This window comes from Palaemon carinicauda, chromosome 43 (assembly GCF_036898095.1).
Source record: "Palaemon carinicauda isolate YSFRI2023 chromosome 43, ASM3689809v2, whole genome shotgun sequence".
NCBI classification, from domain to species: domain Eukaryota; kingdom Metazoa; phylum Arthropoda; class Malacostraca; order Decapoda; family Palaemonidae; genus Palaemon; species Palaemon carinicauda.
The window spans coordinates 11,683,815-11,755,903 of record NC_090767.1 but is presented as its reverse complement, the minus strand read 5'-3'; the positions used below and the strand labels follow the sequence as shown (position 1 = coordinate 11,755,903).

General features: G+C 44.9%; 2 protein-coding genes across 6 annotated transcripts in view; one reads left to right on the top strand and one right to left on the bottom strand.

Moving 5' to 3' along the window:
* Positions 1-14,426: 14,426 nt before the first annotated feature.
* On the bottom strand, positions 14,427-59,855 carry LOC137633407 (N-glycosylase/DNA lyase-like). Of its 4 annotated transcripts, XM_068365632.1 has the most exons (7): positions 59,639-59,855; positions 45,550-45,960; positions 25,179-25,328; positions 19,816-19,948; positions 18,345-18,539; positions 16,697-16,775; positions 14,429-14,610 (listed from the first exon to the last, which is right to left on the bottom strand). In XM_068365632.1, the coding sequence occupies exons 1-7, from the start codon at positions 59,722-59,724 to the stop codon at positions 14,597-14,599; spliced, it is 1,068 nt and encodes a 355-aa protein (XP_068221733.1). In that variant the 5' UTR covers positions 59,725-59,855; the 3' UTR covers positions 14,429-14,596. The 4 variants fall into 4 exon arrangements, with proteins under 4 accessions (XP_068221735.1, XP_068221733.1, XP_068221734.1 ...); XM_068365634.1 differs by lacking the exon at positions 18,345-18,539 and having other exon boundaries at positions 14,427-14,610; XM_068365631.1 differs by lacking the exon at positions 14,429-14,610 and having other exon boundaries at positions 16,447-16,775.
* Positions 59,856-64,903: 5,048 nt separating this feature from the next.
* The window catches only part of Papss (PAPS synthetase), a 60,244-nt gene continuing 53,058 nt past the window's right edge, over positions 64,904-72,089 (top strand). Inside the window, exon 1 of one of the 2 annotated variants that reach the window (XM_068366293.1) lies at positions 64,904-65,040. In XM_068366293.1, the coding sequence (XP_068222394.1) occupies positions 65,008-65,040 (33 nt within the window). In that variant the 5' untranslated portion in view covers positions 64,904-65,007. The remainder of the gene's footprint in view (positions 65,041-72,089) is intronic. The other variant, XM_068366294.1, reaches the window with a different exon arrangement.

Here is a 72,089-nt window from a genome sequence, read left to right as displayed (position 1 = left end):
ATTGGAACATTTATAAATATTAAACGAATAAATTTTGTATTCCAAAAATGAACAAGTAAACAACGATCCAAAGAATCGTGAGACTATATCGATTGTCATGAATACTACATTGTATAAAAATTAACTGCACGCTAATTCTCTTTAATCTTTGTAAACAGATTAGTTGAAGAAAGAATACTAAAAGGACCAATATAATTGGAAAATGGAGTTTTTATGATAATGTTATTTTCATTAGTAAAATAAATTTTTTAATATACTTACCCGATGATCATGTAGCTGTCAACTCTGTTGCCCGACAGAAATCTACGGTCGGGATACGCCAGCGATCGCTATACAGGTGGGGGTGTACACAACAGCGCCATCTGTGAGCAGGTACTCAAGTACTTCTTGTCAACAAGAACTCAATTTTCTCCTCGGTCCACTGGTTCTCTATGGGGAGGAAGGGCGGGTCCTTAAATTCATGATCATCGGGTAAGTATATTCAAAAATTTATTTTACTAATGAAAATAACATTTTTCAATATTAATCTTACCTGATGATCATGTAGCTGATTCACACCCAGGGTGGTGGGTGGAGACCAGCATACATGTTAACAAAGAAGCTAAGTATCCCGTATCTTATTTTAGCCGTTATTCAAAATAACAAACATAAAATAAATAAGTACCTGGTAAGGAAGTCGACTTGAACCATTACTCTGCCTTTTTAAGTACGTCTTCCTTACTGAGCCTAGCGATCCTCTTAGGATGCTGAGCGACTCCTAGGTGCTGAAGTATTAAAGGCTGCAACCCATACTAAAGGACCTCATCACAACCTCTAATCTAGGCGCTTCTCAAGAAAGAATTTGACCACCCGCCAAATCAACCAGGATGCGGAAGGCTTCTTAGCCTTCCGGACAACCCAGAAATATTTCAAGAGAAAGATTAAAAAGGTTCTGGAATTAGGGAATTGTAGTGGTGGAGCCCCCACCACTACTGCACTCGTTGCTACGAATGGTCCCAGAGTGTAGCAGTTCTCGTAAAGAGACTGGACATTCTTAAGATAAAAGACGCGAACACTGATTAGCTTTTCCAAAAGGTTGCGTCGAAAATATTTTGCAGAGATCTATTTTATTAAAAGGTCACGGAAGTTGTGATAGCTCTAACTTCGTGTGTCCTTACCTTCAGCCAAGCTTGGTCTTCCTCATTCAGAAGGGAATGAGCTTCTCGTATTAACAGTCTGAAAATAATAGGATAAAGAATTCTCTGACATAGGCAAAGATGAATTCTTAACTGAACACCATAAAGCTTCAGACGGGCCTCATAAAGGTTTTTAAAATAGAACTTAAGAGCTCTACAGGACATAATACTCTTTCTAGTTCCTTTCCAACCATATCGATAAGTTTGGAATAACGAACGATATTGGTCAAGGCCGAGAAGGCAGCTCGTGTTTGGCTAGAAAACCAAGATGTAGAACATGTAGCCGTTTCGGATGAAAATCCGATGTTCTTGCTGAAGGCATGAATCTCACTGACTCTTTTAGCTGGTAAAGCATATCAGGAAAAGAGTCTTAAAGGTGAGATCTTTCAGGGAGGCTGATTGAAGTGGTTCGAACCTGTCTAACATAAGGAATCTTAGAACCACGTCTAAATTCCAACCAGGTGTAACCAAACGACGCTCCTTCGTGGTCTCAAAAGACTTAAGGAGGTCCTGTAGATCTTTATTGTTAAAAAGATCTAAGCCTCTGTGACGGAAGACTGATGCCAACATGCTTCTGTAACCCTTGAAAGTGGGAGCTGAAAGAGATCGCTCTTTTCTCAGATATAAGAGGAAGTCAGCTATTTGAGTTACAGAGGTACTGGTCGAGGATACGGATACTGACTTGCACCAGTTTAGGAAGATTCCCCACTTTGATTGGTAGACTCTAAGGGTGGATGTTCTCCTTGCTCTAACAATCGCTCTGGTTGCCTCCTTCGAAAAACCTCTAGTTCTCGAGAGTCTTTCGATACTCTGAAGGCAGTGAGACGAAGAGCGTGGAGGCCTTGGAGTACCTTCTTACGCGTGGCAGACGTAGCAGGTCCACCCTTAGGGGAAGAGTTCTGGGAACGTCTACTAGCCATCGAAGTACCTCGGTAAGTTATTCTCTCGCGGGCCAGAGGGAAGCAACTAGTGTCAACTTTGTCCCAACGTGAGAGGCGAACTTCTGCAGTACCTTGTTGACAAACTAGAACGGAGGGAATGCATATAGATCTAGATGAGACTAATCTAGTAGAAAGGCATCTAAAAGAACCACTGCTGGGTTTGTTGAGAGCCTCTTGGACATCGAGGTTGCGAAGAGATCTATGGTTGGATGGCCCCAGGTGACCCAAAGTCTCTTGCATACATCTCTGTGGAGGGTCCAATATGTTGGAATTATTGTCCCTTCCTACTGAGACAAACTGCTAAGACATTCAAGTTGCCTTGGAAGAAGTTTGTTACTAGTGAAAAGTCTAGACCTGTTGAACAGGAGAGGAGGTCACTAGCGAACTCGCACCATGTCAGAGAGTAGGTCCCTCCTTGCTAGGAGATGAACATCAAAGCAGGGAGTTGTCCGTGTTGACCTCCATTACTTTGTCTTGAAGGAGAGACCTGAAGCTTTTCCAGGTCAGACTTACTGCCAGAAGCTTCTTGCAGTTAAAATGCATTGTCCTTTGACGCGAGTTCCATAATCCCGAGCATTCCCTACCGCCTAAGGTCGCACCCCAGCCTACGTCCGATGCGTCTAAGAAGAGAACGTGGTTGGGAGTCTGAACAGTCAGGGGAAGACCCTATAAAAGGTTGATAAAGTCCTTTCCTCAGGTTAGACCAGACTTATCTTCCGGAAACCGGGATCGAGACCGCTTCTAGCGTCTTGTCCTTTTCCAGTGAAGAGCTAGATGAAACCGAAGAGGACGGAGGTGTAGTCTTCCAAGTGACACCAAATGCACCACGGATGACAGTGTCCTAACCAGACTCATCCACAGCCTGACAGGGCCGTATTCCTTCTTCAGCATCTTCTGGATGGATAGCAGGGCTGGGGATTGATCTTCTTGTTCAGCCATGTCCTCATCAGAGGGTTCCTCATCCGAAACTGATGAGGAAACGGCAACGGAGTGGGCAACGTCTGACTCGCTGAATCCGGTCGCACTGGTGGATGCGTGACGGAGCCGGACACAAGATCATGGTACTGCTGCACAGTCTGTGAACTGTCAACCATGGGGAAGCGAGGAAGTACAGCGACAACCCGAAACTGTCTAGACTGTCTGGGTAGTACAGACAACCCCTTATCGGGTTGCTGAGGTTGCCGCACTGCGTCACAACAAGTCACCTCTGCTGGTTGTTGAACGTCTTCCCAGTGACACACTGAACGTCCACAACCACCTCCGAGAGTAGCATAACATCAACGTGCGACTGGCAACCCACACTGGGTCGCACCGGTGGAGGAACCATCTCAACTGGCGGACGTGAGTAGGATACCTCAGCGTCAACAGGGCGTACAACCAACCGGTAGGAAGGTCGTTGGCAAGAAGGGTCTTCTCCGTAAAAAATCCTCTATCAAGGACTAAGCTTGGACTGCATGTCTTGCAACAAAGCCCAAGGTCTATGGGAGCAGGTGTGGCAACAGACGGGGTTAGCGACTGAAGCGGAACCATTTACCCTCCCTGGAAGCATGTTATGCTTAAATAAAAGTCCATAGGAGGCTAAGCAGCTTAAGGCTCCTCTCCAAATGACAGAGTCCTCAAGGGAATATCAGAAGGAGGGAGAACAGCACTTTCTCATCTACAGGAACCATATCCGAGAAAAGCTAGGTTCTCTCAGTGAGGGTTTCACTGGTGCAAAAGCAGCAGACCAGAAGGCAACGTTATGAAACTGCTTGACAGTCTGTGAACTGTCAAAAACTGAACTGTCAACCACAACAGGAGCGTGAGGACATACAGCACTGGTGTATAAGTAGTAGACCAGAAGGCAACGTCATGTAACTGTATGACAGTTTGTGAGTTGGCAACAACCAAAGTTGTGTGGGGAAGCCTCAACTCCTGACTGACTAGTTTGCTGCTGGCGAGTGGCGGTAACCACAGTGTGTTGCGGAGGCTGACACACCGTGTCAAAACACGGCAGCTTGTGGTAGCTCACGCACGGCAACGGAGTGCTCTGTGTGTGGGAGTCATCATACATCTGGCAGGGTTGACTGTGCATGGGTGGAGGAGCTCTCACAACAAGAGTGTGAGAGCAGGAAGCCATGCCGGGCGCACAACCGTGGGAGGTGTAGGCCCACGGGTGCATCGTCAACCTTCTCCGCAGTGGGAGTGTGGGAGCTGGCAACAACAAAAGCAGAGTGCTGGTGCGTGGGAGGGGCTGCGGTGGGTTGAGGAGCATGCGGTATGGTATGCGGAGCATGCTGTAAGGTATGCGGCTCATGCTGCATGGTATGCGGAGCATGCTGTAAGGTATGCAGAGCATGCTGCATGGGCTGCGGAGAATGCCGCATAGTGCTGGAACCCGGCAGCTCTACAGAACCTTCCCACTGCTGATGCGGTAGCTCACGCATGTTAGCAGATGGAGCAGCAAGAACATGCGTCTGGCAGGGTGGACTGCGCATCGGTGGTGGAGCTCTCACAGGTGGAGGGTGGGAGCAGGCAGCCGCAGTATCTGCTGAGCGCACAACCTCGGCGGGTTGTAGGTTAACAGGTGCATTGTCAACCTTCCAGCATGATACTCCTGCATGAAGGAGCAAGCTGAGACTGTATAGTCTGCAGCATGGACCACTAGGGTCTATGAAAGACAACAACAAACGGAGCTACTGTCCGTTGTGACTGAGGGTCTAAAACAGCTGGTGCGGCAACAGACGGAGTTACTGCCTGTTGCGGTACCACCTTGCCTCTCTTGGGAGGTGTGCAGTTGTCGTACTGCAGCGAGTCCGAACTGACCCAGTGGCTACACCTAGGCCGTTGGACTTGCGCGGAAGGGACCGACTTGCACTTAAAAGCTGCAAGATTTGGTCCATGGTTTCTGCGAGAAACCTCTTCCGCAGACGAGGAATAAATGGGCTCTCTCGTCTTTGTGTGGGTGGGGTGATCACGTCGGCAACGTGTGTAGATACACCCGAAACCACGGAGGGAAACGTCTGTTCGTCGATCAAGACCTGTGGAACCCATAAGTCCTTCGACATTACTTCTCCCCTGGGCTTGGGAGCTTGTAAGAGGTATCGGACTAGGTGAACAACTGGCACGAACAGACGAACCCTCGAACGCAACACTGTAACACTTTGCGCATATCACTTTATCACTTTTGATTTTCTGTTTGCACTTATTTCACTGAACTCGAAACTTTAAGTGGTTTGTACCTGAAACACGCAATCCTATCCTTCATTAAAAGGTAGTAATTGCAAAAACAGTATTACAATGTAACAGAAAAACATAATGAAAGATAAAGAATTCAGTGGCTGGAAAAGAGACTAAACACTAGATCAAATAAACTACGTTTAAAATCTCTCACCGCATAAAGCCTGGGAACAAGAATAAAACTCTAGAAACGTTTTACCTTCTTCCCCTATAGCGACTAGGGAGAAGAGCAAAAAACGAGAACAACGTTACCCGCTTGAACGAAACGTTTATCCTCCTCTCTCTCCCTCCGTCTCTATCTCTCTCTCTCTCTCTCTCTTGACTTAGAACCTGAGAGATGAGCCCAATTATATATATCGTTAAAACATATTATTTGTTAAAGGAAAAAAACTGAAAGGTTTCCCAAATAAAAAGTTCCTTTATTAGAATTAAAACCATTTAAGCTAAGAAAGAATGAACGAAACGCTAGAATCGGTTTACTCTTACTGCAACGTGAAACCGTGAATACTCTCTCTCTATCGTAACGATAGAGCGCAAGTTGAACGTTCTGAACGTCAACAACTGCGGAGACTAAACAAAACGTTAGTTCAACTTTGAAAACAGTACGAGACTATCAAAGAAATTCTTTCAAAAACATTAAAATTAAAATAGCATAAATTCTTAACAGGAAATGACGGGCTCAATGTTAATTAACTTCGGTTCCAAGTAAGGACCGCCTACTATTAGGAAAGGTCGCAAATAAACAAACATAAAAATTAATTTTTATAAGTTTATAATAAATGGAAAGTTAATCGAAGAGGCCTATAAATGGCGGAGAGATATAAAATAAATCTATAACTTTGTTAAGCAAAATTACCAAAAACCTAAACACACTTCTGTCTAAGGGAAGGGTGGGTCATAAAAAGTGAAAGAGAGTCTATACTCTCTTCGACACCAACACTTCCGTCTAAGGGAAGGGTCGGCCATTTAAAAGTGAAAGAGAGTCCATACTCTCTTCGTCACCATAATTAAATCAAATTAATTCCAAAAGCTTGCTAAGCTAATGATAAAGCTTCCTGAATAGCGAAGGCTAAACTCTAGAGCAAATACATCACCAAATCGTGAACAAAAACTCCAGAATCAACAGCGTATCCAAGTAGGTCTAGCCGGTGGCACGACAGAGGAAAAATTGAGTTCTTGTTGACAAGAAGTACTTGAGTACCTGCTCACAGATGGCGCTGTTGTGTACACCCCCACCTGTATAGCGATCGCTGGCGTATCCCGACCGTAGATTTCTGTCGGGCAACAGAGTTGACAGCTACATGATCATCGGGTAAGATTAATATGGAAAAAAACAGTTTTATGAATACTTACCTGGCAGTTATATATATATAGCTTAGTCTCTGATGTCCGGGAGAATTTTTTAAAAATCGCGGCAACCGCCGTGTGGTGGTTGTGCGGTTAGGTTGTTAACAACCCTTACAGGGTGGTACTTGGAATCATTGCCGTTTTCTGTTCCTCAGATCATCCTTGCCTGACCTGTCTCCTGAGGGGAGGAGGGTGGCCCTTAAAATATATATATAACTGCCAGGTAAGTATTCATAAAACTTTGTTTTATCATAAAAACTCCATTTTTATGAATAGAACTTACCTGGCAGTTATATATATATAGCTGATTCACACATTTGGAGGAGGGTGACAGACAGAAAAACATCGTTGGGAAAACAACAAAAAGTTGTAGGAGAAAAAACACTTTGATTCCTTACCTGCTAAGGTAGCTGACTTCAAAGGTTCCTGCCTCTTGAGTCGCTTTCCTTTAGTAGTTTCAGCCAGGAGTGGACCTGTCATGCTGAAAACAACTCAATCGAATCTGTCAAACGGGGCGAGACCAACAATTTGACTAGACTTCAGAAATACCTTTGCCCCTTTATTTTTAAAAACTGCAACCTTACTAAAACTAACCACCTAACCTTGCAGAGTAGATATAAACTATCTAGCTAGACTGAAGGTACTGTACCACAAGTCAAAGTCCTCAGACAACCGTAAAAACACCGACCCAAACACAGGTATACAAAAGCTAAGGTTGAGGGGAGGTAGTAACTCCTTTGCCTAATACAGAAGCTGTAGCTACGTATGGGCCCAAGGTGTAACACCTTTCATAATCCACTCTTACCTCTTTGAGGTAATGAGAGGCGAACACAGAGTTGCTTCTCCAGAACGTTGCCTCCATAATCTGCCTAACTGACATATTCTTACGATATGCCAGCGAAGTAGCAATAGCTCTCACTTCGTGAGCCCTTACTTTCAAAAGGCCGAAGCGCTCTTCCTCACACAAGAGGGGAGCTTCTCTTATAGTCTCCCTCAGGAAGAATGACAATGCATTCTTTGAAAGGGGCTTTTGTGGATCTTTTACAGAGCACCATAAGGAATTAGATGCGCCTCTAACATTCTTAGTGTGAGATAAATAAGCTCTAAGGGCTCTAACTGGACAGAGGAGCCTCTCCTGCTCTTGACCCACTAAATTAGTGAGGTTAGGGACCTCAAAAGTCCTCGGCCAGGGTTTTGATGGATTTTCGTTCTTGGCGAGGAAGTCAATCTTCAAAGCACAAACCGCTCCATTCTGATTGAAGCCCACTTGTTTCTCGATAGCATGAACCTCGCAGACCCTTTTAGCTGTGGCCAGAGCCATCAGGAAGAGGGTTTTCTTCGTAGCATCTCTAAGAGAAGCTTGTGAGATGGGTTCGAACTTCTTGGTGCATAGGAAATTCAGAACCACATTCAAGATTCCAAGCTGGGGGCCTTAACTGAGCCTGCTTAGTTGTCTCAAAAGACTTCACAAGGTCTTGTAAGTCTTTATTCTGAGACAAATCTAAGCCTCTGTGCCTACAGACAGCTGAGAGCATACTCCTATGCCCTTTAATCGTGGATACGGCCAGTTTAGCATCCTGTCTAAGGGATAACAAATAATCCGCTATTTGGCTCACGAGGTAGTGGTTGAGTCAACTTTGTGCTGCCTACACCAAGCTCTAAAGGTTTCCCACTTAGATTGGTAGACCCTTTGTGAAGAGACCCTCCTCGCTCTGGCGATAGCTCTTGCAGCTTGCGCAGATAAACTTCTCGCTCTGAAAAGCTTCTCGATAGTCTGAAGGCAGTCAGTCTTAGAGCAAGGGGGTTTTGATGATACCTCTTGAAGTGGGGCTGTTTGAGCTTTCGACTTGTAGGAAGGCTTCTTGGAAAGTCCACCAACATGTCCGCCACTTCCGTGAACCATTCTCTTGTCAGCCAGAATGGGGCTACTAGGATCATTCGTCCTGATTCGAGGAGAGCGAATTTCCTGACGACCAGATTGATGATCTTGAACGGCGGGAACGCATATGTGTCCATCCCCATCCAATCCATCAAAAGGCATCTACTGCTATTGCCTCCTTGTCCGGGACTAGGGAGCAGTAGTTGGGGATCCTCTTGTTCAGGTTGGAGGCGAAGAGGTCTATTAAAGGTCTCCCCATAACTTCCACAGACTCTGACAGACCTGTTGGTTGAGGGTCCATTCTGTGGGAAGAACTTGCCCTTTCCTGCTGAGCATGTCTGCACTTACATTCCTCTGTCCCTGTATGAATCTTGTTAACAGTTCTATCTTGTTTTTCTTTGACCATGGAAGGAGCTCCTTTGCTGTTTCGAACAGAGACAGAGAGTGAGTTCCCCCTTGCTTCCTGATGTAAGCTAGAGCCGTGGTGTTGTCCGAGTTGACCTCCACTATCCTCCCTGACACTGAGTCTTTGAAGGCCTTTAGTCCTAATAGAATGGCCATCAACTCTTTCCTGTTGATGTACCATCCGGTCTGACTCTTTTCCCAAGAGCCTGAGACCTCCTTGCTTCCTAGTGTTGCTCCCCATCCTGACTCCGACGCGTCTGAGAACAACACTAGGTCTGGGTTCTTCCTGTAAAGGGAGATTCCTTCTCCTAACAACGCTGGATCCAGCCACCAAATCAGATGATCCTTGACTTCTGCTGGAATGGGGAAGGAAAAGGAGTCTTCCTGAATCTTCCTGTTCCACACCTTTGATAGGAAGTGTTGAAGAGGTGTGAGGTGCAGTCTCCCCAAAGAGACAAACTGTTCGAGCGAGGAGAGGGTTCCCAGCAAACTCATCCACTCCCTCGCTGAGCACTTGTCTCTTCAAGAATTCTCGAACCTTCTCGAGGCACCTGGTCTGCCTCTCTTGGGAGGGAGAAGACCGAAAAAGAACTGAGTTCAGAACCATCCCCAAATAAAGAATAGTCTGATTCGGCTTGGTCTGACATTTCTCCCTGTTGATGACAAGACCCAGTTCTTGAGCCATCATGAAAGTCTTTTGTAGGTCCTCCAGACATTTTTCTTTTGACCGCGATCGTATCAACCAGTCGTCCAGATAAAAGGATACTCTTATCCCCTCTTGATAAAGCCATCCTGCCACGTTCGCCATTACCCTGGTGAAGATTTTAGGAGCAGTGCTGAGATCGAAGCAAAGTGCCTTGAACTGGAAGCACTTGCCCTGGATCATGAATCTCAGGTATTTCCTTGAAGTCGGATGGATGGGGACGTGAAAATAAGCGTCCTGTAAATCCAGACACCATCCAGTCCCCTGGGCGTACTGCTGTCGTCTCCATGGTAAATTTTGTCTTTTCCACGAAGACGTTCAGAGAGCTGACATCCAGAACGGGTCTCCATCCACCCGAGTTCTTGGGTACCAGAAACAGGCGATTGTAAAAACCTGGGGAGGACAGTTCCAGAACTGGTTCTATCGCTCCCTTCTCCAGAATCTGGTCGACCAGATCCAGAAGGGCCCTTTGTTTCACTGCATCCGAGAACTGAGCCACTATGGCTAAAGGAGTATTCGAAAGCGGAGGCTTCTTCAAAAGGGGGATCTTGTATCCCTCCTTGATTACCGAAAGGGACCAATCGTCCGCCCCTCTTTTCTTCCAAGCCTGCCAAAAAAGTGACAGTCTTGCTCCTATCGTTGTCTGGAGGACTAGCACTTCATTTCTTGGAGCGTGATCTAAACGAACCTCTATTCATCATTCCGCCCGTCTCCTGTCTTCTTCCTCTCAAGTCTGATCTTGAAGGAGCTCTACCTTGAAAGGGCTGTTGGAATTTTCTCTCCTCTCTCTTCAGAGACGAAGGAATAACTGGCAAAGGTTTTCTAGCAGAGCGCGATAGGAGGTTATGAGTGGCCTTTTGCGCAGGCGAAAGGGTAATATCCCTGACAAGGGACTCAGGAAATAGATGTTCTGAAAGGGGGGCGTAAAGGAGCTCAGACTTCTGCGCAACAGTCACGGGTCTAGAAGCAAAAGAACATAACAGGGCCCTCTTCTTCAAAACTCCTGCTGAAAAAAGAAAAGCCAACTCATTAGAACCATCCCTAAGAGCTTTGTCCATGCATGACATGATACTAGTAAGGACTTCTGTTCCCTCCATTTTTTCTGTTTTCCTGGCCAGAGTACCTAGAGACCAGTCCAAAAAACTAAAAACTTCAAAAGCTCGGAAAATCCCCTTGACGAGGTGATCATGCTCAGACATTGACCACATAACCTTCGTTGAGTTAAGGGCATGCCTTCTAGCAGAGTCCACAATACCAGAGAAGTCACCCTGGGAGGAGGCAGGAACTCCCAGACCCAGAAGTTCTCCAGTCTCGTACCAAATGCCCGCCTTCGAAGCAAGTTGAGCTGGAGGAAAAGAGAAGGTGGTCTTAACCACTTGTCTACGCTCCTTCATCCATTCATCAACTTTAGCGAGAGCCTTCTTAGCAGAGATAGAGAGCTTCATTTTCATGAAGGCCGACTGTTTTTTGGCCTTCTTCCTGCTAAACTGTGATTGAGGAGAACGAGGGGCAGAAGGTTGAAACTCCTCCCCATACAGCTCAAGGAGGGAGCGAGAGAGAACCTTATAATCGCCAGCCGAGTCCGCAGGCTTGTCTTCATCCTCTGAGACATCCTCAAGATCTTGTCCCACCTCTACTACAGCTTCTCTTCGGGCAGAAGGTTCACCTGACGCCGAAAGAGGCAAATCGTAGGATGCGTCCTGTAGGAGAGGGCTGCAAGCATCCTGACACCGAGAACCGTGTGCGTCCTGGCATCGTCCTGGCGCCGAGCGCTAGAAGATTCCTTGAGGCCGTAGGCGGATGCATCTTGGCGCCGAGTAGGAAGCGTCCTTGCGCCGAGAGCTGCAATCATCCTGGCGACGAGAAGCGGAATCGTCCTGGCGCCGAGAGCGAGACGGAATCATCCTGATGTCGAGTATTGCCAGAGTCCTAGAGGCGAGCCGAAGAGGAAGAAGCGTGGTACCGTGCCTTTGTTGAATCGCGCCGAGGTTCCTTGGGAGAGAAACTCCGTTCCCTCTTAGAGGCCGATTTCTTGACCGGTAAAGAGTCGTCCTTACGTCTATCCAACTGGGAGGGAGGGCGGCTCAAAGCTTGAACCAAAGAAAAAAGCTGCTCCTGCATAACTGTCATAAACGACTTCGCGACTGCTACTGGATCCTGCGGTCCCGAAGGCGAAGGCTGTCGAGTAGCGCTGGTAGAAAGAGAAGGATCTTTCGCCGGTCTTTCTTGACTTTCGTCTCTAGGCTTTGGCCTTTTCACTGGAACGGAGTCCAAGTCATCCTCTGAAGGACAAGGTTCGGGGCTACTTGAACCGCGAGAGTGAGAACGAGACTGTTCAGTTCCTTTCCACCTCCTCTTGGTTGGTCTCGAAGCCTCACACTGCCATTTGCATCTGGGCGAGGGGTTCGGGGAAGACACCATCACATCCAACACGCCTTTTCCGTGGCGGTCAAGAGCAGCCTGGGAAAATGCAACAGGACTGTCTGAGGCGACGGCTGACCGAGGATACGTACCTCTCACCCCCTTCCAGTCGTCGACGTACCTTCTCCCTTGGTCCTGGGAGCTTGGTAGAAGTCTAGACCTAGGGTAATGACAGGTTCGATCAGTCGCCACCTCCACTGCACTTTCACAAGCACTAATCTCACTCTCACTCTTACCTTTTAAGGCTGCAAGTTGATCTTTAATAGCCTTCAACTCAGCCGCCATCCTGGCGTACCGAGGGTCATTCGCAGATACCTATCCTGTAGAAGGGGCAGGAGTTACTACCTCAGGGGAAGGATCAACTTCCAAAGAGGAATTAATTAAAGGTTCAATGGAAATATCTAAACTAGGCTCACTAGTAAATTTAGATTTAGAAGCCCTCCTTACTTCATCTAGCTCTAATTTGCGCACATAGCGCTTCACAGCTAAACAAACTTTCTCACTCAAAATCTCACATTCCTTGCACCTTTTATCAAGTGCACAATCAAAAACCCTGCAACCCAAACAAACCGTGTGAGGGTCTACCGAAACTTTCGGTAACCTCACCTTGCATTCCTTATTTACACACACGAAAATGAAGTTTCTCACTCATATTGAACAAATCACAATAGCAGAACAAACGCAAACACGATTGCCAAATCCCCAAATCGATGTACTTCACCAAAAATAAGTCCGGTACATCGACACAGGGAAAGCGAAACGAAAAACTCCAATGGCGGACCAACGATGGTGTCAGTCCAGCCGGCAGAGATGATCTGAGGAACAGAAAACGGGAATGATACCAAGTACCACCCTGTAAGGGTTGTTAACCACCTAACCGCACAACCACCACACGGCGGTTGCCGCGATTTTTGAAAAAATTCTGCCGGACGTCAGAGACTAAGCTATATATATTTAACTGCCAGGTGAGTTCTATTCATAAAAATGACATATTCCTTTTATCTAATATAATTTAAAAACTTAGTTTTTAAAGAAAATTGTACTTTTCATAAATATCGATACAAAGAGTATTACTGTAACGATAGACTGAGGACTGCGTAGCATAAATAAAAATGAACGCTAGATAATCTTTAAAACAGATCGAAGATTATCCAAAGAAAGCATACCAAAAGGACAAAAATATTCTTAAAATAACATAATCCTTTTATTTTATATAACTAAATATTTTGCAAGATAGTATTAACTTATCATTCTTAGTAAAAAAAGAAAGAAAATGCAAGTCATACTCAAGCTTACGTCAAATGACTGTGACGTCATCAATGAAGCGAGTTGTTTAACTATCGCCATATGCTTTCGTTAGTTAAAAATAGGTTGAAAAAATTTCCAATCCTATCTTTTACGCTATAACATACATACATATATACATATACCAAGGCACTCCCCCCAATTTTGGGGGTTAGCCGACATCAACAAATGAAACAAAAACAAAAAAGGGGACCTCTACTCTCTACATTCCTCCCAGCCTAACAAGGGACTCAACCGAGTTCAGCTGGTACTGCTATAACATAGCGATAAAATATCAAACAAACACCCAATAAGCGAATGCTCAAACCCTTAACCCTTTCACCCCCAGACTATTTGGAAATTTCCAACCCTTAACCCCTAGGGGGTTATTTTTTTCCCAGCACATTTTGCAGTATATTTTTTTGAATTGCTCTAACAGCCTTAATTTTTGTCATAGATAGGTCAGGTTGGTCTCATTCTCTTGGAAAATGCCTGAATTTTCTCAAAAAATTATCAAAAACATGAAAAAAAAATTTAAATAGCATTTTTGTGCAAAGACGTACCAGTACGTCCTTTGGGGGTAAAAGGGTTAACAAGAATACATCACCAAGGTACTGCTAAAATCCAGGTTAAACACGAGCAAATTCCATTTCTACGTAGCCAGTATGGCGGCAGAAGGAACTCTGATACTAGGAGGGATAGTTCGACCTAACTCCGTGGTGGCGCTAGCGTATACCTGGCATATCTATGCGATAGCTGCGAGTTTTGATTTTTTCTGCTGGGCAGAAGCATAAAGCTATTATATATAACCAGCGGGTAAGTTTAAATGTTTAAATCTAGTTAGGAGTGTTAACTTAGAATCTCATAGCACAACAAAATAATTCCACATTCTTTGGACTTAATCATTAGGAATTTTTACTTTTTTCAGCCTGTTTGCAATAAAGAAAATAAATTATTGAATGGAACAATAAGGTTGAATTAACAATGAAAAATTATTTAACAATTATTTATTCTATATAAAAATATATAATCTTAAAAGACTATTTACTGGCATATCTTTAAAATAAAATAAGGATTAACTTACAAGACATTCACAGTTATTTCCTCACAGTAAGGGTGGCTTAAGAGAACACCAAACAAGTTGAGTCACTGACAAACTCCATCATTTCAACAAACATCCTTTACAACTCTTATCCATGCAATCGTGTCCAAGATCAAAGTGTCATTTTAAAAGAACTGAAAGTAAAAACAAAATATATTAAAAGAACTAAAAATAATAATACATGTGCATGTGTTGTAGACTCCCTTTTGAGTTTCTGGTCGTCTTCCCTAGCAAATAATATAATACCTGTTGTTGGATTCAATGACCTGGACTATCAGAGATGCCTGTTGCCAGAAATAAAATGCAATTAAAAGCCAATTAACAAAAAAGTCACGAGGACTTCTAACAAACTAAGACTTTTTCTGGCAAAAGATCATCACTCAAATATCCTGTACATACATTTACATTAGCAACTATATATTAAATAACACAATACATAAGAGACAAATATAAAAAATTCTTTTCAGATGGTTAAGTAATACTAATAAAATTTTCAAGATTCAGAGACACAAGTCCTTTGAATCTACTAGAGGAAGTAAGGCACAATCTTCAAGTCCACAAATTCTGTTTTCTAAAATAAAATCAGATTATTAAGGAAGCTGATGAGACAATTGAAATTATAAAACAACAATACTACTCTTTTAAAAGGGAACGTATTGGTTGAATCCATTTCCCTCTACTGCATGTGGAAATTGAAATGGAAGACGAGTCACTCTACCGTACACATAATATTTAACATTTACAGTAAAAATCTGATTCACCATCAATTTTACAACTATAAATATCATAATTTTTCAAGTTCCGTCAATAGTTGGAAAAGCAGAAGTCTACATAAGTTCAATGGTTCCAATAGACAATATTATCTATCCTTCTCTTACTTTGTTCTTGAGACCTTGGGTTTGTGTATCATTATTTTTTAAACAACGGCTTCAAGTTGGAAAATTATGATGATGATTTTAACAATAATTCCAGGCTTTGACAACGAACGATTTGACTTGTCCATTTAACAAAATGTGACACCGGACTGTAGTTATCCTGGAACTATTATTCTTTTAAGGGTTTAATGGCCTCTAATGAATGGCAGGGGCAAGGGACAGTGACATTCTATCTAGCAGGACAATACCCTAGAGACTGACCATACATTACATATGATCAGCACCCAAGCCCCCTCTCCACACAAGCTACGACCAAAGAGGGCCAGGCAATGGCTGCTGATGACTCAGCAGATAGACCTATAGGCTCCCCCAAACCCCCCATCCTTAGCTCGCAAGGATGCTGGAGCTGCAGCGATCAAAGAAACTAAGGAGTTTGAGCTGGATTCGAATCCCCGTATGGCATTCACCAGTCAGGGACGTTACCACATCAGCCACCACAAACTAAAACATAAGATCACACTGGGTCAACTGTAACTAATAGTGAATTCGGCCTTGAATTTGGTCTGCCGTTATTAATGAAATTAGTATAATGGATATTCTATTACATAATATTCCTCTGAAAGTGATGGGGTCTTTCAGATTTCAGTGTGGTGTCTGTGAGACTGCAACTTTCACTTCAGATATATCTGATAGGAATGAAGCATTAAAAAATATAAATGAAATGGTCATATCCTTCCAGAGTAACTCTATTCGGGGAAGGATAACCATGGCTCGTTTTAAACACGTGTTGGTGTATACACGATATCTCGCTGGATATTCGCTCCTAAGTATTAACCCCGCGATACCTCCACAGGTAAAATTCTCTGGTATATCACTCGCAGAAATACCCCAAGTAGAAAGCTGCCTTTGGGGAACTTCCATCAGGACGACATGGCACGAAAATTGTTGGAAAGATATAAATATTACACATATTGGGGGGAGGGGAGAGAGAGAGAGAGAGAGAGAGAGAGAGAGAGAGAGAGAGAGAGAGAGAGAGAGAGAGAGAGAGAGAGAGAGAGAGAGAGAGAGAGAGAGAGAGAGCACTCACTTTGCATTTGTACTGTCCATATTAAATCAATTATTTTATCATACAGCTTTCCCTCTCTCTTTCTCACTCTAGCATTTCATTCAAACATTCCAACACTCAAATAAATATTTCAAAGATAAAAACCAGATAAAAGAACATTAAGAGTAAATGAATCAAAGTATGCATCAACTCAGCAACTGATAATTAAAAATAAATGTCACATTTCTTTTTCCCATTCATTACAAATTCATTCTTCCCTTCATCTCGACTTCTTCTTACGTTTCGAGACTTGGCTTTTTTCTTCTTTTCCTTCCTTCTTGAGGTTGTCGAATTTCCGCAGGTCGGCGCTAAAGAGAACCTGCAATAGAGGTAAGGCGTGAAAACACTGGATACTACAAATATTTTAAATAATTTGTATTTTTCCTAGCTAGAAAAAGTCATTTAAATGGGTTACTCCTAATCTCGTTTTCTACAGCCTGACAATCAAAAGAGAAAGGGATTTGATTGCAGGCCACCGTCGCGTGACGCACTTCGCTCTCTTCTGTTCTTTGAATCCAATTGATCTTTATAACACCGGAAGTCCAAACACCTATTTTATCAGAAGGGCAGGCCCGGACAGTATACCATCGGGTCATGATCCTACGAAAGTTTCCTCTTCCTTAAATTTCTTCCAGGATATGTTTTTTGTGGGTTTACAAGCCTATTGTGACGGGCCGAGAGAAGGTTGTGACTCAAAGACAGGATGGAAGTAACTGAGTGAGTTTATTATAGAACACTCTCCTTTATATACAGGAAATTTCCTGTTCAAAATCAACACCGTTACCGATGAAAAAAACAGACATATTTTTTCAGGTTCTTTTTAGTGCGAGGGGAGAGCGAAGATACAAGCACAAAATGAACTATGTACGATCGTGTGTCACACGGTTGGTACACTATATTGGATTCAAATCTTCAAGAGTGTTTTTCAAACACTACTTAACCCTTTTACCCCCAAAGGACGTACAGGTACGTTTTACAAAAGCCATCCCTCTACCCCCATGGACGTACCGGTACGTCCTTGCAAAAAAATGCTATAAAAAATTTTTTTTTTCATATTTTTGATAATTTTTTGAGAAAATTCAGGCATTTTTCAAGAGAATGAGACCAACCTGACCTCTCTATGACAAAAACTAAGGCTGATAGAGCAATTTAAAAAAAATATACTGCAAAATGTGCTGGGAAAAAAAATAACCCCCCGGGGGTTAAGGGTTGGAAATTTCCAAATAGCCTGGGGTTAAAAGGGTTAAAGACAATTGGAGGAGATTAAACACTTTGTTGTGGCAGCTGGTAGTGTGATTAAACCACCTTCTTAGTGTTGTGCATGGACTCTGAATGTTTCTTCTAATTTGCATTGTTATAAACTATGCGGGACCTTCGATTAAACGACTCGGGGTTTGTGAAGCTCGGAAAAATACAGTTTTAAAAATGTGTAGTTTATTCCTACGCTGATACAAACTTTAGTCATTTAAATGGCCTCTTCCTTGGGAGGAGTCTCTGTGAAGAGATATGCCCTTCCTCTCTAATACATACCAAGGCACTTCCCCCAATTTTGGGGGGGTAGCTGACATCAAACAAACGTCCTTGCAAAAAACTGCTATTTACATTTTTTTTCATATTTTTCATAATCTATTTAGAAACTTCAGGCATTTTCCAAGAGAACGAGACCAACCTGACCTCTCTATGACAAAAATTAAGGCTGTTAGAGCAATTTAAAAAAGATATACTGAAAAATGTGCTGGGAAAAAAATAACCCCCTGGGGTTAAGGGTTGGAAAGTTTCAAATTGCCTGGGGGTAAAAGGGTTAAACGGACAGCCAAAATAATTCTGATTAACTTATCACAATTGCAAGTAACTCAAATTGATAATCTCCTCGCGTTGCCACACTTACGGAATGGGCCCAACCGGCGTGTTCGCCAAACACTCCCCTGAAGTGGTCCCCGATCTCCTTGTAAACTCTGTCGGTCACAGACTTGTTGGCCGACAGGTGCGGCAGGTAGTCCCTGGCGGCGATCTGGAACACGTGGGTGTCCACTGGGATGGCCCCGAGGTGTCCCATGGACATCAGGCAGATGCAATCAGCTACCTGAAGGGGAAGAGAAAGGCTTTAGTCTTCATTGCTTCAATTAGTCTTTATCTGAGCTTTTCTATTTTTGAAGTCTTTGTTATGGCTATTATCATTATTATAAGTTAAGATACAGCCCTAGGGCAAAATTATATTAAAATTAAAAGTAATTACATAACTAATAAGTATTCTTATAGTTTATTTCGGAAGAAAATAGGTTAGTTAACCCTTTTACCCCCAGGCTATTTGGAAATTTCCAACCCTTAACCCCCATGGGGTTATTTTTTTTCAAGCACATTTTGCAGTATATTTTTTTTTTAATTGCTCTAACAGCCTTAATTTTCGTCATAGAGAGGTCAGGTTGGTCTCATTCTCTTGGAAAATGCCTGAAGTTTCTCAAAAATGATCAAAAATTTGCAAAAAAAAATTTAAATAGCATTTTTTCGCAAGGACATACCGGTACGTCCAAGGGGGTAAAGGGATGAGTTTTGTGAAACGTACCAGTACGTCCTTTGGGGGTAGAAGGGTTAAGAAATAATAAACATGATAAGCAATCTAAACATATTTTGGTCTCCCCCTAACGAGACATTCCTATTTCTCTATGAATACAATCAAAATTGGTTCTCAAGATGAACATAATTAGCTCAAGTCATCCAGCTCATAATCTCCCAACCGCACCCTGTGTTATCTTCTATCAGCTGACCTGGCTTCCGCCAACAAATGTACCAACAGTTCATGTAGCTGTTTCTACATAATAAAATTATTTGTATTAGTTTGTATTTCCCTTTACAATCACTTAACCCTTTTACCCCCACCATAAGGTTAAATTTCGAGCACATTTTGCTATATATTTTTTTTAAATTGCTCTAACAGGCTTAATTTTTGTCCTAGAGAGGTCAGGTTGGTCTCATTCTTTTGGAAAATGCCTGAAGTTTCTGAAAAAAAATGATCAAAAATGTGCTAAAACATGTAATCAACAGTGTTTTGCAAGAACGTACCGCTACGTCCTTTGGGGGGTGAAAGGGTTAACTTTAATATCATTGAATACACAGATAATTTATTTTTGTAAGTTCTCAAAATGGAGGTTCTTCTGAAGGGAACTTGGTCATCAGCTGGTGAAAACAATCAAACAATTTTGAAACGAAAGAACATCGAGCTTATCGACCTTAAAGAAGGCATCAATGATAAGTTCTTCTGAAGGGAACTTAGTCATCAGCGGGTAAAACAATCAAACAATTTTGAAACAAAAGAAAAACGAGCTTATTGACCTTAAAGAAGGCATCAATGATGGACTTACTTTGGCTCCAATGCCGCAAAGGCTGGAAAGCTGGGCGTGGCACTCGGGGTAAGGAAGCTTCTTCAGAGAATGCAACCAGGCTTCCCCGCCCTTTTCCGCTATCATCTCAGCCGACTTCTGGATGTACTTCGCTCTGGAAGGGAAAAGTCGGCATTACAAAACACGTACGAGAATTCTGTTTGATAAATTTTCATGTTTCATAGATACTAAATGTTCGTAATTAAACAGGTTTCTCAGATTATATGTCTCGATTAGATTTCAAGAATCATTTGAGACATCACCTTGGAGCTAAGAGCATACCGCTCGTTTGCGACAGCGGCGTCATAACTCAAAAATAGCTATTTTTCAGGAGAGCCATTTTAAACAATTAAAACACTCTCATATTAATGTATGTCGTTAGGACATTTAGCGCCTCTAGCGATGAATTTTTTAGCTACAATTATGAAACTTTTGCCAAAAAAATCAGCATTTGAAGATGAATATGTCTCTATGGATAACTCAAAAATACATTTTTTTGAGTTATGACGTTGTTATCGCAAGCGAGCGATATGGTTTCTGAGGTCCTAAAATAGCCTTAAAAATAAACTACATCTATCCCAGTTGAAAAATAGCTAAAGCAATTGCAAAATGCTATTCACAGTACATCTCAAAATGACCAGAATATATATCATTATTTTTCTTTTGAAGATTTTGTGTAACGATCTTTACAACCATCATTCGCAGATGTTTCATGAGGATACAACAGTTCCTGTGTTAGCAATGATTCTGGTGTTAATTTAGCAATAGAGATTAATAAACTGTCTGGGGATTTCAGTGGAAAGTAGAATTGGAGAATGAGTCCCATATAACGATACATCCTAATTGGGAGGGACCTAACGAGAGAGAGAGAGAGAGAGAGAGAGAGAGAGAGAGAGAGAGGAGAGAGAGAGAGAGAGAGAGAGAGAGAGAGAGAGAGAGAGAGAGAGAGAAACACGTGGCTTTGAGAGTACATGAACCGGCTTATGGTGACGTGTGGAGTAGGGGTCCAAATTTCCTTGAATGAGAGAGAGAGAGAGAGAGAGAGAGAGAGAGAGAGAGAGAGAGAGAGAGAGAGAGAGAGAGAGAGAGAGAGAAAGAGAGAAAGAGAGAGAGAGAAAGAGAGAGAGAGAGAGAGAGAGAGAGAGAGAGAGAGAGAGAGAGAGAGAGAGAGAGAGAGAGAGAGGAGAGAGAGAGAGAGGGAGAGAGAGAGAGAGAGAGAGACCAAAAATTGCTTATTTTTCGACATTGCGAAAATCTAGAAAAAGAATTCTATTTTCGTTCCTTTTAATAAATAGAGTTTATATAGCAATGTGTGGCAATAAGAAAGCTTGGGTACAATAGAACTTATTTGGAGAGACGGAAATAAATGGATGAAGAACAAGCAATAGAACATGTATGTTGGTGATAAGTATCGGAGGAAGGCTGAAAGATTGAGTGTTGAAGTAATGTTGGAGACAATAATAAGATTGTTGGATATTATGTTGTATATTATTGGAGTGTTGGAAGATTGGAAGACATTGAATGTTAGAAATAGATTGTTGGGGAAGCAGGATCTTTGAGAAATATTTTGAGGGACAGTGTTGGAGAAAGACTCATTAGCACACTGTTCGAGATGAGGAGGAAGATTTTGTTGTATGAAGATTGATAAGAGATCGAGTGTTGGAGAAAGATAGACGGAGTCTTCACTTAATCTGTGGAGAAGCAAAGTGTACGATAAGAACCTCGGGTGAATATCTTAGTTTCATCATCAAAATTCTGATTATTTCAATGTCTTTCACCCGAGATTTATATGGCTGACTCCCACACACTAATGGAGGAGGGATAATGAAAAAGAGAGCTAGTTATTCTAATATTCTGGCCCAATATATACTATACTCACTGTACATACTGTACACCAGTTAGCCGATGCCCACCTTCTATAATTACTACATTCAGGGTACACACAGGCCACACTTTTATATATGTTTCCTCATTTCCTTTCCTCACTGAGCTATTTTCCCTGATGAAGCCACTATAGGGCTTATACTATCCTGCTCTTCCAACAATAACACGCGGATCCACATTGGATAAAATCGAATTTAAACGACTCTAATTACTAAATTTTTCTTTTCTTATAAATATACATTTTGCTACTACTGCTAGAAACATGAACATTAATATTATCAATATTTTTATTACCAGCTAAGCTACAACCCTAGTTGGAAAAGCAGGATGCTCTAAGCCCTATAAGGGATCCAACATGGAAAACAGTCTCTTAGTCACACAATAAAAACAAAGTACAGAAGGTCCTGTTACAAACGTTCGTGGATACAAACTCAAATCGAACTGTAATCAGAAATTTCAGATATTGCATCAAAGTTCATAATGAAATGTGATAAAACAATATTGTAAAATTTAATGCAGTAAGCAAGACAACATTTGCAAGATGAAACACGACTATTTGTTGACAGTTGAAAATCTAACATTTGATTTACAAACAGCTTCTTAAAACCTAAACAGTTTTGCCAGTTGTTCACGACTTTCTGTACGTCACACGGTAACATACTAATGTAAATACTGTCTTCTTTTTACGAAGTGATAGCAGACCAAACACGGTTAAAAATAAAAAGTGTCGCTACCTAGAAATCCCAAACAAACAAATATAATACTCAAATTGGAAGCAGGGATCTCTAAAACGTCGGACATCTTCCAAAAAAAAAACAAAGCACACAGAGCAAAACAACACACAGAGCAAAACAAAACACCGTCTGACCAAACGCAAGTGTTGAAGAGGAACGAGGATGGGGGGGTGGGGAGATGTAGGGGTAGAGAGGGGGTATGTTGATGAGGGAGAGGTCTAATTGGCGAGGGATCTATGGTCGTGGTTCAATCACGCCCCAGTTTTCTATACCGACACTCAATGAGTGAGCAAGCTAGGTTTATACCCGGCATTCCATGCATCTCTCTTTCTCTGGTATATTCAGCAATGTGTTTTGTGTTGTCAATGGTACCAGTAGATTGGGTTTGTGCATGTATTGTACCACTATATAAGGGTAAGGGAGATGTGCATGAGTGTTGTAATTCAAGAGGTATTAGTTTGTTAAGCGTAGTTGGAAAAGTGTATGGTAGAGTAATGATTAATAGGATTAAGGATAAAACAGAGAATGCAATCTTAGAAGTACAGGGTGGTTTTAGAAGAGGTAGGGGTTGTATGAATCAGATTTTTACAGTTAGGCAGATATGCAAGAAATATTTAGCAAAAGGTAAGGAGGTGTATGTTGCATTTATGGATCTGGAGAAAGTGTATGATAGAGTTGATAGGGAAGCAATGTGGAATGTGATGAGGTTATACGGAGTTGGTGGAAGGTTGTTACAAGCAGTGAAAAGTTTCTACAAAGGTAGTAAAGCATGTATTAGGATAGGAAATGAAGTGAGTGATTGGTTTCTGGTGAGAGTGGGGCTGAGACAGGGATGTGTGACGTCGCCGTGGTTGTTTAACTTGTATGTTGATGGAGTGGTGAGAGAGGTGAATGCTCGAGTGCTTGGACGAGGATTAAAACTGGTAGACGAAAATGACCATGAATGGGAGGTAAATCAGTTTTTGTTTGCGGATGATACTGTACTGGTTGCAGACACAGAAGAGAAGCTTGGACGATTAGTGACAGAATTTTGAAGTGTGTGTGAGAGAAGGAAGTTGAGAGTTAATGTGGGTAAGAGTAAGGTTATGAGATGTACGAGAAGGGAAGGTGGTGCAAGGTTGAATGTCATGTTGAATGGAGAGTTACTTGAGGAGGTGGATCAGTTTAAGTACTTGGGGTCTGTTGTTGCAGCAAATGGTGGAGTGGAAGCAGATGTACGTCAGAGAGTGAATGAAGGTTGCAAAGTATTGGGGGCAGTTAAGGGAGTAGTAAAAAATAGAGGGTTGGGCATGAATGTAAAGAGAGTTCTATATGAGAAAGTGATTGTACCAACTGTGATGTATGGATCGGAGTTGTGGGGAATGAAAGTGATGGAGAGACAGAAATTGAATGTGTTTGAGATGAAGTGTCTAAGGAGTATGGCTGGTGTATCTCGAGTAGATAGGGTTAGGAACGAAGTGGTGAGGGTGAGAACGGGTGTAAGAAATGAGTTAGCAGCTAGAGTGGATATGAATGTGTTGAGGTGGTTTGGCCATGTTGAGAGAATGGAAAATGGCTGTTTGCTAAAGAAGGTGATGAATGTAAGAGTTGATGGGAGAAGTACTAGAGGAAGGCCAAGGTTTGGGTGGATGGATGGAGTGAAGGAAGCTCTGGGTGATAGGAGGATAGATGTGAGCGAGGCAAGAGAGCGTGCTACAAATAGAAATGAATGGCGAGCGATTGTGACGCAGTTCCGGTAGGCCCTGCTGCTGCCTCCGATGCCTTAGATGACCGCGGAGGTAGCAGCAGTAGGGGATTCAGCATTATGAAGCTTCATCTGTGGTGGATAATGTGGGAGGGTGGGCTGTGACACCCTAGCAGTACCAGCTGAACTCGGTTGAGTCCCTTGTTAGGCTGGGAGGAACGTAGAGAGTAGAGGTCCCCTTTTTTGTTTTTGTTTCTTTGTTGATGTTGGCTACCCCCCAAATTGGGGGAAGTGCCATGGTATATGTATGTATGTATGTATACAAGTAATGAACAATTAAAATAAAAAATTTTAAGTACAGTCAATATCATATCCTACGCCTATTGACGCAAATGGCCTCGGTTATTAAGAACAGTAACAACATTAAAATAGATTTTTCATCTAAACTATAAAAATACTTATGTCATCCTGTTCAACATAAAAATACTTGAGGCAAGTTTGAACTTTAGAAGTTCTACTGATTCAACTACCCTAAGATTAGGAAGATCATTCCGCACATTGGTCGCAGCTGGAATAAAACTTAAATAATACAGTGTATTATTGAGCCTCATGATGGAGAAGGACTGGCTATTAGAATTAACTACCTGCCTAGTATTACGAACAGGATGGAGCTGTCCAGGAAGATCCAAGTGCAAAAGGATGGTCAGAATTATAATGAACAATGAAAGAAAAAAATAATCTTAAGGAGAAAATTAAAAGTATAGTGGTTGTCAAAGCCAGCTTCTATATATGATGAAACGCAAGTCAGGTGCAAGATGACAGGAAGATGGGTGACAGATTAGTTTAAACGTAAAACTGTTGGAAATTTTTCGCCTTAATTTTGCCAGTGACATATTTTCCCCAGACAGTCAGTTCCACAGTTTACAAGTCTGGTATTTACAGTCAGTATATCATGTATCGCATCTCAATGGTCTGGGATGCCACTCTATAAGCTACCACCCCAGGACCAACAGAATATAGCCTTCGGTTCACACTCTTCTTACCTGTATCCAAAGCCGTTGTTCCGAAGCGTGGCCTCTACTCCAGGGGCTGCCAGGGCGGACACGCTCGGAAAGGCGTGCCAGACTGTGCCGTCGACCTCAGACAGGGGAGGGCCATAAAGGGTACACAGTTTTTCGACTAGCATCGTTATCCTGCAAAAGAGATGCAAATTAGGGTCAGGGAGTTACGGGAGATTTCATAATTCAATCACAAGAAATTACAGAAATAAATGGTATCAATAATTTTAGGTAGAAAAATGTTATTTTTATTAATAAAATAAATTTTTGAATATACTTACCCGGTGATCATATAAGCTGCAACTCTGTTGCTCGACAGAAAAACCTACGGTCAAAATACGCCAGCGATCGCTATGCAGGTGGGGGTGTACATCAACAGCGCCATCTGTCGAGCAGGTACTTAGTACTCCAAGTAAACAAAGAACCAATTTTCTCCTCGGTCCACTGGGTCTCTATTGGGGAGGAAGGGAGGGTCCTTTAATATATGATCACCGGGTAAGTATATTCAAAAATTTATTTTATTAATAAAAATAACATTTTTCAATATTAAACTTAGCCGGTGATCATATAAGCTGATTCACACCCAGGGGGGTGGGTAGAGACCAGCATTACATGTTTACATTATTATGAGCTAAGTATTTTGTATTTCATTTTAGCAGTTATTCAAAATAACAAACATAAAATAAATAAGTACCTGGTAAGGAAGTCGACTTGAACAATTACTCTGCCTTTTAAAGTACGTCTTCCTTACGGAGCCTCGCGATCCTCTTAGGATGCTGAGCGACCCCTAGGATCTGAAGTATCAAGGGTTGCAACCCATACAACAGGACCTCATCAAAACCTCTAATCTAGGCGCTTCTCAAGAAATGACTTTGACCACCCGCCAAATCAAGTAGGATGCGAAAGGCTTCTTAGCCTTCCGGACAACCCAAAAACAATAATAAAACATTTCAAGAGAAAGATTAAAAAGGTTATGGAATTAGGGAATTGTAGTGGTTGAGCCCTCACCCACTACTGCACTCGTTGCTACGAATGGTCCCAGAGTGTAGCAGTTCTCGTAAAGAGACTGGACATTCTTAAGATAAAAAGACGCGAACACTGATTTGCTTTTCCAATAGGTTGCGTCGATTATACTTTGCAGAGATCTATTTTGTTTAAAGGCCACAGAAGTTGCGACAGCTCTAACTTCGTGTGTCCTTACCTTCAGCAAAGCTTGGTCTTCCTCATTCAGATGGGAATGAGCTTCTCGTATTAACAGTCTGATAAAATAGGATAAAGCATTCTTTGACATAGGCAAAGATGGATTCTTAACTGAACACCATAAAGCTTCAGACGGGCCTCGTAAAGGTTTTTAAATAGAACTTAAGAGCTCTTACAGGACATAAGACTCTTTCTAGTTCATTTCCAATCATACGATAAGTTTGGAATATCGAACGATATTGGCCAAGGCCGAGAAGGCAGCTCGTGTTTGGCTAGAAAACCAAGTTGTAGAACATGTAGCCGTTTCGGATGAGAATCCGATGTTCTTGCTGAAGGCATGAATCTCACTGACTCTTTTAGCTGTGGCTAAGCATACCAGGAAAAGTGTCTTCAAGGTGAGATCTTTCAGGGAGGCTGATTGTAGCGGTTCGAACCTGTCTGACATAAGGAATCTTAGTACCACGTCTAAATTCCAACCAGGTGTAACCAAACGACGCTCCTTCGTGGTCTCAAAAGACTTAAGGAGGTCCTGTAGATCTTTATTGTTGGAAAGATCTAAGCCTCTGTGACGGAAGACTGATGCCAACATGCTTCTGTAACCCTTGATAGTGGGAGCTGAAAGAGATCGTTCTTTCCTCAGATATAAGAGGAAGTCAGCTATTTGAGTTACAGAGGTACTGGTCGAGGATACGGATACTGACTTGCACCAGTTTCGGAAGATTTCCCACTTCGATTGGTAGACTCTAAGGGTGGATGTTCTCCTTGCTCTAGCAATCGCTCTGGCTGCCTCCTTCGAAAAGCCTCTAGCTCTCGAGAGTCTTTCGATAGTCTGAAGGCAGACAGACGAAGAGCGTGGAGGCCTTGGTGTACCTTCTTTACGCGTGGCTGACGTAGAAGGTCCACCCTTAGGGGAAGTGTTCTGGGAACGTCTACTAGCCATCGAAGTACCTCGGTGAACCATTCTCTCGCGGGCCAGAGGGAAGCAACTAGCGTCAACCTTGTCCCTTCGTGAGAGGCGAACTTCTGCAGTACCTTGTTGACAATCTTGAACGGAGGGAATGCATATAGATCTAGATGTGACCAATCTAGTAGAAAGGCATCTATATGAACTGCTGCTGGGTCCGGGATTGGTGAGCAAAATATTGGGAGCCTCTCGGTCATCGAGGTTGCGAAGAGATCTATGGTTGGCTGGCCCCAGGTGGCCCAAAGTCTCTTGCATACATCCTTGTGGAGGGTCCATTCTGTTGGAATTATTTGTCCCTTCCGACTGAGACAATCTGCCATGACATTCAAGTAGGTCCCTCCTGTCTTGGAGATGTACGCCAAAGCCGTGGTGTTGTCCGAGTTCACCTCCACCACTTTGCCTTGAAGGAGAGACCTGAAGCTTTTCCAGGTCAGACGTACTGCCAGTAGCTCCTTGCAGTTGAAATGCATTGTCCTTTGACTCGAGTTCCATAATCCCGAGCATTCCCTACCGTCTAATGTCGCACCCCAGCCTACGTCCGATGCGTCCGAGAAGAGAACGTGGTTGGGAGTCTGAACAGTCAGGGGAAGACCCTCTCTAAGGTTGATATAGTTCTTTCACCAAGTCAGACAAGACTTTATCTTTCCGGAAACCGGGATCGAGACCGCTTCTAGCGTCTTGTCCTTTTTCCAGTGAAAAGCTAGATGGTATAGAAGAGGACGGAGGTGTAGTCTTCCTAGTGACACAAATTGATCCACGGATGACAGTGTCCCTACCAGACTCATCCACAGCCTGACTGGGCAGCGTTCCTTCTTCAGCATCTTCTGGATGGATAGCAGGGCTGGGGGCTGATCGTCTTGTTCAGCAACGTCCTCATCAGAGGGTTCCTCATCCGAAACTGATGAGGAAACGGCAACGGAGTGTGCAACGTCTGACTCGCTGAATCCGGTCGCACTGGTGGATGCGTGACGGAGCCGGACGCAATATCATGGAACTGCTGCACAGTCTGTGAACTGTCAACAACCATGGGTGCGCGAGGAAGTACAGCGTCAACCCGAAACTGTCTAGACTGTCTGGGTTGTGCAGTCAACACCCTACCGGGTTGCTGAGGTTGACGCACTGCGTCACAACAAGTCACCTCTGCTGGTTGTTGAACGTCCTGAACGTCAACAACCACCTCCGAGCGTCGCTTAACGTCAACGTGCGACTGGCAACCCACACTGGGTCGCATCGGTGGAGGAACCACCTCAACTGGCAGACGCGAGTAGGTTACCTCAGCGTCAACAGGGCGCACAACCGACCGGTTGGAAGGTTGTTGGCCAGAAGGAGGAACCACCTCAACTGGCAGACGCGAGTAGGTTACCTCAGCGTCAACAGGGCGCACAACCAACCGGTTGGAAGGTTGTTGGCCAGAAGGTTCTTCTCCGCATTTAAGTCCTCTATCAAGGACGCAAGCTTGGACTGCATGTCTCGCAGCAAAGCCCATTTAGGGTCTACGGGAGCAGGTGTGGCAACAGACGGGGTTAGCGACTGAGGCGGAACCATTTACCATCCCCGAAAGCCTTATTATGTGTGACATAATAGTACAGCAAAACTTCAAAGGCTCGACAAAAGTTGAGAAGTTGACCTGTAAACAACTTGGAGCGTCTCCTGGCTAGGCGTCAGGGCGAGTCTACCAGAATTGAGAAGTCTATCTGGGCAGAGGCATGAACTCCCAAGCCGAGAACTTCTCTCGTGTCCTATCAGACTCTCGCTTTATAAGCCAGTTTAAAAGAAGGGAAATCAAAGGCTGTATCCCTAAAACTCCTCCTGGTGCAAAAACCAGTCGCCTAGCCAACGTAACGCTCTCTAGGAGAGCGAGAGAGCACTAGCTTAAAAACAACGGCTTCGAAGTAGCTAGGCCTAGTGTAAGTTCTGACGTTTAGGCGAACGAGGAGCAGCAGTTACAAGATCCGGACGAAGATCCTTAAAAAATCATCATGATTTAATTAAAGTCCATAGGAGGCTAAGCAGCTTAAGGCTCCTCTCCAAATGACAGAGTCCTCAAGGGAATATCAGTAGGAGGGAGAACAGCACTTTCTCATCTACAGGAACCTTGTCCGATAAAAGCTAGGTTATCTCAGTGAGTCTCTCACTGGTGCATTAGTAGCAGACCAGAAGGCAACGTCATGTAACTGCTTGACAGTCTGTGAACTGTCAACAACTGAACTGTCAACCACAACAGGTGCGTGAGGACATACAGTGTTCACTCGAGACTGCTTTGACTGTCTATACTGAGCAGTCAAAACAACTCTAGAATGCGGAGGTTGACGCACCGCGTCAAAACAAAACAACTTAGACTGTTGTTGTACCTCGCGAACGTCAACGGAAGGTTCCGTGCGTTACTGAACGTCAACATGCGGCTGGAAGGGTACACTGGAACGCATGGGTGGCGGGACTCTCTCAGCTGGAGTGCGGCAGAAGGTCGCCTCAGCGTCCACAGGATGCACAACCGTGTTGGTTGTAGGCTAGAGGTTGGTGCAGTGTCAACCTTCTCCGCACGAAAGTCCCGCATCAATGACGTTAACTGAGACTGCATGGTCTGCAGCAAAGACCACTTAGGGTCTACAGGAGCAGGTGCGGCAACAGACGGTGTGACTGCCTGATGCGGTACCGCTTTGCCTCTCTTAGGAGGTGAGCAGTCGTCGGAAGACTGCAGCGAGTCCGAACTGACCCAGTGGCTACAACTGGGCCGTTGGACTTGCGCGGAAGGGACCGACTTGCGCTTAATAAGCTGCGAGACCTTGGTCCATGGTTTCTTACGAGAAACCTCTTCCGCAGACGAGAAATAAATGGGCTCTCTCGTCTTTGTGTGGGTGGGGCGATCTTGGGTAGATACGCCTGAAACCACGGAGGGAAACGTCTGTTCGTTGATCAAGGCCTGACGAACCTATAAGTCGTTCGACATTACTTCTCCCCTGGGCTTGGGAGCTTGCAAGAGGTCCCGGACTAGGTGAACGACAGGCACGAACAGACGAACCCTCGGACGCAACACTGTAACACTTTGCGCATATCACTTTATCACTTCGATTTTCTGTTTTGCACTTATTTCACTGAAATCGAAACTTTTACTGATTTCTAACTGAAACACGCAATTCTACCCTCATTAAAAGGTAGTAATTGCGAAATCAGTCGTATAATGCAGCTCATTAATACTAGCAAAAAACAGAAAACATATATAAAGATAAAAAAAATCAGTGGCTGGGAAAGAGACTAAACACTAGTTCAAATAAACTACGTTTACAATCTCTCACAGCACATAGCCTGGGGACAAGAATAAAACCCTAGAAACGTTTTACTTTCTTCCCCGTACAGCGACTAGGGACGAGAGTAACACGAGAAAAACGTTACCCGCTTGAACGGAACGTTTTCTCTCCTCTCTCTCCCTCCGTCTCTATCTCTCTCTCTCTTTCTCTATTGATTTCGCACCTAAGAGAAGAGCCCAATTATATATCGTCAAAAAAAAACATGTTATTTGACTAAAGGAAAAAACTGAAAGGTTTTCCAAATAAAAAGTTCCTTTAAATTAGAATTTAAAACATTTAAGCTAAGAAAGAATGAACAAAACGTCAGAATCGATTTACTCTTACTGCAAAGTGAAACCGTGATACACTCTCTCTCTATCGTAACGATAGAGCGCATGTTGAACGTCCTGAACGTCAACAACTGCGTAGCATAAAAAACTAAACGTTAGTTCATCTTTGAAAACAGTACGAAGACTATCAAAGAAATTCTTTCATAAAACATTAAATTTAAAAAGTTTTAAATTCTTTAAAGGCTAAATACGATATAACGGGCTCAACGTTGATTAACTTCGGTTCCAAGTTAGGACCGCCTACTATCAGGAAAGGTCGCATATAAACAAAACATAAAAATTATCTTTATATGTTTATAATAAATGGAAAGTTAATCGAAGAGGCCTAATAAAGGCGGAGAGATATAAAATATATAGATCTATAACGTGTTAAGAAAATTACTAAAAACCTAAACACACTTCCGTCTAAGGGAAGGGTCGGCCATTTAAAAGTGAAAGAGAGTCCATGCTCTCTTTGTCACCCTAATTAAATCTATCCAAAACGAGTTCAAGTTTTGAGATGAAGATAAAACACCTGCATAGCGAAAGCTCAAAACTAGAATAGTGTACTTCACCAAATAGTTGTGAAAACAAATCCAGTTAGTAACAGCGTATTAGTAGGTCTTGCCAGTAGCCCGACAGAGAGAAAATTGGTTCTTTGTTTACTTGGAGTACTAAGTACCTGCTCGACAGATGGCGCTGTTGATGTACACCCCCACCTGCATAGCGATCGCTGGCGTATTTTGACCGTAGGTTTTTCTGTTGAGCAACAGAGTTGCAGCTTATATGATCACCGGCTAAGTTTAATATTGAAAATTAAGCTTATAAGTAAGTAAATATTATTATTATTATTCTTACTACTTACTTACTAAGCTACAACCCTAGTTGGAAAAGCAGGATGTTATAAGCCCAAGGGCTCCAACAGGGAATATAACCCAATGAGGAAAGGAAATAAGGAAATAGCTATATGAGAAGTAATGAATAATTAATATTATAAGATTAGTAACAATGTTAAACTAGATCTGTTTTAAAGGTTTAAATTCTACTCATGAATGGCAGAGGCAAGGGACAGTGACAGTGCCCTATCAAGCAGGACAAAGTCCTAGAGACTGACCATATATACATATGATCAGCGCCCAAGCACCCTCTCTGCCCAAGCTAGGACCAAGAAGGGGCAGGCAATGGCTGCTGATGACTCAGCAGATAGACCTAAAGGCATCTCCAAACTCCCCATTCTTAGCTCACAAGGATGGTGAGGTTGCAGCAACCAAAGTAACTAATGAGTTTGAGCGGCATTACCACATCGGCCACCACAACCCTGTCATATAAAAACTACGGAGAGAGACTCATGTCAGCCTCTTCAACATAAAAAACTTCCCTTTTGAAGTTCCAATAATTCAACTGTCTGATTAGGACGATCATTCCACAATCTGGTCATAGCTGGAATAAAACTACTAGAATATTGTGTAGTAATGAACCATATGGAGAAATCAAGGCTTAGAACTACATACCTAGTTTGCTGAGTAAGCAAACTGTATGGGTGTCTTCAATACCTAAGAGAAATTTCACATTTCATCACTCGCTAGATAGTTGCAGTAGAACCAACTGTTTTTACATCTTCCCATGTATACATTTTGTATCGTTATTTGATACAGCTTCTCCGGACTTCAAGAATGTGGTGCCTCCGGTGACAGCTTGACGCCGAGCCCTAGGAAGTTAACCCCGAGGTCCCCGAAGTATGACGTTAAGAAGACATTGGTGAAATTCTTTCTTTACCTCGACTTACAAACATTCTGATATACAAACTGAAATCATAAATGTCAGATATTGTATTCAGAGTTCATATACTGTAATAAAACATGACAAATTTGAAGATAATTTGTATTTTTCCTAACCATACAAACCTTAGCTATTTACACAGGGTTTACCTTTTAGCGCAGCTGAAATGGCGAGCCATTAGAATTTAACGAGGGTGTATTACCCCTGCGCTAGTTAGCGGGGGGGTAGGGGAGTGGTAGCTAGCTACCCCTCCCCTCCCTCACACACAGATGAATGCTCACTTTCACTTAGAGGTAGGACTTGTCTTGGGGGACAGGGCTGGCGGGCAAATGTGTGTAAATAGCTAAGGTTTGTATGGTTAGGAAAAATACAAATTATCTTCGAATTTGTCATTTGTTCCGTAACCGAAATACAAACCACGCTATTTACACAGGGTGACTTACCCCTTACGTAGGGTGGAAAGTCCCCAGTAATACTGGCTTTGGCTTTACCCGGGGACTCAGAATCCGAGTGAGTAGCACTCGATAAAAGGAGTCCCTGCACCTCACAAGTTCCTTGCTTCGCAAGGAACCATGTGGCCTACGTAAGCTTGTGTGTGAAGGAAGAAGTGTGACCCGTCCTAGGCAGTTGACCTGGAGTTCCCGAAGGAACTCTGGGTTAGGACGTTCCCAATACCACCTCGTCAGGGTATGGGGGACGCGACAGTATTGACTCAATACTCGGAACACAAGGAAGCATGGTTTACCTGCAGAGGTTCGAGGTCAGCTATGCAGAGACCAGGATGCTGCTTCCCCGTAGAGGGGATGATGAAGAAAGAAGAAAGGGCCAGACATACTTCTTTCGTTCATGCAGACTAAAACCTGATAACAATGCCCTCAACCTTCTGCTACCTGTCCAAAAAGGAGCCTGAGGTTAGACCAGCTGTTGTGTAGCCACCACAGAGCGATAGAAAACGTATCGAGACTCCTGTGGGTCACGCCCTGCAGGAAGCGGGCTGCGAAGGTCATTAGACGCTTCCAGACTCCAGCTTGTAGCACCTGCGTCACAGAGTAGTATTACTCGAAGGCGAGGGACGTTGCAATGTATCCAACATCGTGCTGTAGGGCGACGTGACGGGGGAGGGTCTGGAGACAGGCCGAGATGAATGTCCTTGAGTCCGGGCTGAAGAGGTATACTGGTGACTCTCCCCCATGTCCTCCTTGTGCTCCCAAATCGGCTGCAACTGAGGACAAACTGCAGCTGTTCCCAGCGCTAACCTCTCGATTCCTTTATTGGCAAGAAAGAGAAGGTCTTGGGACATCAGATACAGAATGGAGACTCGAAATCTTGAATGAATCGGACCGAAGGGCCGGGACCCCCAGATTCTGAGTCTAGCCAACAACTCAGGAGTGAGCCTGAATGTTGCCTTCCCCTCTTCCTTAGAAGGGGGGAGTCGTAAGAGACCAAGAAGATTGCTTACACACTGGCCGTGGCCAGAGTGAGCAGGAGACCCAAGGCGGAATACAATCCGAGGCCTGTCGTAAAGGGTCTTGAGAAGATCTCTTTAAAGGACTAAAAGTCCGAGCCATGCTCCAAGTTGGAGGTCTTCCTCCGACTATGGCAGGGACGATCGTAGCTTCGCATGAGCGAGGATAGATCCAGCGGGCAGGAAAAAGTTATTCCTTTAAGCCTGAAGGTCAGGGAAAGGCTGAGCGACAGGCTTCATTGCCGAGAGCAGAAAGGAGTTTCCTCCCGCCGAAAGGCAAAAAGACCGTTATTGCTGGAGAAGAGGCCTCAAGGGAAGAGGTATATCTCCCACGGCACCAACCACCTTAGACTCTTCACTTTGCCTGGGAGACCCCTGTGGATGACTATCGCAGATGACGCGACCTCCGTACCGCGACTGTAGCGGGTTGTCTCTTCTTGAGGAGGAGGCGTAGTGTCTCCAGGCATGAAGCTGAAGCGACGCCCCGGTTCGGGAGAGATGTCGCAGTGTGGTTGCTTGAGTAGTCTGCGCCGTGGGAGAAGCTCTCCCGGGAGTTCCGTCAGGGGAAGCAGAGGGTCCAGAAACCGTTCTGCGCATAGTCCCAGTGGAGCTCTCCCATTGAAAGGTTGACAGACAACCTGGTCTTGTTGAGACCCATTGTCCACAGACAAAAGGGAGGGAAGACGCACGCGTTGAAGTTGTCCCACCATCACCGGAATGCATCTTGCAGAGTTTCGGGGTCTGAGACTGGGGGGAAGAATAGTGGAAGCTTGAGGTTCCAAGCTGTCGCGATCAGGTCCCCCAGACCAGTACTTGCTGGTTACCCAAGGTCAAAGACCCCCAGGTACACTCTCTCTACGAGGCTCTGCTCGGATAGTCTGAGAGAACATTCCCCTGCCTGGAATGAGAGAGCCGATGGTGGTATTGAGAGAATCTCAATCATCCCGGTATCTCTACTGCAAGATGTGAAGGTGTGAAAATGCGTCCCCTGCTGGTTAGAATACGCCAGAATCATGAAGTCGACGCGCACGGGGCGACTCGGCAGGAGCTGTAGGATCTGTAGAGGGGCCAGACTAAGGCCCCTAAGCCTGCCTGAATGATGGAGAGGTATCCTTCAGGTCTTGACCATAGGCCTGGACCGGAACATGCCCCCCCTTTCCTTTGACGAGTCTGAGAACAGCATCAAGAATGTGGGGAAAGGACGAGAATATCCACTACCATCAAGAGGCTCCATAGGTCAACACCCATTGCAGGTCTAATAGTTCCGCTGGTCCCATAGGGGCCAGGAAGTCCGGTTAAACATTGCCTGAAGCCACCGGAACTTGGATCGCCCCACCTGGACCTTATCCTGAGGCGACCGTTCGGACTATAGACGGGTCAATGAGGAAAGGAGAACTAGGAAACGTTCCAAGGTAGGGCTGAAAGCTCTGCTTGACTGAGAACAGGTACTGCGACTCTCCTCAGTCTTGCCACAGTCAACCGAAAGGAAGGCTCGGAGGATGTGGTAACGGAATCTGGCATCCCCAGGTGGTCACCCATCCAAGTACCGACGTTGCTTAACCTCGCTGGACAGACAAGAAGCGGGGTTTCCAACGTGGTAAGGCCGTTGACTCAATATCATGGCCAGATACTCCAGATGTTGAGGCAGAGGAAGAGAAGGCTCCAAGCAAAATACTATGAGCCCACACTCGTGGTAAGCATCCGGAAGCTTGTCCCGGCGCTGAAAAAGGTCGAACCCGAGCCTACCGGAGTTGACCAGCCCTCCAAACAGCAGAGGAGGCGGAAGCCTGCACCTGAGCGGCCAAGAGGAAGGCAGGGAGAGTTCTCTGGGGAAACAAACCTGCTATGCCACGGCGGGATAGCCACACTGCATCATAAGCAGGAATACTTGCAGTCTAGGCTGAATTCGACAAGCACCCTGGAAGATGGAAGGAATGGAAACTGAAAGTACCCGTCCTTCCGATCCAGGGTTTAAGGAGTCCTGTCGCCTCGTTACCAGTCTGATCAATTCTGCTGGTCTACGCTGGCCAAAGTTTGTTCGACAAACTTGATCAGGGCTGAGAGGTCGACTAGGGACATTCCCTCTCAGATCCTTTCTTACAAGAAAGGATCGACTGAGGAGGCCGGGGGTGAAGCCGTCGATGATCTTAAGGAAGACCTTCGCCTAAGGTATGGATCATTCTGCCCAACCGGGCAACTCTGCTGACGCTATGGCTTCAGAGACACTGAGTTCGCTGACAGAGACGGCAGGCGTGATATCCTTGGCTGATCACAGAGATTGTGCGGGAATGGGCATCGGGAAGCTGTCATTCGGATGAGTAACCTTAAGCATCCTCCCAGAGAAAAACCTGCAATCCTAGAGTTCGTGAACTCCTTTTAGGACTATGCCCCCCCGGGGGAGTCTCCCGTGCCATCTGTTCCTGACAGGAGGAAACTGCAATTGGACACCTTGTCCCAGTTGTCGTAGCCGATAACTTAGGCCGATGTGATTGAAAGAAAAGGGCGCTGGAGCCCTGCAGAGTCTGGAAGAAAGCGCCTTGGCGGAGTGAAAACGGAATTCGATTTCCTCCGCACAGCCGCTGTCTAAGTCTCTGTCCTTGGGCACAAACAAACTCTTCTCAAGGATGGAAGGGTGTCTGAGGTCGTCGACCTCCACAGATGAGACACCTGAAGGAAGCCCTCAGTCAGAGCGTCCAGATGGTACAACATCGAGCTTGTCCGCAAGTTAGATACTTAACGACGAAAGGCCAAGGTGCCTGAGCTCGAGAGGAGGAAAGTACCCATGATCTTCCTGTAGCTTCCTTGAACCAAACCTCGGGCCGTAACTGAGGAGGGAAAGAACCTGGTAAGCTCCCAGAGGAAGGGGTAAGCAGTCACCCCTTGTCCGATGGAGAAATCTCGAACGAAAAGCCCCCCCGCCAAAAATCCTTCCAGGGAATGAAGGGAAAGGGCTAACCAGGTTCAGGAAAGAGGAGTGTTGCTCAGATCTCCCTTAAGTTTCTCCTATTCTTGCAAGTGCCATGCTCTGCGTTTACGGGGTGAGGCCGTGTTCTGGAAATACGCTCCAGAAGAACTTGCCAGGCCGGCCATGCTGCGACAACCCCATTGGGAATCGTGGTCGCAATCGCCCTGGAGCTCGCGCGACGGTAATTCAAAGATTTTTTGCGTGGGCGAACGTGGAAGCGCCCATGCGCAGTAACGCAAACGAAGGTGAGCGAAGGAGCGCAGAAGGAGGGCGAGCGTGGTAGGAAGGGCGAGAGCTGGTGGTCGGCGAGCGATAACCCATAGACGAGCAATGGATACTGCAAGAAATAAGCTGACGTTTGTGCGAAGAAACACTGTAGGTTCGCGCGACGGAACACCATCCGTCCGCATGATGGAAAACCGTTGGTTCGCGCGTGGGCGAACATTGGAGAGCATGGGCGCGGACGCGCATGAGCGTAGACGTGAAGGCACGTGGGCGTGTGGGCGCGCAGGCGAATGGTCGCGCGGGCGCACAGGGGAGCGGTCGCGCGGGCGCGCAGGCGAGCTGTCGTGAGGGTGGGCAGGTGGATGAGCGCGAGTCCGAGGCGGCGAACGCAAGCGTTAGCGCGATGGCGAGGAAACGCTGCCGCGTGGGCGAGGAAGACTGCTGGCGATATGGATCAACAAGCGATTGGTGGTGAGCTGGTGAGCGCTAACGAGCAGGTTGGCGATGGCGCGTTGTGATATGCCGACGCGATGGTCGATCAGCATGCGTAGGTGAGCGATCGTGCGTTGGCGAGCAATATGCGAAGGTGAGCGATCGCGAGCAGCATGTGCAGGAGGGCGATCGCGCGATGGTGATCAGCATCCGCAGATGGGCGGTTGCGCGATGGCGAGCAGCCTCTGCAGGTGGGCGATCGCGCGATGGCTATCAGCATGAGCAGGGTCGCGCGATGGCGATCAGCATCCGCAGTTGAGGGTCGCGCGATGGCGATCAGCATCCGCAGTTGAGGGTCGCGCGATGGCGATCAGCATCCGCAGTTGAGGGTCGCGCGATGGCGATCAGCATCCGCAGTTGAGGGTCGCGCGATGGCGATCAGCATCCGCAGTTGAGGGTCGCGCGATGGCGATCAGCATCCGCAGTTGAGGGTCGCGCGATGGCGATCAGCATCCGCAGTTGAGGGTCGCGCGATGGCGATCAGCATCCGCAGTTGAGGGTCGCGCGATGGCGATCAGCATCCGCAGTTGAGGGTCGCGCGATGGCGATCAGCATCCGCAGTTGAGGGTCGCGCGATGGCGATCAGCATCCGCAGTTGAGGGTCGCGCGATGGCGATCAGCATCCGCAGTTGAGGGTCGCGCGATGGCGATCAGCATCCGCAGTTGAGGGTCGCGCGATGGCGATCAGCATCCGCAGTTGAGGGTCGCGCGATGGCGATCAGCATGCGCAGGTGAGCTAGTAGCTGGCGAACCATGTTCCTTCAGAAGAGTTAGAGAACGTTGGCGTGCCGGCTGTAACACACGTGGGCGAACCGGAGATCGCCGAGAGACAGGTGATTGCTGGTGAGCTAATGATCGCTGGCGAGCAGAAGGCTACGCGTGGAAGCCTGCGTATAGAAGAAGAGTCCTTGACCCCGACCTGAACTGAAGTTCTAGATCGCGAGGGCGAACGTGGGCGCGTATCAGGAACCAACAGGAACAGCAGGGATGATCATCATGAAAGCGCTGACGAACAGGAGAGCGCTGATGAGCAGAAGAGCACCTGTGCATTAACACTGAGCAGGAGCAGGAGAGAACACAGCAGAAGGGCGCGCAGGGAAACCCTAACACGATAGGGAAGAACCCCCGTGGGAGGCAACCCTTTGCCCCGAAGGGATCGTTGTCCGCCGGGAGACTGATGTCCGTCGGAAGACCGATGTCCGTCAGAAGACCGCTGTCCGTCGGGAAGACCGTTGCCCGTCGGAAGACGAGATCAGACTGCTGTCCATTTGCACCAAGGCGGAAGATCGAGAAAAAGTAGTTGTAGGCTGCAAACGGAGATTCAAAAAGGCACCTCAAGCACCCTTATAGGGAGATGAGAGGCCCTTACGACGAGGCGGACGGTGGGCCTTACGGCGAGGGAGGCCAACAGCAACAGAAGAAACCTCCGAAGAGGAGTCTCTATGAGTGTACTCTCTCGCGAACGAAAGAGGAACACTTCGTAGAAGAGACTGGTCAGCAGTGACCTAAAAGGAGCAATCCTCCGAAGAGGAGCTCCTACAGTTGCCCAGCCCCTTGAGCGAAACTGCAGGTGAGACCGCTCAGCACCAAGAGCATAGTCCCACGAAAAAAAGGCAAGAGGAGAACCCTCCATAAGGGGAAAAACTCAAGCCTGGACAGGAAAAAAAACTTCCCTCGGAAGGAAAGTTACCTGCCCAAGGAGCCAAGCCTCCTGAGAGTTCTAAAATGAACTGGAGAGCTGTCCGTCGTCACGGGAGTACTTCCAGTAGAAGGAGACACGCCCCTGACGAAAACACAAGGGGGGAGGCAGCAACAGCCGAATCCCCAGGACTCAACAAGACAGCTCACACCGTTGCCATATTACAGAAACGAACTAGATCGGTAACTGTAAAAAAATAAAACAAAAAAACATTAGTACACATTCATTCCCCCGGGAAGGCTCCGAAGAGGAATCCCGAGGGAAAGGAAACAAGAATTACACGACAGGCATGTGCCCTCACAACCACTTACACTCACGGAAGGAGAGCTGTAACCAAAACAGAATTATAACAATTATAATTATGTAACTATGTAATTATGTAATTTAAAAATGAATGAACACTAAAGAAAGAACGAAAACCCCGAAAGGAATCGTTCTACAAAGCTGATAAATCAACAAATACAATTAGATTCATAAACTAATTGAGACAAACGTACGGCGTAGCAACCCCCCCACACGGAAAGGAAGATACAAGGGCATAGTAACACGTAGTAAAAGGGTACGGAAAGGAAGCTACAAGGGCGTAGTAACACGTAGTAAAAGGGTGAACGACCTCAAGAGAGAGAGAGAGAGAGAAAGACATAAGTCAAACTCGATCGCCACCCATAACGACGTGGCAGCCAACTGCCGAGGACACCACGTGGATAAGTACACTACACACACAAATCTGAAAAGGAAACTTACTGATTTCTATACTCAAATATGTATACAAACATGAAAACATGTTTACATATATATTGAGTAAATGAAAAGTAAGCGATTAAGTAAAGACAAACAAACAACGGCTGCCAAGAGAGGACCAAAACAGAGACGTCTGTCACAGTCCGAGCCAAAAGTGAAAGTGAGCATTCATCTGTGTGTGAGGGAGGGGAGGGGTAGCTAGCTACCACTCCCCTACCCCCCCCCCCGCTAACTAGCGCGGGGGTAATACACCCTCGTTAAATTCTAATGGCTCGCCATTTCAGCTGCGCTAAAAGGTAAACCCTGTGTAAATAGCGTGGTTTGTATTTCGGTTACGGAACAAATCATTACTGTATATCATTTAATACAATAAGCAAAACATTTGCAATAACCTGATAATAATGTCAAATGATATTGGACTACTGTACACTGGAAGTTTCCGGTTTACAGCGTCATGGAAAGGTCGAGTATAAGTGAACCCTACAGAGTCAGAACTTTGTTGGCTATCTGTTGTTACTAGACCATTTGGAGCCTACTATCCAATAAGGCAACCGAGTTGTCTTCCGTCCATCGGAGGATTTCCACAGTAGCTGGCAGAGGTGCTGTGAAAAGTAACTCCTTGTTATATATGTGACACTACCATATTGTCGCTCCTAAGCACTAAGGAGCCTCCTGAAAGGACCCGATGGCTAGAAAAGTTGCCCTCATTTCCAGGATGTTTATGTGGTACTGTCGCTCGGCTTCGGACCGAGCTTCAGACCGAAGCACGAATGCTGTGAGGTGCAACAGGTTAGCCCCCAACCCTTCTTTTGATGCATCTGTGAAGAGCAACAATTCCGGGGGAGGAGAGAGAAGGTCTACTCCCCTGAGCAGATTGGTGTCTGACCCCCACCAACTCAGGTCTCTCTTCTGCTCTGAACCTACCGGCACCAGGGTGTTTGGTGGGTCGAGGTGCTGAGACCTATAGGTTCTTCAGCTGCCAATGTAGAGAGCGAATGCGTAGACAACCGTTGGGAACCAACTTCTCCAAAGGGGTTAGGTGACCAAGAAGCCTTTGACAAAGAACTGCTGACTGACAAGTTATCCTGCTAAAGAAAAGAGTGAGCTCCTTTTCATTATCTCTACTTGTTCCTCATATGGGAAGACTTTGCCTGATTTGGTCATGATCTTCATCCCTTGATATACCATCTCTTGTGAAGGTTGCAAGGACGACTTCTAGTAACTTACTACAATCCCCAGATCCTGGCAAAAGGCGAGAAGCCTGTCTCGATGGAGAAGGGTCTTCCTTGAGTCTGCTAGAACGAGCTAATCGTCTAGATACCGAAGGAGATGAATGCGGTTCTTGTGAGCTCGAGTGGATACCTGGGTAAAGATACGAGTGGACACCTAGGGTGCTGTGGACAGATACCTCCTCGAGAATGGATTTACGGGGATCTGGAAGTACGCATCGTTGAGGTCTAACGACATCACAAAATCCTCTGGTCTGATGGCCTGCCTGACCGTCTGGGCCGTCCCCATCCTCAACAGGGATGAGAGGTCGATGACTGGTCTCTAGCTTCCAGACACCTTTTCTGTAAGAAATACCCAACTGTAGAAGGCTGGACGTCCGTTCAGGACATCTTGGAGAGCGTCCTTTCCTAGGAGTGTCAGAGGACGGTTAGAGAGCGTGAACAGGCCGATGTATCCTTCTCTGAGCACGGAGATTGACCATTTTTCAGCCCCGTGGAGCGTCCACCTCTGCCAACTGCTCCTCAGGCATCCCCCCACTGGTGGACTGGTCAGGGGAATGCCCCCCACCGCGAAGGGTTAGCAAGTTCAATCGAGAGGAACAAGGAACTTTGACTTGCAAGGGAAAGTTCAACTCTTCAGATGCACTCGAGAGGCCGAAAGTACATTTCAAGTCAACTGCTGTCAAGTCATGCAATCGGTTGAAAGCAACTGTTCTGTAAGGAGGGTGGTGAATCCTGTCCTCCAACTGCCTTCAATCAAATGGGAGTGGGCCGTGTAAGTATGCTTCAGGATCGGTAAGACCAGGGTACCCAGTACCCCCTAGAGGAAGCAGATTGAGATGTGTCTTACATCCATTGTCAGACATTAAATTGTATGACTAAGTACAGCTAAGGATCCTAACACAGACTGCCAAATTCCTCTAGCAGGATATTACTTGACTGGAATATCTGGGCACAGCCCAAATGATTTGTTGTGTCAGGAACTCGATTGGGGAACATTGATCAATGTTCAAAATGAAGACCTTCTTCCTATAAATGAAATCCCTTAGAAACAATGAATACGTTTTGTATCTCTCCATTTCAGATTGGCAAACCTGGCATAAGTTCCGAATGTTCCCTCACGGGGAACAGACTGGCTTATGCGAAGATGTTTCGGAGTCAAAGTACTTGCAATACTCAAACGGCCGATCCGAATGTTTGGGAGGAACTGCCTGGAATGAAGGACGAGTCTAATTGAGGATAGACTACCTTAGTCTGGTTACAGGAAGGTAGGAGGGTCATGCATGATCTAACTTTCCCCAAGGAATATAACCATCAAATTAGGAAGATATCTAATGATTTATTAGAAAGGGATTCCAATTGAATGATGTTACGTAGTCCTTGCTATCTCTCACGGGTTTGCATCCGACCGTGAGTAATGCATGCAATTGGCAAAGCGAATTGCCTTTGTCAGCAGAAATAGCTCGCTTGCCCGCATGCGGTTGCGTGCAAACGTACTTCTTTGCCTCTGGGTAAGTGTTCAAAAACAAGTCTCTTAAAAACGTTTCCGTGTATGAGCACGCTCACGGAGTTGCTTGTGGGAATAATATGTGCAACGGACAGCAACATTATTGATCACCAACGAGCTGTAGTATTGATAACATGTTCATGAAGTGTATGTGCACCCACAAAGAGTACATGGAGCTAGAAAAGCAATCAAACTTACTTCAGTACTAAATATGGGCAGGACAAGCATCCCCATAAGTGAATACTTGCTTGATATTCGTAAACGTAAGCAGAAGTTGACTCCACCTCCTCGGCACTAGAGGCTTGTGAAAATAACCCTACAGGGATATGTCTCACTAGCCCATTGCGCTCTGAGAGCATGACAGGGTGAGAAGACACTGCAAGTGGTTGAAGGCCGACACCATGCCAGTATTCCGGAGAGCACTTCATTCCGAAGGGAAGAAAAGCCGAGATAGTAACCACGAAGGAATGTGTTTCAAGAGACTCTGTGTCTTCTGAACAACAGTGGAATGGGGCGACCGCAAGCGGTCGGAAAGCATTCATACCTGCGGCAATAAGCCAGCAGGATTGGCCCAACCGAAGGATCTCGTATCAGCCCTTTATTATGGGGGTGTTACCAAATGCCTGCAGATGTGTAGGCCTCCTAAGGAAGTGGAGTTAGTCTGCACACCTCGCTATGCTTAGTGTCAGGTGGACTCTCCTCCCATTCAAGGGTTTGCTGGCCCAGTACACAAGAATACAAACACTAGCCAGGTTCATAAAGGAGGTTCGCTAGTTAGGACTAGTAAACCAGATGTTTAACCAGGATCGCCAGCGAATACTGGCGAGTGTCAACCAAGGGACAAACAATGTTGTGGTGAACTCAAACTCAAAGAACGGCAATTTCTCCCTTGTAAGAGATTGAAACCATGAGCCCGGGCCTGGCCTTGCAAAGCTCCACATGCTTTGTTGTGCCCAACAGGCACGATGTATGTAATAACCCTCAAAAGAAGTATGGCCTACGAGCAGTTTCTCCCTCAAAAGAGGTATAGCCTAAGAGATTCTTCGATGGGAGAGGCGGCAACTACAAGCGGTCAGCAGGCATCAGCATCTGAGGCAAAGACCCCGAAGGGAAATTACTCACGAGACTTGTTAGTACACTAAGGGTACAACGGCAAGGAGCAGGAACTGCAAGCAGTCGCCAAACTCCTTCGTACCCAAGCTCCGAAAAGCTTTGCTCCAAGACCTAGAGCAGGGCATGGACAAATACAAATACCGCCGATGGCGGGAAAGGTAACCAATCCCTGTTGATGTTGGCAATTCTCCATGCGAGCGGGAAGATTGGTGGACAGTGGCTGGTGGAGGTTAAAATCTCCCTCGGAAGGGGAAGTTGCCCAACACCTGGTGGAGGTTAAACTCTCCCTCAGAAGGGAAAGTTGTTCAACACCTGGAGGCGGACCTCCGGACAGTGCCCTCTGCTTTCCACTTCCAGTCAACGAGCTGAGCATAAGTTGAAAGTTGGCATCAAGAACTACCTGTGAAACATAGCCAAAGCTAGTTACTGTATTCCTCCCGATGGTTTTCCCACCGACTGGAGACCCTGAGAGGAACCAGTCTGCCACTGCTCTCGTTCCTGCGCCAGAGCTGTAGTGACGAAGGTGACCAGAGGCAGAGTGCTGCTGATAACTGTAGTCCCCTCAAAAACCATTCCTTAGCGGGGAGAAACGAAAGACCAAAGGAAGGTAGTAACTCACCCCGTGGTACACACCATTGCTTTGCTAAGGGAAGCGGCAGAGTCCGCACCTCGCTTTTAATTGTAATGTAGTTAAAAGGTTTGGATGGGAGCAAGACTGTTTTACTCTCCTGAGCCAAAATAAAAAGTGCCAGATGTTTACTGGTGCAGGTGTGAACGGAGTAGATGGTCTAACTACCCCAACGCTAACTAGCAGAGGTAATTAATCCACATATAAAGCTCAACGGCTGGTTTCAGCTATTGCCAACATATATTTCCACTGTAAAGAGCATAAGGATTTGCATATAGTGTCGGAACAAACTCGACTTACAAAACACTCGGAGGAACCAATGACCTTCATGTATCTATACATAATTTATTCATATATGTAATGCAATTTTCACCCTTTCAATATAATTCATTTATTAGTTACTGTACAAAACATCAACAAAAGTAAGTCTATACATGCCAGAAAGTTTTTGAGGAATATATTAACAACGTAAGCCAGGGTGTCAATGTACAGTTCTTTATATTAGTGCTTCTGCAGAGTAACGGTAACTATAAAAAACAACAAAGAATACTTAAAGAGTTCCAGCATTAATTTTTGGTCTCGATAATACTCCCTTCCATTGCCAACTGCAAGAACAAGAACCGCTCAACTCCAGTTAAAGAAGAACAGTGTCAAAAATCCTCCGAGAGACATACAGAAACTGTAAATTACTAATTCAAATATACCATTACCTTCTACAAGTAACAGGAGTAATCACCTTTTTATATTATTGTTGGACGAGCATATGAAAGAGAAGACATTCTCGACGGGATCCTGGTTCAGCATACGCACGCCCGGGAAGCTGGGACACACGGCTGCAAAGTTGGCGTCGGCTTTCGACCAGAGGGCGTACATCTCCTCCAGACAGAGGTCCAGTTGAAAGTAGTCCCTCAGGAGTCTCTGACATTCTGTTTCAGTGATCACACCGGACTGGTAATCCAGTTTGCCGTTAACTTTGCTTCTTTTGGTCTTTTGTCTCTTCGCTTTCGGCGCTGGCTCTTCGCCGTCGCGCAGCGGAAGCTGCGGTGCATCGTGGGTCTGGTAGAGGATGCCGGTGTCATCTTGGGACAGAGTCCAGACGCGGTTTCCTATGACGCCGCGCCATTTCCCAGGGACGGCTTCCCTCCACCTGAAACGCCAAATGTTGCGTAAAGTATTGACATTTTCATCAACTTACGACACCAGAAATGACACTACAGTATTATTAAAACTGCCTCTTCTCATTCATCACCATCAAACCTCACACTTATTTATTCACTACTGTATTCCAAAGAGTTGCAAAACCTCTTAGACACTATAAACCCCAAAAATGAACCCCACATCTTTGCTAACACTGTATATAGTCATTCCTTCTTCCTAATAAAATCATATATTTTAAAATGTAAAAAATATGTGGCAGTATGTTAAGTGTTGGTACTTTTGCTCTACATTTCTTAACCACTGAAGAATATAAAAAAGTGTATATGACATTATTGCTCATAATCAAAACATCAAAGAGATGGCAGTCTATCATATTGATTCCAACTGTCTCGCAGAGTCTACCTCAAATAGAATCCCCAGGTTTTAAAAGTAATTTCTGTTTTCCCTAACTATACAAACCACCGTTCTTCAATAGGAGACTTATTATCCTTGGGAGGGAGGAATTCCCCCTGATTAAACTGGACGATTTACTTTCCCGGGGAAATGCCAAAGCACTTTGGTCTTGTGGAGGAGCGGAACTGACGGCTCCTGCGTGTAAACGTCCCAACGACTTGGACATGAAGATGAGGAAGGTGATGGGATAAGCCACTACCAGGGACTGACAGACGATCAGGGAAGAAACTACATCCGTGTGGATTGTACGTTGTCTGAATGTGTTCATGAGAGAACATGGGTTGCATACATCTTCCCATCCTCCCCAATCATACGGCCTAGCTGCATCTATCATCCGGTCCAGCAAACAACAGGCTGACTACTGTGCCCCAAAAGGAAGAGGAAAAAGCAAAGAAAATCCCAGTAAATGTTACATCTCATTCTGGACTTTCGGACGTTTCTCGTGTCGTGAAGGAGATAGGTTTGCTACCTGAGTCCCTATCAATGGTTCGAGGATAAACGTACCCATGAACCTGTGGGTCCTACCATAGGTGTTGGGCAGCGGAGGTCTTCAGTTACTAACAGATCAATATCTTCATGAAAACAACCTCTGACAAGATCTGATGATATTCAGTCTTTGTATGAGTGAATCCGGAGCAGTCCTGTCATCCCCTTGTGTCTGACTGTTGCAGCCAGAAAGAAGACAGTTTCAGGGTCTCTTTCCTTATTCTGCACCACCACTAGTCGCCTCTTTTGTAGGGACGAGATGAAGAAGAATTGAAGTCGTGAACGACTGGACTCGGCGTCCTTGTTGCCACAAGCTCTTGAACCAAGTTGACTTCTCACACGAGAAAAGACATACTATTTCCTACTCGCTTCGCCAGGGCTACCGTGGCCTCGAGCAGTTCCCTATAGATCCGGGAACTCGTGAAACACTACGTGCGGCTTGAATTCACACGGAGGTCGAGGTTACCTCAAATGTCCTGTCGCATCTCAGGTCTGAGGACTGAGGACTGAACGGCATATTTACTGCTGAAATTGGGGAGCTTCTCCCACGAAGGAATAAGACAAACAGCAGATCAGGGAACATTTCACGTGCCGTCGCTTGGGAGCAATCAGGGTCCATTTGAATACCGATGTCTTCCACCACCTGTCGAGAAATCAACGAACAGGGAAAAGAGGGTAGGAAAGACGCAAGCATCTAGGATCCCCATTGATGTTGGAAGACATCTTCCAACTTTGCAGACAAGGAGAAATCAGAAAGTTTCTTGTTTAACTGCATGAGGTGCAGGTCGAGCGATGGCGAGTAACAAAGCCTTCCCGCCACGAGATGACGTACAGTACGGATAACGTAAAGCTCCTACACCGGGGCTCTGTCAATTAAGCACATTTCAATCAAACAGCGCTCATGTCTGAAAGAACTGTGCCCAGCTCTATCGTATCTCCTACTCCCAATACTGCACCTCTTTGAGAAGGGTTTGTGACTGGGAACCCTTTGAAACTTTGATCAAGCACACAAGTATTGTCTATCATTATCCATACCCAGTGTTCTATCAAACTCTTTGGAGAGATTGCAAGGCCTGTAGTGCTGAAAGCATTCATGGTAGGTTGAAAGGCAGCTGCAGTCCTTACGTATATCACATCCTCTAGATGGAAGGAAATTCAAGTTAACAACTCATCCCTACTAAGAATCTACTATGGACAGCAGATTCTCAAAGGAGAGGAGGACTCGCAATGAGATTTATCATAATGATACCAGGGTGGAAAATCTAGTATCCTTGATGCCACCCCACCTAAGGGTAAGAGGAACGCCGGTTGATACCCAGTAGAAGCTTCAGGAGCTGTTGGAACAATCACTTAGAAGACGTTCATGCAGTAGCTTTTTTTTCGACGTTGAGTCTCGGAACAGTTACATCGCCTCTCTTGCTACGATAATTTGCCAAGGAGTTTCCCGCAGCTTTCGGATATTCCGTCTCTGTCTGAGAATCCTAAAGAGTTTCTTCCGATACATCTCAATCCGCAGATCGAGACAGGAGGAAGTAAGTCTGTCTCGATGCTGAAGTGATTCCTCTGAAGGAGGGTAAAGACCCGTTGGTGGATGAATGCAGATGTAAAGTGCTCAAGGGACATGTGAACATCCTTCTCCCAAGGATGCAATGGAGAAAACCTCCAGAAAGAAAGAGAATGTATCCATGAGGGTAAGAGCGTCCTCCAGGTCAATGGAAGCACACTTCATTCTTATGATGGACTGTATGCTGCTATCTGTACCTATCCTGAATGGCTTCAGGGGAATCATGCATGGAGGCCAATGACTGGTCTGCTTTTCCCGTCGACAAGAGTACAGTATTCCATCCGTATAAGTAGCCAGTAGGAATCTGTAAAACCTTGGAAGAGCTCCTGTCTTTAAGGAGTGAATTTCAATTGGTCGATCACAGGCGATATCAGCAAGCAGGTTTGGAACATTGTTGGCGAGTCACTCAAAGTACCGACAGGAACGTCCCTGCTCACAGAAGGTACAGGAGGTCCCTGAATTCTGTGATCCTCTCTGCCTTTTCTTCTATTCCTCTCTACCTGGAAAGAGAGGTTGTAGGTGAAAGGATGGAACAATGTCTGAACCTTTCCAGGGGAGAAGAAGAGCCTGGAAGAGAAGATTGAACTTGTATGTCACAGGAGACTTCTTCAGCGCACTCAAGGTACCATGGGGATCTTAGGATATTCATCCTTGAAGGGCCGAACCCAAAGCAGTAACTGATCGATGGAGGCGGCGACTTGTTTGCGTCTTCTTCTCCCTGCCCTGATGTCGGCTCCCCATGGGGGAACCAGGTTGCAGCCCTCATACCAACACGTTCCGTGATGAACCTACAATATTGACTCCCTTATTCGGCAACGTGTAAGGCGACTGTATTTTCTCTCCTCCGGGTTTCCAACTGGCCCTGGAGAAGATGAATAGTACATCAAAATGGTTTTGAGTTATGATAGTTGACATTTAACTGGGCTCCGAAAGGCACTAGAAGAGATGGAAGACCCAAGAACTATGAAGTGTGAAGTAAATGATGAATGAAGAAGTATCAAATTAAAACCTCAAGATAGAGACGACTGGCGAAATCTACCCGAGGCCTTTTGTGTCAATAGGCGTGGTAGATGATGATGATGAGTTGACTTGGAATTTCCTAAGAAAACTATCGATTCTCAACTACAGTAATTAGTTTCAATGACGTAGAATAAGACTGGCATAGGATATAACTTATTGTTTTGAACATTTTTGATATGTGACCCACCAAAATCATCCTCATATAATAGGGACCAAAGACTCCTAATAAGGGATGGTTTGTCCCAATAGCCATGGTCAAGATAGCCAGTAGGAAACATATATAGTTCATGTATTTATTCTGACCATTTTTTTCGAAATGATCTGGTTAGGAGGAGACACCTTCTTACTCAAGGCCCCCAACGACCAATCCAAAAAATGAAAAACTTCAAAAGCACGAAAGAATCCTTTAAGTAGATGATCAAGCTCTGAAGAAGTCCACCAAATCTTGGAGCGTCTCATGGCTAGACGACGAGGAGAGTCTACCAGGCTTGAGAAGTCTCCCTGGGCAGAGGCAGGCACTCCCAAGACGAGAACTTCTCCCGTGTCATACCAGACGCCCGAACGAGAAGCTAGTTTAGATGGAGGAAAAGCAAAGGATGACTTTCCCAGACTTCTCTTGGTTTCCAACTAGTCTCCCAGCAAGCGCATGGCCCTCTTAGAAGATCGAGAGAGCACTAACTTCGTATAAGAAGGTGTTGAGGAAGGTGGTTCTCCAACAGTTACTGTCATCAGAAACCGGTAAATTTACAGAAAAACACGGGACAACATTTCTAAGAGAAAAAAAAATTAACTATCTGCAGTAAATGATGTGCTTTCGACGAATTTGACATTTATTTCTACCGCAAATAAGCCGTTCTACAGTTATGGTTGAATGGACAAAGGTGGGAACTTTGGATTCTGTATGTGCGAAAACAAAACGTCATCATTAAACTCTTTTGAGATTTGTAAAAGGCTACAGAACCTAAAAAACCCACCTAACCTAACCTAATAGTTCCCAGGTCACAAGCCCTAGCTGGGGGAGCAAACCCCTGGACCCCCATATATTAGGGTATATCTTATTCATTATTTATTTGTGAAGAAAATAAAGGTCATTTTTGAAGGAAGGAGAGTTTTTTTATTCATCCAATTTTTTTTTATTAGTAAATTTGTCCCATGTATTTCTATAATACGCAGAAACCTAAAAAACACCATAAAATACTGCAGAAACAAGTCTCTTTTTCTCCGCAAAGATCACTGTACTATTCTGTAATTTCACCCTAACCTGACATAAATTGCCATACTTTAAGCTACATGAAAAAACAACTTTGTAATACAGTACCTTAAAAATACCAAGAGTTTTTGGAAAGTTTCCCTTCAAAAACTTGAGCAGTAATGAGACTGGTTAAGTGAATATACTTTATTTTCATCAAACGACACTAAAACAGGTTAGTCTTAAAAGGCTCATGAATACAACTTTTAAGTATTTCGGGGTGTATGTATGATAGCGACCAGATACTGTTAATGTCATGTTTATTACAACGCTTCGTCATTGACGGAATACAAATGCAGAGTCGATGACGTCAATAGATAAAAAAAAGTAAATCGATGCTACTTTAGTGCGAGATATATTTTGATTATAAAATAAATTTTTGAATATATTTACCCGGTGAATATATAATAGCTGACGTCTCGGACGGCTCGACAGATACCAAAAACTCGCGAGCGATCGCCATGAAGGTTGCGGGTGTGACCACCAGCGCCGACTATCGGCCAGATACCGCATATACTTGTCAACATCTCCAGTTCTTCTCATTCCGCTGGGTCTCTATCGGGGAGGAAGGGAGGGCCTTTAATTTATATATTCACCGAGTAAGTATATTCAAAAATTTACTTTATAATCAAAATATCATTTTTAAATATTAAACTTAGCCGGTGAATATATAATAGCTGATTCACACCCATGGTGGTGGGTAGAGACCAGTATTAATACAATAAAGGCGTATATGCTCATGAGTTTTTGACAATTATATCATAACAAAACCCACTTAAATATAGGTACTGTACCTGGTAAGGAAGCTGACTCTGACGATTACTCTGCCTTATTAGTCCGCTTTCCTCACGAAGCCCAGCCATCCTCTCAGGATGCTAAAAGACTCCCAGGAGCTGTTATATCCAGGGCGACCACCCATACAACAGGACCTCATCAAAACCCTTAATCTGGGTTGCTCTCAAGAAACGACATTTGACCACCCGCCAAATCAAAAAGGATGCGAAAGACTTCTCAGTCTTCCGTACAACCCAAGACAAGATTAAAAACATTTCAAGAGAAGATTAAAAGGATATTGGGATTAAGGGAATGTAGTGGTAGAACCCTCACCCACTACTGCACTCGCTGCAACGAATGGACCCAGTGTGTAGCAGTCCTCATAAAGAGTCTGGACGTCTTTTATGTAAAATGAAGCGAACACCGACTTGCTCCTCCAAAAGGTCGCGTCCATAATACTTCGCAGAGATCTGTTTTGCTTAAAATCCACGGAAGTTGCTATCGCTCTTACTTTGTGCGTCTTGACCTTAAGTAAACAACGATCTTTTTCACTTAAGTGAGAATGTGCCTCTCGGATTAAAAATCTAATAAAATACGATAAAGCATTTTTAGACATAGGCAATGAGGGCTTCTTAACGGAGCACCATAAGGCCTCAGACCCACCTCGTAAAGATCTGGTACGAGCTAAATAAAACTTAAGAGCTCTAACTGGGCACAGTACTCTTTCAACCTCGTTGCCTACGATCTCTGATAGGCAAGGTATATCAAAAGATTTAGGCCAAGGACGAGAAGGCAGTTCATTTTTGGCCAAGAAACCAAGCTGAAGCGAACATGTGGCTTTATCTGTAGAGAAGCCGATGTTTTTACTAAAGGCATGGATCTCACTGACCCTTTTAGCCGAAGCCAAGCACACCAAAAAAAGCGTCTTGAGGGTGAGATCCTTCAGGGAGGCTGAATGCAATGGCTCAAACCTGTCGGACATTAGGAACCTTAGGACCACGTCTAAGTTCCAAGCAGGAGTTGACATACGACGCTCCTTAGAGGTCTCGAAGGACTTAAGGAGATCTTGGAGATCTTTATTATTGGACAGATCCAAGCCTCTATGTCTGAACACAGAAGCCAACATGCTCCTGTAGCCCTTAATAGTGGGAGCAGAGAGGGAGCGAACATTTCTCAGATGCAGGAGAAAGTCTGCAATTTGGGCTACAGAGGTACTGGAAGAGGAAATGGATGATGACTTGCACCAATCTCTAAAGACCTCCCACTTCGACTGGTAGACCTTGATGGTAGATGTTCTCCTAGCCCTCGCGATCGCTCTGGCTGCCTCCTTCGAAAATCCTCGAGCTCTTGAGAGTCTTTCGATAGTCTGAAGGCAGTCAGACGAAGCGCGGGGAGGCTTTGATGAAGACTCCTTACGAGGGGCTGCCGTAAGAGATCCATCCTTAAAAAAGGCAGACTCTTTGGAACGTCTACCAGCCATTGAAGTACCTCTGTGAACCACTCTCTCGCGGGCCAGAGGGGAGCAACCAACGTCAACCTTGTCCCTTCATGAGAGGCGAACTTCTGCAGCACCCTGTTGATGATCTTGAACGGCGGGAATGCGTACGCGTCCAGGTGAGACCAGTCCAGCAGAAAAGCATCTATGTGGGCCGCCTCTGGATCTGGGACTGGAGAGCAATAGGTCAGGAGCCTTTTGGTCAAAGAGGTCGCAAAGAGGTCTATGGTGGGTTGACCCCAAGTCATCCAAAGACTCTTGCACACGTCCTTGTGGAGGGTCCATTCTGTGGGGATCACCTGACCTCTCCGACTGAGACAGTCCGCCAAGACGTTCAATTCTCCCTGGATGAACCTTGTCAACAGTGAGATGCCTCGATCTTTTGACCAGATGAGGAGGTCCCTTGCGATGACGAACAGTGTGTGGGAGTGAGTGCCTCCTTGCTTGGAGATGTACGCCAAGGCTGTGGTGTTGTCCGAATTCACTTCTACCACTTTGTTTCGTAGAAGACTCGAAACTCGTCAAGGCCAAGTGAACAGCCAACAGCTCCTTGCAGTTGATGTGCAGGCTCCTCTGATCCGACGTCCAAAGACCCGAACATTCCAGACCGTCCAGAGTCGCTCCCCAACCCAAATCCGACGCGTCTGAGAATAACACGTGGTTTGGGTTCTTGACCGCCAGGGACAGACCCTCTCGAAGACTTATGTTGCTGTCCCACCAGTTCAGGCACGTCTTTACTGGCTCGGAGATCGGGATTGAAACAGCTTCCAAAGTCTTGCCCTTGTCCCAATGGGAGTCTAGATGGAACTGGAGAGGGCGAAGGTGAAGTCTCCCTAGTGAGATAAATTGTTCAAGGGATGACAGAGTCCCTAGGAGGCTCATCCAACTTCTCACTGAGCAACGGTCTTTTCTCAGCATGAGGCAGACTTTGAGCAAGGCTTGCTCTATCCTGGTGGCAGACGGAAAAGCCCGAAAAGCTAGACTGCGAATCTCCATCCCCAAATAGAGAATCGTCTGGGAGGGATTCAGTTGAGACTTTTCTAAGTTCACTAACAGTCCCAACTCCTTTGCAAGATCCGACGTCCATTGAAGGTCCTGCAGACAGCGATGGCGGGACGACGCTCTGAGTAGCCAGTCGTCCAGGTACAGGGAGGCTCGAATTCCCGATAAATGAAGAAATTTTGCCACATTCCTCATGAGCCTCGTAAAAACAAGAGGAGCAGGGCTGAGGCCGAAGCACAGTGCTCGGAACTGGTACACCACATTCTTGTATACAAACCTTAGATACGGTTGAGAATCCGGGTGTATAGGAATGTGGAAGTACGCATCCTGCAGGTCGAGAGAGACCATCCAGTCTCCCTCTCTGACCGCTGCTAGGACGGACTTCGTGGTCTCCATCGTAAATTTTGTTTTTACAATAAAAACGTTGAGCGCACTGACATCCAGCACTGGCCTCCAACCTCCTGTATGCTTTGGGACTAGGAAGAGACAGTTGTAAAATCCCGGTGATTGAAGGTCCGAGACTTCCACCACCGCTCCCTTCTCTAGCAACTGAGACACCTGCTGATGTAGAGCTTGACTCCTCTCGATACCTGGGAGAGAGGTCTAAAGGAACTGTTACTAGAGGAGGTCTCCGTACAAAAGGTATTTTGTACCCCTCCTTGAGCAACAACACAGACTCTCGGTCTGCACCCCTCTTCTCCCAGCCCTGCCAGAAGTTGTTCAGTCTGGCCCCTACCGCTGTCTGAGGACGTGGGCAGTCAGACTCTGCCACGGGAGGACTTGGATCCTCTCCTCTTGCCTCTTTTACTGTCGGCACGAGCGCCTCCCCTACTGGGGGCTCTGCCACGAAAGGGCGGGATAAACCTCGTCGCTGGGGTATCGATCTTGGGTCTTACGACATAAGACGATGAAGGAGCAGCCTTGCGCGCCGACGTAGCCATCAGGTCGTGGGTATCCTTCTGCACCAGAGAAGCCGCAATATCCTTGATCAACTGCTGAGGAAACAAGGCAGATGACAACGGGGCAAAGAGAAGCTCCGACCTTTGGCAGGGAGTTACTCCTGCCGAAAGGAACGAGCAAAGGGTCTCCCTCTTCTTCAGGACTCCTGCCGTAAAGGTAGCGGCGAGCTCATTAGAGCCATCACGGATGGCTTTGTCCATGCAGGACATAATAAGCACGGAAACATCACGGTCGGCTGAAGAGATCTTCCTGCTTAAGGCTCCTAGCGACCAATCTAAGAAGTTAAAAACTTTGAAGGCCCTGTAAACCCCTTTGAGGAGATGGTCAAGGTCCGAGGAGGACCAGTAAACTTTAGAGCGTCTCATGGCCAGGCGACGGGGAGAGTCTACGAGGCTTGAGAAGTCTCCCTGTGCAGAGGCAGGAACTCCCAAGCCGAGAACTTCTCCCGTGTCATACCAGACGCTCGCTCTAGAAGCCAGTTTAAAAGGAGGGAAAGCAAAGGCTGTCTTCCCCAAACTCCTCCTGGTGATCAACCAGTCGCCTAGCAAACGTAAAGCTCTCTTAGAAGAGCGAGAGAGCACTACCTTAGTAAACGAAGGCTTCGAAGTAGCTAGGCCTAGCATAAACTCTGACGGAGGCGAACGAGGAGCAGCAGTTACAAAATGGTCCGGAATCAGATCCTTAAAAATCAGCATGATTTTTTTAAAGTCCATAGAGGGCTGAGCAGCTTTAGGCTCCTCTCCGTCTGACAAAGTCCTCAAAGGAATATCAGTTGGAGGGGGATCAGCAACTTCCTCATCTGAAGGAACCTCGTCCGACAATTGCCGAGTCTCATGAAAAGGAGAGACCTGCCGCGGCGGCAACGCTTGACAGGCAATGTCAACAAGCAAAGGAGCAGCAGTAGCAGTAGAGGAAGCGACGTCACGCCGCTGCTGAAAGGACTGAAATCCTTGTGACTGACCAACAACAACAACTGAAGTTGATTGACGCTCGACGTCACGTCGGAACTGCCTTGACTGCATAGACTGAGCAGGCAAAACAACCTCCGACTGCGGTGATTGACGCTCAACGTCACGTCGAGGCAACGGAGCCGGTCGGCGAACGTCAGGTCGGGGCTGCGGCGGCAGCGGCTGAACGTCAACACGAGAGTGCGGCAGCGGCTGAACGTCAACACGAGAGTGCGGCAGCGGCTGAACGTCAACACGAGACTGCAGCGAGGGAGGATCCACGTCACGTGACTGACGTGAAAAACTACTGACATCACGTTCAAAGTACAAGAAACGTCAGCACTAACGTCAAACGGACGAGTAAATACTCGTTTGGGCGGCTGACGGCCAGAGTCTCGTTCAGCGTAACGGCGACTCGAAAGCAAAGGATCATCGCGAACCTGCTCAACGTCATACTCCTCCATAAGGGAGGCAAGCTTAGTCTGCATGTCCCGCAGGACAACCCACTTCAGATCAACGGGAGTCGGAACGGGCCGAGACAACGGTAACGTCTGTGTTGGCAAAACATTGCCTTTACCGCGACCCTCGGACCCCGTGTTACGCTTGCGTTTAATAGGCGAACAGTCTTCCAACGACTGTAAAGGGTCAGAGCTGTCCCAATGGCTACAGCCAGGACGCTGGACCTGTCCTGAAGGGACTGACTTTCGCTTCAAGGGTCTAGAAACCTTGCGCCAAGGTTTCTTTTGCAAAAAGTCTTCGGATGACGAGGAGAACACAGTCTCACCCGTCTTATGGTAAGGGCGATCTTGACGAGAAACGTCCGATACCAAAGAGGGAACGTCTGTACGTTGGTTAAAGCCTCTCGTCCCCTTAAGTCCTACGACATTACTTCTCCCTGGTGCAGGGGAGCCTGAAAGAGGTCTCGGACTAGGGGAGCGACAAGCACGAACAGACGAACCCTCGGTCGCAACATAAATACACTTTGCGCACTTATCACTTTATCACTACGATTTTCTAATTTACCACTCTGACACTTCAATAACTTCACATCTGACATGAGTTGGTTACGGTCCGATGCTAAGGACTCAACTTTTTCGCCTAAAGCTTGAATCGCAAGAAACATATCCCGCATGGACGGTTCATGAGTGCTAGTAGGGGGTTCAGGAACAACAACTACAGGGGAAGGATTAGGTTCAGGGGCATGGGAGGAGGAAAATTCCAACGACCTAGAGGAGCTTCTCCTCACCCTATCTCTCTCCAGCTTACGAGTATATTTATCATATTCAAGCCAGTCGAATTCCGACAAGACCACACACTCATCACACCGATCTCCTAATTGGCAGGATTTACCCCGGCAATTAGAATAAACGGTATGTGGGTCGATAGAGGCCTTGGGAAGACCTTTGTTGCAATCCCTCGCACACTTGCGAAATTTAGGTCCAGGGATAGGAGAAGGGTCAGCCATATTGAACAATCAGAGAAAATCCAAAACAAAACCAAAGTCATCAACAATAAACACTAGCCAAAAAAGGGTTTCAAGAGTTTTAATTGAAGAAAAAAAAAAACACCCGTCACAGTGAAAGCTCAAAAACAACCAAAATAAAGTACTTCACCAAAAAGGACGAAAACTCAAGGTCATCAGCGAGCGGAATCAACTTGTCGATAAGACCGACAGAGAAGAACTGGAGATGTTGACAAGTATATGCGGTATCTGGCCGATAGTCGGCGCTGGTGGTCACACCCGCAACCTTCATGGCGATCACTCGCGAGTTTTTGGTATCTGTCGAGCCGTCCGAGACGTCAGCTATTATATATTCACCGGCTAAGTTTAATATTTAAAAACATAAAATATTTGATAGAAAAGTAAGTAAAATATCAATGAAATAATAAACTTTTCCTTAATAAAATCATGTAATCATACCAAAGAATTAGCTTTAGAAAAAAAAACGTTGTGGGTCAGTTTTACCAGATATTGAGGGTCAATCCTCCGCCTGGGTCAGTCCTCCTGTTACCCTGACAGTGTGTGGCGTTTATTACAACGCTTCGTCACTAACATGACGGAATACAAATGCGGAGTCGATGACGTCAATAGATATAAAAAGGTAAATCTTATGTTGAAATGACACTGCAAACATCAAAACGATGTTACCAGCAGTGGCAGAACTACTGGGAGAAGTGTGTGCAGTCCCAAGGGGAATACTTTGAAGGTGAATCTCAATACTTGACAGTACTCTAAAAGTTTTATTCCAGCTGTGTCCAGGTTATGGAATGATCTTTCTAATCGGGTAGATGAATCAGTAGAACTTCACAAGTTCAAACTTGCAGTAAATGTTTTTAAGTTGAACATGTTGACATAAGTCTCTCTTTATAGTTTACAAATGAAATATGTTTTAATGTTGTAAATGTTTCTGGGGTGTATGTACGAAAGCGGCCACCAGTATGTCTAACTTAGAATAAGGCACTGTAAGGGGGGATCGCAGGGGGGCGTTATCCCCCCCGTTAGGTAAGTAGGTAAGGACACGGCTTGTAGGTTAGGTTAGGGGGGAAAGTTTAGGTTAGTTGATGTCCATTTTCAATCACTAGGTTAGGAACCGCCCGCTGATATACAAAGGCTCCATGTTTCTAAAATATTTATTTTTAATTATTCATTGCTTCTATCCAACATTCATTTCCTTACTGTATTTCCTTTCCTCATTGGGCTATTTTTCCCTATTGGGGTCTCTGGGTTTATAGCATACTGCTTTTCAAATTAGGGTTGTAGCTTAGCTGGTAATACTGATTATAGAATTTTTTCAATGCTACATTCACCATTAGAATATTTACGAGTATAATGAAAACATTGGCTTAGGGTACAGGGGTGTAACCCCATAGGTCAAGGCAGGTATGGGGGTGCCTCGAGGTAGTACGATCCCTTCGACTTACTTTCGCCTCGAACAAATAGTCAGCAGGTATAGAAAACGGGATTGCAAGAAGAGTGGCAATATTGAACATATTTACTAACCAAACTGGATATACACAAACCTATCGGTAACTTTAACCTTTGGCCTGCAGTAGGTTATCAGATGTTATCCTGCAATAGTGGTTAGTATAGGCTGGTTAGCCTGCAATAATGATTAATATAGGAAGGTTAGCCTGCAATAATGATTAATATAGGCTGGTTAGCCTGCAAAAATGGTTAATATAGGCTGGTTAACCTGCAATAATGATTAATATAGGCTAGTTAGCTTGCAAAAATGGTTAATATAGGCTGGTTAGCCTGCAATAATGGTTAGTGTAGGCTGGTTAGCCTGCAATAATGATTAATATAGGCTGGTTAGCCTGCAATAATGGGTAATATAGGTTGGTTAGCCTGCAATAATAGTTAATATAGGCTGGTTAGCCTGCAATAATGGTTAATATAGGCTGGTTAGCCTGCAATAATGATTAATATAGGCTGGTTAGCCTGCAATAAAGGTTAATATAGGCTGGTTAGCCTGCAATAATGGTTATGTAGGATGGTTAATCTGCAAGATGGTTAGCAATTTCAACCTGCCTAAGGTACCGACCCCAGACTAACGTCTCCAGCTTAAGGTACACAGCTTATTGGCTAGAACTATAAATCAAGAATTTACCATATAAATATTTAGGTTAATTACAATACAATATAATCGTGAATACAAATAGATATAAATAAATCAATGAATAAATAAGATTAAATATATTTCTCGTCTCGTATACCTGAAAGCCTGGCCACATTGAAGAGTGATATCCAACCGAAGCTCTTTCTTCGAACAGGGAAATTTGAAGAATCTTCCAGACATCATTACCGGAAATTGGGTTAATTGAGGTTTTTAATCCATGTAATTAACCGTTAATATAAAAAACTGGGCAGGAATTAAACTGATAATAATATTGGGTTCGTCTCAACCACTTCTCCGAAACCCGCCATGCAGGGCTCTCCTCGGATGTTTAGGAAATTACCCCAGAAATTACCTCAAATTTAGAAAAAAATACCTTAAATACTAAAAAAAAACCTCATAAAACGCAAGATAATTATATAATTATTAACAAAAGCTCTCTCTATTTTGTGAAAAATGTTAAAGATAAATTTTAGATAAACATTGTTACTCTTTAATCAAAAGATTACCCAATGAAAAAAATTACCTGGAGAGTCCCATGAATCTAGAAATTTCCTTAAAATCAACCAAAATTACTCAATCTGAGGTAATTTACCTTGAAAATGAGAGCACTGCCGGTAGGCGTCTCTCACTGGTCAGTGAAAAATATGAAAAAATAGTGAAAAATCAGTTTAATTATAATATATATCCAATTTAAAAGTATTATATTATTCATACTATTTTTATATATTATCAAAAGTTAAATTGATACTTTAATTACGGATATTTTAGTAATTTTAAAACAGGAAAATGGGATAGCGAGCCAATAACTATGTCATTCGCTTCTGACCAAAAATATTTATTTGTAAAATTGAAAAAAAAGAATAAAAATATACTATTATTATTATTATTATTATTATTATTATTATTACTTGCTAAGCTACAACTGTAGTTGGAAAAGCAGGATGCTTTAAGCCTATGGGCTCCAACAGAGAAAGCAGCCCAGTGAGGAAAGGAAATAAATAAGCTACAAGAGACATAATGAACAATTAAAACAAAATACTTTAAGAACAGCAACAAAATTAAATTAAAATCTATCATACATAAGCTATAAAAAACTTCAAAATAACAAAAGGAAGAAAAATACATAGAATATTGTGCCTGAGTGTACCCTCAAGCAAAAGAACTACCCCAAGTCTGTGGAAGACTATAGTTACCGAGGCTATGGCACTACCCATGATCAGAGAACAATGATTTGATTTTGGAGTGTCCTTCTCCTAGAAGAGCTGCTTACCACAGCTAAAGAGTCTCTTCTATCCTTGCCTAGAGAAAAGTAACCACTGAACAATTGCATTGTAGTAGTTAACCCTCAAAGGAAAAAGAATTGTTTGGTAATCTCAGTGTTGTCAGGTCAATGAGAACAGAGGAGAATGTAGAAGCAATAGGCCAGACTATTCCGTGTATGTCTAGGCAAAAATGAGCCGTAACCAGTCAATGGCCCTAATAACTCTGGCAGTAGTATCTCAAGGGGTGGCTGGTGCCCTGGGTAACCTACTTCCTTCAAAAGAATATATGTTAATTTATATCATCAATATTTCTGATGACCCTATACCATGATCTACACTGTCTTGGGTTAGAGTTCTCTTGCTTGAGGGTACACTCGGGTACACTATTCTGTTTTATTTATTTTCCTCTTGTTTTTTTAAAGTTTTTATAGTTTATATATGAAAAATTTATTTTGATATTATTATTGTTCTTAAACTTCTCTTGTTATTTATTTCCTTATTTCCTTTCATCGCCAGGCTATTTTCCCTGTTGGGGCCCTTGGGCTTATAGCATCCTGTTTTTCCAACAAGGGTTGTAGCTTAGCAAATACTAATAATAGAGATTTTCGTCAGCTAAGCTACGACCCTAGTTGGAAAAGCAGGATGCTATAAGCCCAGGGGCTCCAACAGGGAAAATAGCCCAGTGAGGAAAGGAAACGAGGAAAAAATGATATATTTTAAGAACAGTAACATTACGATAAATATTTCCTATATAAACTACAAAAAAATTTAACAAAACAAGAGGAAGAGAAATAAGATAGAAGTGTGCCCGAGTGTAGCCTCAAGCAAGAGAACTCTAACCCAAGACAGTGGAAGGCCATGGTACAGAGGCCATGGCACTCCCCAAGACTAGAGAATAATGGTTTGATTTTGGAGATATTAAGGCTTTCAAGAGGAAACTGAAGACTTTCTTGTTCCGTGAGTGCTTCGATAGCGTGGATTTGACATTAAACTAGCAATACGCGATATGAAATGTTGAATGCTCTCGAACGAACATGATAAAACGACAGTGGAGGTCCTGTAGAGAGTAGGGTTCCCCTGCTGTATAAGACTGGAAAAGCAGCCCTTAAAGTAAAAGTAAGCAAGTAAGAGAACAGGAAAGTCTTCAGTTTCCTCTTGAAAACCTTAATAAAATCTTCAGTCTTTATGAGGATGTTTAATAGGAGCTTATTGTATTCATGGGGCCGCATATTTGAAAGCCCTAGAACCTACAGTGGACAGATAAATCTTGGCTCCAATAACTTGAAACGATCTGTAACTATTCTCGTGTCAACACGATTTGTTGGCTGCACGATGTGTAGCAATTCTCTTAGATATTTTGGACGTCTGGTTCTGATAACTTAGCGTGTTATTATACATATTTTAAAATCAATTCTCTCTTTAATAGACAGCCAGTGTAGATCAATTAGTATAAGAGTGACAATTTCTTGGGGCTGGGACACCTTTTATCAGTCTTGCTCCTCTGTTTGTTATTTTTTGTAATTTATTAAGTTGCAATTTTGGTAAATTGTAGTAGATGGAGTTACAGTCATAAGTTCTGGTAATCACACAGTTTGTCACAAGCTGCTTTACATACTGTTCCTCCAAATAGGCTTCTTCTTTATACAAGCAATTTTATTAGATATTGCAGCAGAGTTGAACTGCCCAAATCTCTCTACAATTACCATAAACTCAGTTTTACAATAATCTATTTTTGTACACGACATATCTATTTTAAAGCTGTTGTCCTTGTTTCAAGTATTGTTCTCCTGTCTGGTCTTCAGCTGCTGATTCTCATCTTAATTTGTTGGACAGGAATTTACCAAGGTCTATTAAATTTCTTATTCCTGGTCTAGATATTAATAATCTCTGACACCTTCGTTCAATTAGTTCTTTACCATAGTCCTTCACTGCCTTGGGTTAGAGTTCTCTTGCTTGAGGATACACTCAGGTGCGCTATTTTATCTAATTTCTCTTGCTTTGTTAAAATTTTTATAGTTTATATAGGAAATATTTATTTTAATGTTGCTGTTCTCAAAATATTTTATTTTTCCTTGTTTCCTTTTCTCACTGAGCTATTTTCCCTATTGGGGCCCCTGGGCTTATAGCATCCTGCTAGTCAGCTGTTGACAATGTCTTGTGACAAAACAGGACCCCCACATCACTGTCATGAATAATCCATATATTTAATCGTAATATTCGAACTTATGCGTATTTAAAAAAAAAAATTGACCATAATTTTCAGACTTACGTGTTTTTAAAAACGTCTATTGGTAGAAAATGTGAAAAAAATAATGAATGTAGTAAGGGCTCGGCCAGACCAAGCACGCCTAGCGGCGAGGTTAGCGGCAAGAGGTTCCCGCGACAAATTGAAACCTTAGGTATCTTATGTAGGTGGCCAGATAGGAGGCGCGAGGCTTCCCGCGCCTCCTATCTGGCCACCTACATAAGATACCTAAGGTTTCAATTTGCCGCGGGAACCTCTTGCCGCTAACCTCGTCGCTAGCCGCGCTTGGTCTGGCCGGGCCCTAATGGTTACGAAGCTCGAAGCCGCCTACCGGGTTTGAATATGCGTCAGGCATTCCGGTTCTGATAACTTGATTGGTTATTTTATATATTTTAAGCTAAATTCTTGCTTTGATAGGCAGCCAGCGTAAATCAGTCAGTATACAACTATCTCCTATTAGACGCCCATAGAAAGACTGGAGATATTGTTGAGCCTTTCAAGAAGAAACTGATAACTTTCTTGTTCTGCGAGTGCTTCGACAAAGTGGATTTGACAGCGAAGATGAAATATGCTGTGTATTACGTGAAATACCTACAAATGTATAAGATAAACTGATCTTGTAGGTCCTGCCGGGCACAGGGTTTGCCTGTGTGGTAGGACCAAGGATAAGTCTGCACATTATGAAGAACTCAAGAGTCAAGATTTACTTGGTTACTTTGATACTAACTGCTGTCAAATGAAAAAAAAATAGAGAGAGAGAGAGAGAGAGAGAGAGAGAGAGAGAGAGAGAGAGAGAGAGAGAGAGAGAGAGAGAGAGAGAGAGAGAGAGAGAGAGAGAGAGAGAGAGAGTATTTTAACACGTAAGAAACAGAAACAGACATGGGTAGGACATAATAAAAAGGACAGACAATAGATTGACATTAAGAATAACTTAATGGGTCCCTATACATTACAAAAGAAACAGGGGGGGGGGAAACGATGGATTGGTGAACTAAGAAAATGTGTGTAGGCCCTATATGTTGGCAGGACATGTCTGAGGCCTTTGTTCTGCAGTGGATTAGTAACGGCTGATGATCAATACATACATACATACGTAGGCTACATAAGTGCGTGTTTTAATTGATCTTATCGTCCAAAATTAGAACATAACAATTTCTTTAAATAATACTTGTGACTTTAATTCTAAATCCCACAAAAGAACTGGTAAGTGATCAATATGAATTTCAATGTCTTTTGAACCGATCACGCAATAATGCCTGAGTAATGATACCTTTATTTCAGAACCAATTATAACAGTTTTCTCGTAACTAACAACACAAAATTAAGTCGTTTTATGTATTAAAATCGTTATAAATTGGATAAAAACTACGACACTAAGATATTTAGGTATATTGAGAGTATTATATATATATATATATATATATATATATATATATATATATATATATATATATATATATATATATATATATATATATATATATATATATATACTAAAACCGAATATGGGTTTAGTGTATATAACTATAATATTATGTATCTTAGCAACTTTCGTAACAACAGAGCAATTATGTCATTTCATGGCTTAAAAACATCATAAGATGCTTAAAAACATCTAAATTATTCAATCTTAGTTCTATTGAGAATATAATATATTCATATCAACATAACACGAATGTATTTAGATGATTTAACAGTTATATATTTATCCTAGCAACTGGTAATGACGTCATTGAAGAAATAGGAAGAAGAAGAAGCAACTGCCGCGTTTGTTTATATGTATAGACGACTGAATCTCGAAGTATAAGGGATCAAAAGTGTCACTTTACAGGGTTCAATAACCTTTAAAGTGACACTTTCGATCCATTATACTTCAAGATTCAATCGTCTATAGTCGTCTGAAGAGTCCCAAGTTCTCCCGCCGTCAAATTTTTTTCATATTTTGAAGTGTAAATAAAGATGTCGATTTCAGATTGCAAGAAACAGAAGACAGTAAGTGTTAATTCTGGTTTATTGTGCCATTATTTAGCCGGAAATTATGTTATTTAACCGATAAAATGGGATTTTTCAGCGTATCGTTTAGGGGTGTTTTTGACTAGATGTCAGGTACCATATTTATGTATTTAATTAATTTTATTTCTTATTTTATTGATTATTTTCTCCTTTTCATTCATATTTTATATAAAACCAGGGTTTTTGGTTTTTATTTCGGCACTGTTTGGCCGGTAAAGCCGTAGGTTATGGGCGTTGCCTGGTGTTTCTAAACTTAGGGTTTTGAGTTGGTAGATTCAATCCAATATTTGGAATGACGGTTTTGTTACGGAAGTGTGTCGTGTTTTGGTGCCTTCGTAGGTTGTTGGGAGAGGGTTAGGTTTACTAGAATATATAGTAAAAAACGTAAAAAAATTGGCTGTTTTTTTTTTCACTGGAATCATAGCCGAATGAGGAGCCTTTGTATATCAGCGGCCAGTTCCTCATTCGTTCATTAAAAATGTACATTAACTATCCTAAACTTTCCCCCCTAACCTAACCTATCAGCTGTGTCGTTACTTACGTACGTAACAGGGGGCTAATGCCCCCTGTGACCCCCCTTACACTGCTATATTCTAAGTCAGACATAATAATACATACAGGTGGCCACTATCATACATAAACCCCTACTGGAATCATAACCGAATGAGATATCAATGAATTCACTAGTTTTGTAAATGCTTGTCTCAACAATCTACATACTAGGACCACTTTGCGCATGAATGTCGGAAACATGCGAGGATAGCCAACAAGAAATGTGTTGGAACACCGAGAAAACATTAATTTTGTGCTTGGCATTTCATACGATATCAAATATCTGAAAATTCACTCGTTTGTCCCAACGTTCTACATACTGTACTAGGAACACTCGACGGACACAGGTGGGAACCTTGCGGTTTGGGTGTGGTTAAATAGGACTAAACGGGATTATTTAACCCTTGTGAGATTTGTAAAAGGCCACTGAACCTAACAAACCCACATAACATAACCGAATAGTTCCCAGGTTACAACCCCTAGGCGGGGCAAGCCCCCGGACAGCCTTCCCAGGTCACAACCCCTAGCCAGATTTGTAAAAAGCCACCTAACCTAACCTAGTAGTTCCCAGGTCACAACCCCTAGCCGGGGTCAAGCTCCCGGATCCCCATCCCAGGTCACAACCGCTAGCCAAATTTGTAAAAGGCTACAGAACCTCACAAACCCTCCTAACCTAACCTAATAGTTCCCAGGTCATAACCCCTAGCGGGGGGCAAGCTCCCAGAACCCCCTCCAGGTCGCAAACTAAAACAAAATAAAATATAAATGGTTATATTATGGTAAAGTGAATCTCAAATAAATCTCTCTTCCACACAATAAAACAATGGGCAGCACTCAAAATTATATCTTAACCACACTCGGGATTACCTTTATGTGAATTTTGTACGACAATTGCGGTTCCTGCACCTCCAGTTATACATGATTGTCCCCAAAGCACCAAGCTGATCGATATGAGTAATAGATACAACCACATCGCTCAAAGAAAAACCAGAGTATAGGACATGCGTCTCTCCATCACGGATGTTAGCGTTGGAAAGGTTGACCTCGGTCAGGTCAATCTTGGGTCACGGGGGGGCGGTTAAATTTTTTAAATCACGCGGCCAACAAAAGCAGGCCTACAAGCGCACGGAAAAGAAAGGTTAGTTCGGGTCGGCTTAATGACACTGGCTTAATCCTCTTAAACATCCTAATTAGATGTTGCCTACCCTAACCTTTGGCTGTACTGTATACATAACAAATTAGTGTTCGGTATACTTTCAGGAAGTGTCCCAACGAACTACAATCTTAAGAAGGGGATAAGAATGTAGATTGTTGATCTTAGGAAAAACATATGTCCAAACATCACTAAATTTTCAATTTGTGCCACCAGCTGATAGGCGAACCGAGCGCCGCCCAGCGGGTGTTATTTTAGTCGGCCAGGAAGCAATGCCGTGGCTACAGCGACCGATACATTATGACCTTTACCCTACCTAACGTTTCATGATGATTATTACAGAATTGTTGAATACAACTGTACAGGACGTGTCTCAACCAACTACAAACTTAACCAAGAGTTAATAGAGATTTAGCCAAAATTAGTGCATGTTGCAAATTATGGGGTATGAAGTTGAATCATAATAAAACTCAAGTATGATTGTAAGTAGGTCAAGGACGGTGGCTCCTCAACATCCGGATTTCAGTATTGATAATGTTTCTTTAAATTTGTATGACTTTTAAAATTTTAGGTGGGATTCTAGACAGCAAATTTACTTTTGAGAATCGCATTAGGTCTGTGTCTTCTTCAATTGCACAAAAAATTGTCTTATTGAGAAAGTCTTACAAGATTTTCGGTGATCAATCTATTCTGAAGAAGTGTTTTAATTCTTTCATTCTACCTTGTTTTAAGTATTGTTCTCCTGTCTGGAGTTTAGCTGCTGATTCTCATCTTAATTTGTTGGACAGAATTTCTTATTCCTAATCTAGATTTGTTCCATAACTGGAATACAAACCACGCTATTTAATAGGGGTATTACCTTTGGCGTAGCTGAAATGACGAGCCATTAATTTTTAACGAGGGTTTACTACCCACACCGCTAGTTAGCGGGGGTAGGGAAGGGTAGCTTGCTACCCCCCCTCTCACACACCTGTGCTTGAGCTCACTTTGCTCTCGGCTCAGATGGTAGTCGGACGTGTCCGCTTTCATCCTCGCCGTCATTTGGCAGCCATTTAATGCTTTTTTGCTTTTTCTTTTCTAGTTTTGTGTGTGAAGTTGGCCTCTGCGAATATGCGCACCTTCCCTGGGTTTCCCGACCGCCCCTGTGGAACATTCATGTCGGCGGTCGAGACCAATCCTCACGCCCTTTGCCCTTCCTGTAGGGGCCAACGGTTTGATAGCAATAACAGGTGTAGTGAGTGTAGGGAGTGGTCTACCTCCCAGATGGAGAGGTTTTCACGACGACGGAAGAAGTCCAAACGGGATATTTCTCCTTCGAAGGTTTCTTTGAAAGGAGAAAATCCCTAGGCCTCTTCTTCCGTTGCCCAAACCTCCTCCAAAGCTCCCACTCGATCGGTCTCTTTCGAGAGACCATCGAGTGGTAGCGTAGACCGATGTACTGTTTACCAAACTCGGGGCTTGAGAGATGACGTTGCTTCCCCTAGCAAAGCAGCTCCACCTCTACCCACAGGGGAGGATATGTCACTAATCCCCCTCTTTCAGCTTTGGTCCTCCTTGGGGCTTGATGGTTCGCCCTCCAAGGAGGTTTTACTTGACTACATCCGATTGGGTGCCGCTGTCAAGCAATCGCCGTCACCGACAGAGGTTGATCCTCTGTCTCTTGTCGACATTGTGGTGTCAGAGGTATCCAATGCGGTATCACCCATCACCCCTGCCTCTTCAAACCCTATGGTAGCTGACGGCTTAGTTTCTCCCGTTCCTGTTCAACCATCGAGGTAGAAACTAAGTCCAACAGTCTCTCCTGCCAGTGTTTCTTCCCCTGGGGGAGTTCACTTACAGAGACTCCTCTTCGGAGGACTGCAGAAGGTCAGCTTGCTGCCCCTACGGCCCCCAGAGGGCGCATTCGTCGCAATACTCGCCTTCTTCTTCGCCAGAGAGGCCTTCCTTCACCTGCAGTGAGGAGGCGCCTCTTCGGTTCAACATCTTCGATGCAGTCCCCCGCAGAGGAGCCTCGACATCGATCACCGATCACTGTTCCTGCATTGGTCCTGGATCTTTCTGCAGATCGTTCGCGATCTCCTTCGGTGGAAGGTCGTCCTTGTAAAGGACACGTCGACCTTCCACCCGACAGACCTGCCGACCTGCCGTCACCGATTTTGTACAAACCTAGCAAGGTTTCATCGGAGTATGCTAAAACAAAACTGAGGAGCACGCTATAGTAGCTCGTCAGGCCCCGTCAATAAACCCTAACACAGGGCATCAAGGGCGTATGCGCCAACACGCACATATGTTCCAACAGGAGCCCAGCTCTTCTCCGCGCTATGCACGCACTCTTGCACATATGCGCCCACGTTCTCCTGCGCACCAGGCCTTGCCTGAGCCTAAGCATACACGCCCACACCCAGCTGCGCGCCAACCCTCACCTGCGCGCCAGCGCTCTCCCACGCGCCAGCGCTCTCCTACTCGCCAGCGATCTCCTGCGCACCAGGGCTCTCCCACGCGCCAGCGCTCTCCTGCGCTCCCACGATCTACTGGTTTGGGCGCTACTGGGAAGTTAACTAGAGTGACTTCTTCCACGTTCCAGCTCTCTCCATCGCTCGCATGCATCCGCGAGGATACGTGTGCGCGCGCACTCCCCCATCCTCTCCTACAGATTTGCGCCCACATTCTGACGCGCACCCACAATCAGCACAGACTTCAACTGCGCGGCCGTGTGCTAGGGGTCTTTCTCCTGCGCGTGCGCCATACGACTGGTACAGGCATGCGCGAACTCTCGCGCGCGTGCGCGCCAACAGTCTCCCGCACATGCTTCTGTGCGCCCACAGTCTCCCGCACGCGTTTCTGTCCGCCCTCAGTCTCCTGCACACGATCCTGTGCGCCATCAGTCTCCCGCGCATCCACGCGCACGCCCGTAGTCTCCCGCGCGCCAGCATCAGCAGTCTCCCGCGCGCGACTCCTGGTATTCTCCCTCGCACGAGCACCATTACTCTCCCTCGCGCGAGAGTTAATATCCTCCCGCACGCGAGACTGCTGAACTACGAACGGCAAGGTCGCCATCGCTTCATTCCCCTCCACACAAGCGCATACCAGCGCGCATTGTGGGAGAAGAGAAACATCTAGAGGGGTCCAGGATCCCAAAGCCTTTTCAGGCAAACCCACCAATGATGAGAATTCCTCACAGGGATCCTTCATTTCCTGTCCCTTCAAGGGGTATGTCTGACAGCGCGTCTGTAAGCCAACAGCCCTGGTTCGGTGCACTAATCAGAGGCGTAATGCAGGCGTTCAAGCCTGTCTTCTCTGAATTAGGGCACAGATCCTTTGCTGCTTCTACCCCTTTGAAGAAAAAAAGAGGAGCTCCAGGATGCGGTAACTTCTCCAAGGGCAAAACTGACTCTACGCAAGCCTTCGAGGCATGTTCCTTCTTTCCCCCAGACGGTCTCTCTTTCCCCTTCGGACGAAGATTTCCCGTCCTCGGGAATCACGCATGGAGAGACTTTCCCCCATCGCACCAATGAGGGAAACCTCTCCTCGCGTCGAGATGTCTTCTCACGGGGGGACTGAAAGGAACATGCCATCCTCGTCAATGTTGGAGTCCTACATCCTTCCCAGGAAGGAATCTAAGGACTCTAAAACATTACCAAAGTCCTCTACTAGGACTAGGATGGAGCCAGCTAGCCACTCGGAGAACATCCGCGACTTTCCCCAAGAAGAGCCTTTGGGGACAGGAGACTTCGCTGCAAGTCCTACATCAGGAGGAGACCAGCAAGAGTCAGAACATGCGTTTTGGCAAGTTCTGACTCTGATGAGGGCTCTCAACGGGTTTTCTGACCCAGAGATCCCTCCTCGAGAGGGCAAGGACACGGTCTTGGACCGTGTCTTTGGTACTCAGAAACCCTCCAAGACCAGTGCAGCACTGCCCTGGTCTCAGGGGGTTAAGAGTACCAGGGACAAGATCTCTCTACAGCTCTCCGAGATGTCCTCCTCCAACCGTTCCAGTGCCACCAACAAGCTCCTTCCACCTCCTCGCGTACAGCAGAGGAGGTACTTCGAGATCCTTAAGGAGCCTTGTTTAGCTCTTCCCCTTCACCACTCGCTGGAAGAGCTTACCAGGGGAGTCCCTCTTGAGAGACTCTCCAACCGGCAGGTCTCATTCTCGGCAACCAGGAGAAAGTTGCGAAGTGTGCTATGCAAGCCACGTCGTGGCTCGAAATCTGGTTGGGGACCTTGAGGATTTCTCCAAAGAACGTACCAGGAAAGCTATGGAGACCATTCTTCTCTCAGGTACTCGCAAGATCGAGTTTCTGGCCCACCAAGTCTCGATCTTGTGGGCAAATACGATACTGAAACGTCGGGATGCAGTAGCTGAGAGATTTCATCAGAAGGTCCCTAGCACCGAGATCAATAGGCTCAGGCATTCCTCTCTAGAGGGATCCATCTTGTTTGAGCCTAAGGATGTGGAACAGGCCGCTGAGAGGTGGAGTAAGTCTCATCAAGACTCCCTCATTCATAGGGCTTTAACATCTAAGCCCTATAAGCCTCCAGCACCACAGCAGTCCCGTCCAGTCAAGACCGCTAAAACGACGACAGCAGCGAAGACCGTGGTGTCTAAGCCCTTTCCTGTCAAAGGAAGGAAAGACAAAAAGTCCTCCAGGGGAGGCAAGAATCCTAGATGGAGCAGCCGAGGCCGCAAACGCTAGGATAGGCAGTCCCCCTGCTTGTCCATCAGTGGGGGGATGCCTACAAAGTTGCTCAAACAGATGGAAGCAACTCGGGGCCGATTCCTGGACAATCTCTGTGATCAGTCTAGGATATCGCGTCCCCTGTTCATAACATCTCTACCTCCCCTGACAACGAATCCCGTCGGGCAGAAGTCCAGACCCTGTTGAAGAAGGGCGCTCTCCAAGAGGTCCTCAGCGAATCTCCAGGCTTCTTCAGTCGACTCTTTCTTGTAAAGAAGGCGTCTGGAGGCTGGAGACTAGTCATCGACCTCTCAGCTCTGAACAAGTTTGACAAACAAACTCCGTTCAGCATGGAGACGGCGGACACGGTCAGACTAGCAGTAAGACCGCAAGACTTCATGTGCACACTGGACCTAAAGGACGCGTACTTCCAGATCCCAGTTCATCCGTCTTCCAGGAAGTACTTAAGATTCAGCCTAGACAACAAAGAGTACCAGTTCAAGGTGCTGTCCTTCGGTCTCTCCACAGCACCTCAAGTCTTCACCAGAGTGTTCACCCTAATATCATCTTGGGCACACATGATTGGCATCCATCTCCTGCGTTATCTGGACGACTGGTTAATCCTAGCAGACTCGGTGTCATCC

What these genes read in the sequence shown, in the direction of transcription:
- LOC137633407 (XM_068365631.1), bottom strand. Translation starts at nt 59,724, where the DNA reads ATGATGTCTGGAAGATTCTTCAAATTTCCCTGTTCGAAGAAAGAGCTT. An exon ending in TCCAACAATAATATAAAAAG is followed by an intron (nt 25,329 to 45,549) that starts GTGATTACTCCT and finishes TCTCTTTTGCAG; the next exon opens with GATAACGATGCTAGTCGAAA. An exon ending in TTTGCGGCATTGGAGCCAAA is followed by an intron (nt 18,540 to 19,815) that starts GTAAGTCCATCA and finishes CTTCCCCTTCAG; the next exon opens with GTAGCTGATTGCATCTGCCT.